This window comes from Carassius gibelio, chromosome B17, assembly GCF_023724105.1.
Source record: "Carassius gibelio isolate Cgi1373 ecotype wild population from Czech Republic chromosome B17, carGib1.2-hapl.c, whole genome shotgun sequence".
Lineage (NCBI taxonomy): Eukaryota > Metazoa > Chordata > Actinopteri > Cypriniformes > Cyprinidae > Carassius > Carassius gibelio.
In genome coordinates this window covers 18,219,771-18,288,699 of record NC_068412.1, presented here as the reverse complement: position 1 = coordinate 18,288,699, position 68,929 = coordinate 18,219,771, and the positions used below count along the sequence as shown (strand labels likewise).

Below are 68,929 nucleotides of genomic sequence, written 5' to 3'. Positions count from 1 at the left end.
AGCAATCCATAGTCTGACACATTTAATGATTTATATTTTTATCATGTTTTTCACCTTGTTGTTTTGCTGATTTACTAACAGCTTGCACCAGCACAAACCCCTTTAGTCAATTAAAAAAAAAAAACTACTATCAGGATTTACTAAAGACGCCCAATGAAAACGTGTTAACCGTAATTTTAGCTCATAGCCCAAGTTGCTTGAAGTCCAGTGTTGAGTTTCCACAGTCTGTGATGATTTGGGGTGCAATGTCATCTGCTGGTGTTGGTCCATTGTGTTTTTTTGAAAACCAAAGTCACTGCACCGGTTTACCAAGACATTTTGGAGGAATTCATGTTTCCTTCTGCTGACCAGCTTTATGAAGATCCTGATTTCATTTTCCAGCAGGATTTGGCAACTGCCCAAAGCACCAAAAGTTGGTTAAATTACCATGGTGTTGGTGTCCTTGACTGGCCAGCAAACTCACCAGACCAGAACGTCATAGAGAATTGATGGTGTATTGTCAAGAGGAAGATGAGAAACAAGAGATGCAAATGAGCTGAAGGCCACTGTCAAAGAAACCTGGGCTTCCATAGCACCTCAGCAGTGCCACAAACTGATCACCTCCATGCCACGCCAAATTGTGGCAGTAATTAAAGCCAAAGGAGCCCCTACCAAGTATTGAGTTACATGTACAGTAAATGAACATACTTTCCAGAAGGCCAACAATTCACTAAAAATGTTTTTTTTTTATTGGTCTTATGAAATATTCTAATTTGTTGAGATAGTGAATTTGTGGGTTTTTGTTAAATGTAAGCCAAAATCATCACAATTAAAAAAATTTAAACTGCTTACAAACAAAATTATTACTTGTCACACAATTTCTAAAACCTGTCACTCAAACACCAGAACCAAACACTAAATCTGCAAAACCATACACAATTTTTTGGCCTTTTACTCCGTTTTCAATTTCGTTAAACACTTTTTCACAACACACAATTTTCTATGCAACACACACAAATCTGACAGGAAGTTTCTTGATTTCCTTTTATAAACACAACCGATCAAAATGGCACACTAATTCATCAGTGCCTCACACTAACTCCGCACATGTGCAAACACTTGTTGCTTTACTTAACAACAACCAATCATAACTTTAGTAGTGGCCTATAAATGGGCCAAAGGTCAAGTAATAGGTTTTGGACAATGGATGCAAACAATGCAGACAGAGTAAGAGGAGTTGGAGGGAGAGCCAGAGGACGAGTTAGAGTAAAAGGAGTTGGAAGGGGAGCAAGGGGAGGAAGAGGACGAGTCAGAAATTGAGGAGGACAAGGAACAAGAAGAGTGGTCTCTATTGAGATTAGGGCTACAGTAGTCGATCATGTGATAAACCATGGTTTAACAATGAGAGAGGCTGGACTCTGAGTAGATTTACTGTGGCGGGTATAGTTTGAACCTTTAGAAATGAGAACCGGTATGTAACAATCTAATGTAATGTACACGTTCTAATGTACACAATATATTTTTTACCATAACAAACAATAGGCCTATACTATAATAAATATATTTTACTGTAGTACCCTTGCATTCATTTACTACAGTGCATTGCATTGGTCACAGTTTGGTAAGGTATCAAGAGAGAATATGGCATGTGACGTGGATGAAGTATTGTGGCCGGACCCAGCCCGGAGGAGAGATGGAGCCTAGATACACCCAACCATCTCCACACGCAAGCACACAGATTATGTTCGGTTTTACACTACATGCTACAACACTACATATTTTTGATGTGTTTTTTTTTTTCTTTTCAAACTGTGTACACTAATACTACATTTACAACCACAAAGAGCAAAAAAAAAAAAGTTTGGTTTCAATTTTGCTTTTGTTTTTACTTTATATATTCAACAGCTCTCTCCCAATTACATTCAATCATATACGTGTGAGCTTTTAAAAGAAGAGCTTTAGGTTTTGAATAACAGTGTGTATATCACATAATCAAAAATATAACATTATGGTAAAGGTGTTTACAACATAAGACAAATGTTTGCTTTTGAAATATGTTTGTGATATTTTGACTGTGGTTTGAAAACTTTGGAAAATGTGTGTAAGCAGTTGAAAAAAAAACTGTAAAAGAACCAAAGACAAACTACTTCATGTTGCATTGAATTTATTTAATACGTGAGTTTCACAATTTGAGTTGAATTACTGAAATGAACTTTTACATGACATGCCTCCTCGTTTTCAATTCCCATGCCCCCTTGTTTAGTCCCTGTTTGTCCAATTGTGTTTACTTGGTCCTCGTGTACTCCGCTCCCTTTATATTGTGTCCATTTCCCTCTGGTTTTTTCTGGTTCATTTTGTGTGTGTCTTGTGTGCATTCTCCTTGCTTGTGTCTGTAGTAGTGAAATGGAGGGGTTCGCTGGTGAATTTTGGGTGTGTGAAACACAGTAGGCAGTCTGTCAGGACTGAGTGTGATGGTTTCTTAATTGAAGAGAAGCACACAATGGAGTTGGGTGATGTCTGATTTACTGAAGACTTTGTGGGTATACATGTGTGTGGTTTCTGAAATGTATTAAACCAGAGAAATACATTTAATGATATGAATATGCATCTCTCTCTAACCTGCGATACAACTCAATTTAATTCAAGCCGCGCTGAACACTCTGATTGATCAGAATCATCCAGGACTTTGAGTCAATGAGCCTTTTGTTCAGCCATCCCGGAATTCAAGAACTGAATTAGCTCATCTAACAAAGGTCGATTTCTTGTCTTAGTTGTCCTTGGGCAGGGATGGAAGCTGGATGAGACGGGGCCACAACTCGTGTGTAGGTCTTCCCATTGACATCTACACTGGCTGTCCGGACTCAACCATCTACACCAGGCAACACCTGAGTGACTGTGCCTGGAGGCCTCAAGGAAGTTGGGGATCAACAATCAAGACTACATCTCCGATTTCCAATGCCTTCTTTTTAGTCTTCCACTTCTGGCGGGCTTTGAGATCTGGTAAGTAGTACTTCAAAAAATGTCTCAAGAAGTGCTCCGCAAGCAGTTGGCATCATCGACTCCGAATCTCTGACACCACAATCAGGAAGAAGTACATGGTGATCGGGTCAAGGTCAGCCATGTCAGAGGAGCTATACCCAAGAATTGAAGATACCTTAAGTGAAGTTAGTGATGTGACATTCAGCCAAGTATGGTGATCCATACTCAGAATTCGTGCTCTGCATTTAATCTATCCAAAGTGCACATACACAGCAGTGAACACACACCCAAAGTGAAGTGTTGGGTTTTCTTTTGAAAAGCATTTTCAGTCACGGGACATTTTACAAATCAAAAATAAGTGTAGGAGTCTTTTCATTTCAGCAAGTTGTGGCCTCTCTTTTAAAATTTCCTGGTAAGGGAAAACAACTAATGATTCCTAACATTATACCTAATATGCGCTACACAACACGTTAACTGTCACGTCTGTTGTAGACACGGTGTAAGGAGAGATGACTGAGAATGATGGCGAATGATTTGCAGATCCTCAGTAACACTAACAAACGTACTTTCTTCCCTATATTTCCACAGCAATACATTTAAATTATTTTGACATACTTTGATCTCTATATGTTCAATTCTGTAATAAATGTAATCACGCCACCTCTTCTACCACGCTTCCTATCTTTTCTAATAACATTATCCTTTAATTTAAAAAATCATGTTTTGGTTGTAACCATGTTTCTTGTAGACATCTGATTTATTAAACTTCAATTCTCGTCCATTAGCATAAATACTCCCGATATTGTAAGATGCTTATTGGCATCATTTATCAATTCTGAGATGCTTCTTCATTTCTGGACCTCTTTATGAATGCTTTCCTCTGACACATCCGCAAAGTTTAAAAATCCTGCTGCTGACTCTACTATTGTCATTACAGTTTTTCTCAGTCGCTTTGGTACATTTCTCGAATCTTCCTTGAGATTTGCAAAACAGTAAGTGCATTTCTCAAAACAACTCGTACAAATAGCAAAACACCATGCATTACCTGCAAAAACCAGTCTCTTGCTCAGAATCCTTAGTTCATCTCTCAAAATTAAATATCAATGAACATGTCAGAACAAGTCCTTGTGTCATAGGTTATGGATAAGAAAGTCAAATACCCATTTCAAAAGTACAAATTTACATATTACTGTATGTGGGGTATTGACTGAAAGAGACTGGATAGAATTCCCAGTTACACTTTTGCTAGTGGTCTGACACAATGCCTTTGTGATATAGAAAAGGAAAAAGAAATATGGGCACAATGATGAAAATAAGTCAATTTTCTGAATTTGTAACTCTTGTGTTGTCCTCTGTCTATACAGTATAAGCTTTCCAACTGAAAATTCATGAGATGAACCTTTGAGCTATTTTAAAGAAATGGTTTATCATTGGTTTATCATCTACATTTTCTTCATTACAGTAGTAAAGAGTTACTTGCACAATTCATGCCAAACTGACAAAAATTCTAATAATAATTTGTAAAAAAAAAAAAAAAGTTTATGCTTGGCTGTTTATGACAACTTAACCATGGCAAAGATTGTTTATGACAAAGATTAACCATTTTGCATTTAATGACTTATACGATGAACTAAAGACTAGATGTTTTGAGGGGTACGACTATTGCACAGAAAACTGTATAATACATTTTGAGCGACATGACATTAGCAACTGATAATGTAGGAAACCGCAGATAAATGTGCATAATCAATTGCACGAATGTACAAAAGCAATCACAACTTGTTTAAAAGAATGTGAAACTGGTTTTATGATGTGTGTAAATGAGTAGATGATGTGGAGGTTGTACAAGTAGTTTTGAGAATTTTCCACTAACATTACCTTGTCTGACACTACACATTCGTGTGAAAATTTTGTTGGTTCTTTTGATGTTTTCTTTTACTGCATATTGCATATAGTTGGTTACTTTGTTCTTTATCTCTCCTTTTTTTCACTTTCACTTTCACATCGTCTTGTTTATGAATTTCACAGCCGCTGTATGCTGCACTGTGGTCTCCTCTGCAGTTGCAGCATTATATTGCTTATAGTCTGGCTCGTCCCTGCATTTCACAATTTGATTTTCTCTGCAGACTGCTGCTACTGTACACCTCCTATCCTTTTACATTTGTAGCTTCTCATAGGAGGAGGTTTATATTATCTTACTTGATAACTCATCATTCCCAGTACAACACGAATTGTATCATGGAAATGTATCATTAGACTAAAACTGTCCCTATTTGTTATCTATTTGTAGGATTCCACCTTTCAAGTTTGTTTTAATTTCTTCATTTGTTACTGATGTTGAAAACCACTGATTAAGTTTAGACCTTTTTACACCGTTTACACGTGATTGCTAACACACTAAAATGTTAAATAACACACAGCTAGTGAACCCTTGCACTCAAAGAGCAAAACCTCAGCCCAGATCTGCACAACTAGAAGCACATTCTCAGCCCCACACTTTTTGCAAAACATTTCACACATTTTTTGCAACCCACTTAACACATTTCTCGACATTGGAAACCGAAACATAATGTCACTTCTTTGCCATTTCAAGACTGATTTCCAAAATACTAGACATATGAACCTATTGATCAAACACGGCCATCAGGTGTGCAGACACTTAGGTGCTTACAGTTTTTTTTACGATTGCTTAGACACAATTTTAAAAACAAGGCTTGTACTCGGCTACAAATCAGTTCAGCAGTTACGAGTTTGAGAGTGTGTGGTACAGTATTTAAAGCACAAAGAATAGTGAAAGTTCTCTCATCTGAAATACTGCTACTATGTACTATAATTGTAATGTGTAAGTAGTGTAAAACCCTGTAGATGATCCTGCAGGCCACCTTTCCTTATGATCATTCCATGCACAAGAACATGGTCAACTACAATACTTTATATTTCATCAAAATAAATGACATTTGAACTCATTCCTTTCTTTTTCATTTTCTCCTTCTATTGCTCTTTGTCTCCCATTTGGATCCCTTTTCCAAAACACATAATCACTTGTGGTCATTTTCATATCATCTTGAGATTTTGACTGGTGTGTCATCGGTTTAGCTACTGAATGTTCACACATGGAGAAATATGTGCTGTATGAGTTCATTTTGTGATTCTTGAGGTATATTGTGTTTGTGTTTTCTAAATGAGAACATGGTTAAACCTGTGCAAAATGATGGCGTTTTTGTGTAAAGTTTTGCAGAGAAGACTGAGCGTGTGTGCAAACAGGTGAAATGTGTAAAAAGTTTTGAGAAATGTGTCTTTCTTTCGAGAACTGTATGAGTGGTTTGGAAAATTAGGCCAACTGAATCAGTTATAATGTGTTAGCAATCGAGAAAAACATCCTGAAGCAGAGAGACTAAAATAGCATTTTATTTTTGCAAAACATACTAGTATAATGTTTTATTTACATATTTTTTTTCTTTTTGTAATTATGACTTTTTTCCATAAACATAATAATACATTTGAATAATATCTAAACAATCTAATCTATTCAGACAGCTGGTAAAAATATCATATCTTTTATCCCAACAGTAAATGTAGATAGCTGTTATGTTCAAATGAAAGAAATGGCAGCCAGTTGGTCTAAACATAGGCTTTATTTTTTTATTTATTGCCCAACTAAATGTAATGCCACATGTCCCAATTATATATAAACTCAGACTCATGAAGATTAATCATATTTTTGCAATGAAGTTTGCAAGGATATTAAATAAACAAACATGCAAGAACATTGCATGCATTTAGAACATTAACCAGACAATGGAGCTGCCAAAGCTTCTCACAGCATGACAAAGCCAGATATGTAAAAAGAATGGTTTTCTTTATATGAGTTGTGAAGTGTCATACTGATTCTGTTTTAAGATTCAGTTTGATGTGAAGTGAAAGTGAGAGCAGAAATGTGCTGACATAGACAGTCATGATACATGTTTATAGTCTAGCTATAGCAAGCTGAATGATTTTAGTCAGACTTTAGGTAATTTCCCCTCAAGCGCATCACTTGTGAGTTGATAAGCTATAAGTGACCCATCAAGTTCATCTTTAACACCCACTGCAGTTTTTGTAGAACCCTGCTGGTCAAAACAATGAAGATGCACAAGAGTCAGATGTATTAGACAATTACGTGGAAGTATGGTCATAAATAATTCGAACATGTGAAGATACTAGGCCACACTTGACCAATCAAATCAATTATCAGCATCTCACAGCTAACAAAATCATTTTGACGTATGATGACCATTGTAATATTTTAATATGCAAGTTTAAGAAAATATATATATATATGGATATAGCTATGCCTTTAAAAAACCAACCAGCTTGTCTGTCTGTCTATCCCAGACAAACGTTTGGACACATCTTGTCCTTCAGTGGGATTTCTTTATTTTTATTATTTTTTCAACACTGTATGTTAATACTGAAGACATTTGAATTGGAATTATGAAGCCTAGTCAACACAACTTAAATAACACTGAAAATGTTTTATATTTTTGATTCTTCAAAGTAGCCACCTGTTACTTTGATGACACTCTTGGCGTTCGCTCACTCAGCCCCATGAGGTAATCACCTGAAATGGTTTTCCAACAATCTTAAAAAAGTTCCCAGAGGTGTTGAGTATAGGCTGCTTGTTGGCTGCTTTTGCTTCACCTAAGAACTTTTAACCACAAAAGATAGAATAAAACTTTGATTCAAAACATGCAAACGAACAACTGTTAAGTAATTATAGAAAAAAACAACACATCTGATTTAGCTCCCCTGGTTAGGTTGCAAAGGGATCTCATTAAAATATCACCGCCCTATAATCTACAAGTTTCCACAAACGGCACCATTATTTTTTTCATTTCGCAAACAACAATGGTGTACCAGCTCTAATGCCTTAGAGAAAGTTTGAGCAAAACATGCTAACTGTTCTGTCGTTGGCTGCACAGATGAGCACAGAACAATATTTACAGTCCCAGCCTCAGAGGAGGCGAGACAGCAGTGGATCTATTGATTTATTTACTATATTGCTGCTGCCACACAGATCTAAAATAAACATTCATTGGCTAGCCAAATTCACCCACTGGCCTCTGACCATCATGGCCTCCTAACCATCCCCATACACTGACTGGCTTCATCACTTTGTCTCCTCTCCACCAATAATCTAGTGTGTGGTGGGCGTTCTGGTGCAATATGGCTGCCGTCGCATCATCCAGGTGGATGCAGCATACTGGTGGTGGTAGAAGAGATTACCCCCTTCTATGTAAAGCACTTTGAGTGCCCAGAAAAGCCCTATACAAATAAGGAATTATTACATTTATGCATTTAGCAGACACTTTTATTCAAAGAAATGTACATTATATGCATATATATATATATATATATATATATATATATATATATATATATATATATATATATATATATATATATATATATATATATATATACGTATATATATATATATATATATATATATACGTATATATATATATATATATATATATATATATATATATACGTATATATATATATATATACGTATATATATATATATATATATATATATATATATATATATATATATATATATATATATATATATATATATATTATCAGTAGGCTATGTGTGTTCCCTGAGTATTGAACACACAACTTTTTGCGCTGCTGACGCAATGCTAATTTTCATGTTTATTTTGTATTTTATAATTTTATCTTCCAGATTTCCAGATTATCTTCTGCTCTTGGCAATAAATGTAATCCTGATTTTGATTCTGTGTGAATGAGAGCTTTAGTTTAGTACTCAGTTTAGTACTGTGACAGCCGCATTCGTGTGCATCGGATGTGTGCTCTCACAAAACTTTATATCAGATGTCTAAACTACTATGGTTAAAAACGGCAGGATTTCAGCGCGATAAACATGATATCATGAACTTGACACCTGCACGAGATACACTGCTTGTTGTCTCTTCGTATAACTGTATGTTAATCAGTTAGTATTTGTTGAAACGCTACAAGTGTTTAATGAGGTATTTTGTGGGGGTACAGCTGTGATTCCGGTGAGGTTATCATTATTTAAGAAATAAAACATTACGTTGAACAGACAGTTTATGTGTGTGGTTTGTTTCTGCAGCAAGGTGGAGTTCATCCGGCTCTTAACCACACTGTCACGAGAAGACAGTCTCGTCTCCTCAGACATTATCTCTTCTCTTAATGACTGAAAGATGTCCGTGGAGGTTGAAGAGGGACGAAATTCAGATTCAAAGAGAACATGCCCGATACTGCTTTGGCGTTGGTTTCCTCATGTTTTCCTTATTTTATCGCTCGTTTTATACGCAGTTTTTGGCGCGTTGATCTTTCAACACGTTGAGAATAAACCATTCAATGAGCCGGAGAACATCAGTGCGGTGGCGCGAAAACTGGTGGAGACGGTGCAGAACCACACAGGTCTTATACCTGGAGCTTATGTATAATTGAGTATAACCTGTAGGCTTTGTGTTGTTTCGCTGCGTTTAAGTTATTCTATAAGTATTTTTTATGTGGTACTGTATAGTAGGCTAGCTATTTAATGTTTAATATGTTTAATATGTAGCCTATTTATGTATTTTTATATAAGATATTTGTGTTAGACGTACGTTTTGATTAGCATTGTTCCCTGTTTCATTTTATTAATTAGATGCTTCAACACGGGAGGCGTTATTCAGGAAAACAGAACATATTTTGTCCAAATTCCTTAATGAAAGGCAGTATCAGAACTGGAGCTTCTACAGTTCACTTTTCTTCTGCTGTACATTGTTCACTACTGTAGGTGAGTGGCCTTATTTTTCTGGCATTTTAAAGTTTGTTAAGATTTCTATTATCCTGCGTTTTAACCTGAACCAAGATATTTTAAGTCTGTCTGTCTCGAAGTGTTGTTGCATTCAGTGCATCATTGAATGTGTTATTTGCTTGAGAAGTTTTGTCCTTTGGCTGTAGTCTTTAGCAGTGCACACACACAACTGCACTGTTGCCCACAGTAACCAGCCAAACTATGATAAGACAGCATCCATCAGCATGTTAAGGATTACTTTTGACTTTTTTCAATGAATCATGTGTTTCCATAGGCTATCTAATTAATATTAGTGAGTATAAACGGAATGGCCCTCTGAAGGTGTAAGAAACTGAAAAGACTTTTGATTTTGTTTGTGTTGCATTATTCATACAATGGGAAAAAATTTGGTTTTAGCTGAGAATTTCTGCTGTAAAGAAATCTGTCCCTTTTGCATTTCATATTCACCAATTTATTTATTTTCTCATAGGCCTAACCCAGAGCAAACATTTGAAAATATAATAATTTATGTAGAAAACTTCAAAAACTAAACATGTAAAAAATTTGATAAAACTTGCGAGACTTATCAAAACGTATTCAGTTTGAGATGTTTAAATGGAAAAGTGTAGATTAGACGGGAAACAACAGGGAGGCAGAATTATGCACCAGACCCCAGAATTATGCACCAGCTGATTTACACACTAGCCCACACCAGCAAAACGTAAACTTTTAATGGGCCTCTTTTCAGAGAGGCATTGTAATGACATTATGATTTACCATACAGAATCACATGGAAGCAGCACATCTTTTGTCTGTATGCTGTGATATAACTTTTACCTTTTACGTTACGCTCTCTGCACTCTGTAAGTCGCAGCTAACCACAGCTCAGATATTAACTAAACTTTCATCTTTCAGGACTTCTTGCAGAAAAGAATTATACAAAAGAGCCAAACGCAGCAGTCTGTTGCTGTGGATGTCCATGTTATCCAGGAAGGGCGTATCTTTGATTATCTCAGCAGCTAACTTTAATGAGTATTGGTTTTTGAGGCAACTGAGCCTGATGAGTTCAGATGAGTTCATCTCTTACTTTCCTTCTGTAGCATATTGTTTTTTTACATCAACCTCTCTGACACTTGCTCTGATTTAAAAAAAAAAAAAAAGAAGATATTATCACCTACCCAAACAGTGGATACACTGAGACCTATTTGTCGTCTGACAATTACAGATGTTAAACAACCTAATGTTTTTGAATTGCTATGAAGTGTTTCAATATTTGGCTTTAATGCTTTGACAAAATGGGACAGCAAAACAGGTGAACTTTGGGTAAAGACTTACTTGATAAAGTAGGCCTACTTGATAAAATAAAATCTAGCAACCATATGACCATGAAAATAACCTATTAAAATTTCAATTAAATTTATGGCTTCATTTTATGAGGACAGTTTCTATAGCATTATATAAAGTAATAAATTATCATGCATTATTATTATACATTGTATTACTGGTGAACGACATCCAGCAGGTGGCACTGCTGAGACCCATTGGTCTAATACAGAGGTGCCCAATCCTGCTCCTGGCGACGGACTGTCCTGCAAAGTTCAGTTCCAACCCTAGTCAAACACACATAAAGCAACTAATTAAGGTCTTCAGGACCACTGGAAAATTAAAGGAAGGTGTGTTTAATTAGAGTTAAGCTTAACTTTGCAGGACAGTCGATTGCCAGGAGCAGGATTGGGCACTCCTTGCCTAATAGGTGAAGAAAAGTGGACATTCTGTAAGAAATATAATTTCTAACTGTCAGTTCTGCTCTGTTTTTCTTGTATAACAGGTTATGGACAAATGTATCCAGTGACTTATGAAGGCAAGGTGGCTTGTATCCTGTATGCGATGGTGGGCATTCCTCTCATGCTGCTAGTCATTTCAGATGTGGGAGATATCTTAGCTGTTCTTCTTTCCAAAGCGTACACTTACCTCAGCCGGTTCTTCAGAGGACGGAAGTTACATCGCTCATGCATTCACAGACATGAAAAGGCATCATCTACAAAACCAGTTCAAGGTGCTAATACCGAAGGCACCTATATGTTCCAGTCGGCCCTCAGATGCACATGCTTGCAGATACGTAACAACAGAGAGATCTTTGACCGCATGATTATTAAGGAGAACGTCAAGCTCAAAACCGCTCTAACAAAATCTTACTCGTGCCCAGATCTTAACCATTTGAAGTGCATTAGACAGGAGACGGAGAGCATTAAAGTCCCTCCGCTGGTCATCTTGCTGGTAGTATTTGCTTATATGTTCCTCTGCAGTCAAATTCTGAGATGCTGGGAGAAGCAGATGGACTTTTTTGATGCTTTTTATTTTACCTTCATCACCTTGACCACTATTGGCTTTGGGGACATTGTGCCTGAACACCCAAAATACTTCATGGTTACCTTTTTGTTTATTATCACAGGCATGGCCATTATAAGCATGGCCTTCAAACTCAGCCAATCACAAATTTTTAGCTTTTACAGTCGTTGCATGAAGTTTGTTAGCATGGGCAAGGTGGAAATACACAAAGACCCAGAACGTTACTGAAGGCAGAAAGAAGCAGATGGTTTTTGTGGCTTTGCTAATGGCTCATGAAATTACTACAGGAAAGAACGAGCATTCTCAGCGCAAGATGAAAGTGAGTTTTAATATTTATAAGGTATCATTGACATTTTGATATACAGTGGGTTGAAGGGAAATTAACCATAGTCATGCTGCAGTGAACAAGTATAGGAGAGAGGCTCAAAATGAAACTCACACTCCTGTTAACTATTTCAGCCAAAAGCAAGGAACTGCATGTTATTTTTTTATTACATGCTAAGAGTGTAGTATGATTTAACTTTCTGATCAATTCATTACTTTTCTCTTAGTGACATTAATGCTATGAAAGTAAGTGTTTATATAAAATTAAAGTGCCCCTATTTTTGGATTTTTGAAAATTACATTTCATGCAGTGTGTAACACAGCTTTAAGTGAATGAAAACATCCTGCAAAGTTTTAAATCTGAAAGTGCACAGTATACAGTCGACTCATTGAAACCAGTCGTTTTTTTATTTTATTCCCAAGTCCTCTCATGTTGACGTCAACATTAAATATTACCATATTGCCCGCCCACTTGTTGGGTCTTTTCGTGTTGATTTGAGACTTAGTTGATTTGAATGAAAATGCAAATTCATTCTTTGCCACTAGGTGCCGCTTTTGGAGCGGTAAAATAGCTGTTTACCCAGTAACGGCTGTGCACAAAGCATCACAAACCTGCTTGTTTGGGACTCCCAAAACCAAAATATGAATCTTTAATTAACCATAATAGGGGCACTTTCATTTATTCAGTAGCCCTAATTCATAAGCTGGTATGTATAATATATGATTAAGCACCTGTAATATCTTGGCTGTGAAATTTAATTGGCTGTGTAATATTATTTACTTTGAAACCAAAGTGAATAAATGGATCATTTTGTGCCATTTGATGAGTTTTTATGTTTACAGAAATATCTCTATCCACGTCTCTTCTTTTCTTTCTCAACTGGTGCAAGAAAAAGTCAAAGGTTTAATTCCCAAGGGACACATTTAACTAACAGGTAAAGTTCTCATAATTCTGGCAGGGTTTTCTCAAAGTTATGAACAAACGTTTCTCCAGTAATGTTAATGAAATGTTCGCTCAAAGGTGTGCGTTAGGCTTGTTTAATTATGTTCTCAAAACATTAGCACAAACTCGTGATTTATACAACTTTCATGGAACGTTTTTTTCTGAAATCTTTGACATTCTTCTAAAATTTTATATGCACTACTTGTTTGAAATATCATTCAAAAGCAATATTTTCATGTTTTCAAAATTGTGCAATGTAATTCCCCCTTAACGTTCGTATAACCCTTAAAAACTGGACGTGTTGAGCGTTCAGAACACATTCAGAAATATCCTAACGTTGCCACTTAATATAAACATAGCAAAACGTTCTTATAAAACATTTTTGTTAGCATGGTAATACAAAATATAGTTTGAATTTTCATTAAGACGCGTAAAAAAAAGAATCTACCTAATTAAATTTTAACACTTACCAAATCCATATAGTAACACCACAAGATAGCGCTGTTGTAAAACTAAACTGAAGAAGAGAAGGCTGCTGATTTCACTCATCTGGTAAAACGCACTGAAACACTTGGATATCAGTATGATGTCAAGCTGCTGGTGATTGCAACTTCCCCTAACTTCCTAACACCAGTCAAGTCGGCTAAAAGAACAGCATCACAATCTTAAAGCACACATAGCCTACGACTTGCATCGTAGTAATATGAAAATAATAGCATATAAAGAACTTACATGTAACTTAATATTAAATAAAGGCTCAAAAGATTTATACATAAAATAAAAGCAGTAAATAAGATGTTCCTACCTTTCTCATTTTTTGTGACGGTTCATTCGTCGATGTCACAGCACAGCAGCACACACACACACACACACACACACACTGCGAAACAGCGTGACGTCAAACAGTACTCGAGCAACTAAAACGCTCCGCATCCAGTGCCTTTCACCCGGGATCTGACAGCAAAGCTCAATGCAAATGTGCTTATAAGGTAAGGATCAAAACCATACTGTGGGTTTATTATTCATTTAAAATATTTAGGCTTGGCATAAGAAAGAGAAAAAACACAATTGTTGATAGTTTATTATTTTCAGAGAACTTCAGTGCATATAGCCTATTTATAATTGTTTAAAGTGTAAATTGACTTTAATATTTGATATATTTCTCACATATTAGTAATCATCCCCTCAAGTTTCTTTTAAACATATTTTACTGCATTTCGTTGCCTTGTAGCTACCTTACATGTGCAATCACAATAAAGTTTAATCTAATTTTATAATGTTTTGATGGCACAGATGTTCTTTGACAGTCTCTTTTTATATTTTTTTCTGTTGCAGGATCTTTTTCACTCGCTCTTTGGCAATTGGATTTTTTATTAAAATGGGACTATTTGATGCCCTTAGAGATTTTAGTTTATTAACATGGCTGAGAGAAGAAAGACAGTCTCGGAGGCTGATTCTGTTGATCGTTTTCATTGCTTTGCTGTTGGACAACATGCTGTTGACGGTGGTCGGTAAGTGCTACTGTTGATCACACCTCAAATATTTTATTTTGCATTATGTATGCTTTAATGTGAATTCAAATGAAGCTCAAACGTTCGCTAAGAGTATATAAATGTTATAATTAAAATATGGCGGGTCTCTAATTAATAGGGCGGGTCTTCTTAAATTAACGAAATTAGGATTTTTTTTTTTTTGAGAAATGTTTTAATTATTTATTTATTCTATAATCGATTTTTAAAAGCATTACTGATTATTTGTTTGATATAAATTATTTCAAAAACTTTATTTGTGTAAAAAACGTACATTGAAAGTAAATTGATAAATCTGATTAATATGCCTAGGATAGTTACCTTAAACTATCCTAAAAGACTGTTTTCCTGTGTTAACTCCAGTGGCTCCAGAGCTCCGTCCGCGTGCGCGCGCTCTCATAATAACGTGACAGGGACTCGCGCGTTAAATTGTAAATTGTTTGTTCTCACGTCCGCGAGCCAAGAAACGGGCACGGCAGTTAAGCTGGAAATAATGGGAATATGGGCCTGTGTGTACATGTTGTGGAGTAAAGGCGTTGCACAATGTATTTTTTATATATATGCATGATCACGTTTAATTGCTGTGTTTTTCTTTGGAGTGAATTGTTTTTCTTTCGTGTGGATTTGCTGTGTGGATTTGCTGTGTTTGTATTTGGAAAACAGTTCCCTATAGCCACACCTCTATTCCTGATAGATTAATGAACTAATAAGTGATGGATACTGGGCGGAGCGGGTGATTTGTTCCCTTATAAAAGGACGTAACAGTGACTGACGGGGTGGTGGCAGCATTGTGTATTCGTAACTGAAGTCAACACAGTGAGTGAGAAATCACGTTGTGCCTGCATCAGAGGTGAGTGTTTGTGTTTCACTCATGTTGAGACGGCCTATGGCTATGAGAGACTGCAGCACATGGTAGACGAGTGACCACAACGTTGACGATTCACGGAGCACTGTTGGAGTAGCAGCGTGTGAGACGGGCTGAGGGCCGGCTGCGAGGGCTTACCGGGAGTTTTGGGAGACGATAAGAAAACGACGTGGTTCTTCTGCCGTGAACACATTGGACTGGATAGCAGGGTTGCTGTCCAGTCATGCAGTGAGTACGCTCTGACTTCTACCTTGCGGTGCGCCTATCCAATTTAATTTATTGCCTCATAACGGACGAAAACCATCCTGTTGTGTATAATTGTACCTGAGTGACATCTTGAATCGGCCGATATTGTTAAGGAAGTTTTAGTTGTATTTAATACGTTTTTTTAAACTGTTGATGTGAATTGGACATTGTATGCTGGCAGTTTTTTCCTCTTGTCTTCCAGCATCGGGCTGATACTGATCTCTATGTGTGACTGAGTGTTAACGGACAGCTGCTGTAATACTGAGGTCTAGTAGAGACTGAGTTAAACCCTGCCCTCGAGCTGAAGATCTGGACTTTGGACTTGCTGGTTGTTTGATAAATTTGATGTTTTTCTTGCAACTAATTTTATGGTAATAAATTGTTCTACTGTGCATTTCTGGGTGTTGGTTTCCACTGTTCCCTCCTCCGATAAAGAACCTGTGTTTTAATATTGGGTTCCTGGGGTCTTAGTTTCGACTCTAGGTGGCGTAGTCGGCTACAAAAGTTAAATGTTATAGACCCATTCGGCCGCTGACATAATTTGGCGTAGTCGGCAGGATTCGGATACGGGAACGGTGGAACAGCACTTGATAGAATATCTAAACAAAAAAAATAATAATGATGATGCCAGTGTTTCCTGGTGCCCCTTGGGTGCCCAAGTTTACGGGTGCTGATTGTGATTTGAAGTATGGAGATTGGAAAGAACAAATGCAAGGGCTTTTAGAAGCACAAGAAGTACCTGAAGCAAAGAAAGTTAAAATTGTAATGGGTGCCCTGGGTGGTGATGCAAAACGGGAAATAAGCGTTTTGGCTGATGGAGATAGGGATAAGGCCAGTAAGATTTTTGAGCATTTAGACACCTTGTATGCTGGAGAAATACCTCTTCCTGTCCTTAGGTCACATTTTTTTAGTTGCAGACAGAGACAAGATGAATCTTTTAAGATGTTCGTGTTGCGATTACGAGAACTCTATTGTAGGTTGCAGCGACGTAGTCCAGAAGGGGCCCTTGTTGAAGATCAACTGAAGGAGCAGTTGTTGCTGGGGTTGGAGGATGGACCTTTTCTGAGAGCTTTGCGAACATATGCACGCCGAAACCCAGAAGGAACATTCACAGATTTGCATCAAGAGGCTTTACTGTTGGAAGCAGAATACCGTCAACCAAGGTATGAACTGGCTTGTGCTGCTATTAGTGGGCCTGGTAGGGTTGATTCTCGCTTACAGGAGACTGACTGGAAAGCTGAATTAAAGCGAGAAATTCTGGAGGAGGTTAAGGGACAGATGCGAGAACTGACACAGGAAATGATGAAGGAGTTGAAGTCATCTAGTCCAGTGGCACAACTAAATCATGCACAGCCTAATTCTGTACCTTTCCAGCCACAAACTGTTTCTTCTAGGCGACAAAGGGGGCAGTCTTCTTTGAATATGTGGGATGCAGAGGGGAGGCCGATCTGTCGGCACTGTCAACAGTCAGGACATATAGCAAGGTATTGTAAGGAAAGTGTGCTGCCTAATGGAAATTTAAACTAATTTGCCCTGCTGCAGAGGTCCAGGCGGTGGGGCCAGTAAGAGTATCAGAAAATTCAAGGACCATTTCTTCTTTCATTGGTGGTTGTCCGATGGTGAGTGTTACGATTCAGAACATTAAGTGTACAGGACTGTTGGACACCGGCTCTCAAGTTACGCTGATGCAACAGAGTATGTTTGAGGAGAAGTTCCCTCAGTATAAGTTGGGTCAAGCCCCTGTTTTGATTTTACGAGCTGCAAATGGCCTAGAAATCCCCTATATTGGATATGCTTCGTTTGATTTTAATGTTGCTGGAGTCCAAGTTTTAGAGCGGGGTGTTGTCATTGTAAAAGATGAATTTTCTACAAACCCTTTAATAATTGGTATGAACGTAATTTCACAATGTTGGAGTGCTCTTTTCCAGAATGAGGGGCATTCTTCATCTTTGTTCCAGAGTACCAGAGAACGACAAGCATGGCAGCAGGTTATGGCAGTTTGTCAGCGTGTTGCAGCATGCACTCACGAAGATTGGTTACTGGGCAATGTGTGGTTGGCTAACAGACGAGGTGTACGTGTTCCACCAAGGAGTGAAGTTGTGGTTTGGGGACGTGCTCGAATGGGTCTGCGACAGCGTGATTACTGTGGACTTATGGAGCCTGTGTCTGAACAACCTGTGGCTGCTGCACGAACAATTGCCATGGTAAGGGGTGGTAGAATCCCTGTGAGACTCTGTAATATACATCCATACAGTGTTTTTGTAGGAAAATATCAGAAGCTTGGACGGCTATATGAAATCAATAGCTCTGATATTCATGGCTGCAAGGATCTTGGATTAACCTTGAATACTGAAGGCATTGTGGAGGTGAGGCTTACTGAAGCTAGCCTCCCCGTAGAAGATGTAGTTTCCCCTGATATAGGTCAATTTTCTCAAAGATCTGATTTGACCACACGGCAGTGCCAAGACCTCGATGCACTTTTGAGAAAATGGTCTAAAGTTTTCTCTGAGAGTGAGGAGGATGTGGGGTACACAGAAGTGGTACAGCATAGGATCCACACTGGAAATGTGCCTCCCATTCGGGAGAGGTTTCGACCATTGCCTCCTATGATGTATCAGGAAATGAAAGCCTTGTTGGCTGACATGTTGAATAAGGGAGTCATCTCTGAGAGTGCTAGTCCATGGGCAGCCCCAGTGGTGATGGTGAAGAAAAAGGATGGGAGTTGGAGATTCTGTGTGGACTATAGGAAATTGAACGCCGTCACCCACAAAGATGCGTTTCCTCTTCCCAGAATTGAGGAGACTCTGACCACTTTGAAGAAGGCTGAGTGGTTCAGTACTCTGGACCTAGCAAGTGGGTATTGGCAGGTGGGTGTAGACCCAGAAGATCGTCCTAAGACTGCCTTCGCCACCCCTTTGGGGCTATACGAATTTCGGCGCATGCCTTTTGGTCTGTGTAATGGACCTGCCACATTTCAGCGGTTAATGCAACGTTGCCTAAGTGGCTATTTAATAGATTTTTCTCTGGTGTACTTGGATGACATTATTGTGTACTCATCTGACTTTTCTACTCATCTTAGCCATCTTGAACAGATATTCCAGCGGCTGTCTCATTATGGGTTAAAATTAAGATCTGACAAGTGCCAGCTCTTCCGACAGCAGGTGAAGTTCCTCGGCCATGTGGTGGACAAGGCTGGCGTACATCCTGACCCTGGAAAGACAGCAGCAGTCCAAGGTTGGCCTACCCCTACCACAGTTCGGGAGGTAAGGGCCTTCTTGGGCCTTGCAGGCTACTACAGGCGTTTTATTGCTAATTTTTCCAAAATCGCTCAACCTCTAAATGCTCTCTTGGTTGGCGTTCCTGTAGATAAAAAGTCTGGTACACGTCAGATTGAGTGGACCACTACATGTCAGTCTGCATTTGAGACCTTGAAGTCTTGTTTGACAAAAGCCCCTGTATTAGCCTATGCGGACTTTGCTTTACCGTTTGTTGTGTACACCGATGCCAGCCACCAAGGCTTAGGTGCTGTTCTGTCACAAGTGCAGGATGGAAGGGAACATGTGATTGCTTATGCTAGCCGAAGCCTTCACCCTGCAGAGAGAAATGATTCAAATTATAGTTCCTTTAAACTAGAGTTACTAGCATTGAAGTGGGCTGTAACAGAAAAATTTAAAGACTACTTGACTGGATCAAAGTTTACAGTAGTTACAGATAACAACCCTGTGGCCCACTTACAAACAGCTAAGCTCGGGGCTGTGGAACAACGCTGGGTGGCCCAACTAGCCAGTTATGATTTTGTAGTGAAATATCGGGCGGGGCGGGAAAATGACAATGCAGACAGTTTGTCCCGATTACCTGTGTCCATAACAGCGCAGAATCAGCTTGCAGAGGTCCAACAGATTGATGCCAATGGAGGTGCTGTCACTCTTGGTATTTTGGGGATCGATGAGTGGCGAGAGGCACAACAAGGGGATGATGAACTCCAGGTGGTTATGCGGCATGTAAGGTCTGCCAGTGTACCAACCACCCTTGAGAGAAGAGCATTACCTCTGAGGGTACAACAGTTGCTTCGCCACGTAGCACGACTTGTAATCCATGATGGAGTGTTGTACAAAAAGATGATTGATCCAAATACCCAGGAGTGTCGATTGCAGATTATTTGTCCAGCTGTCCAGCAAGAGGAGGTGTGGAGGCGATATCATGAAGCATTGGCCCATGCAGGTGTTGAACGTACGCTGACCAGAGTGCGGCTCCACTTTTACTGGCCTAAGATGGAGGAGATGATGCGAGGGTTCCATTCTGGGTGCGTCGCCTGTAGCCTGCAGAAGGGTAGGGACAGTCATAAAGCACCCCTTAATCCCATCACAGTGTCTTGTCCATTAGAAGTGGTGGCTTTAGACTTTTTGTCCTTAGGACGACCTACTGATAGCTACCAAAATATATTAGTTATGGTAGATATGTTTACACGCTACGCATGGGCAATTCCAACAAAAGATCAGACTGCCCAAACCACTGTGAGGGCCCTTTGGACTCATGTGGTGCAGACCTTTGGCTGCCCTTTGCGTTTCCATTCAGATAGAGGACCAAATTTTGAGTCTGAGTTGGTTCAGGAGTTTTGTCTGTTATATGGAACCGTGAAGAGTCGAACTACTTCCTATCATCCTGCAGGAAATGGTAGGGTAGAACGTGTTAACCAGACATTGTTAAATATGCTCCGTACATTGGGACAAGAGAAACAGGATAGGTGGCCTGATTTCCTCCCTGAGCTGATGCAAGCCTACAACAACACTATTCATAGCGCCACAGGGTTTGCTCCAGCATATCTGATGTTTGGGCGTACAGTGAGGATCCCGGTAGATTTGGGGTTGGGTGTAGTGTTTGATCAGCAGAAGTGGGATCATGGAGGGTGGGTCCAGGATCATTATAAAAAGTTAAAGTGGGCTTACACCGTAGCTAAGAACAACATGGATCAGGCTGCTGAGAAAATGAAACAGATTTATGATCGTGGGGCTAAGGATGTACCTTTGTTAGATGGTCAGCGAGTCTGGGTTAGGGACCGAAATAGGCAAGGTCGGGGAAAGTTGTGTGGTTGGTGGAGTCCAGTGCCCCATATTGTAATAGGAACATTGGGAGAGACTGGGTTGGTGTATCGGGTAAGACCTGAACAGGGAGGGAAGGAAAAGGTTCTACACCGTAATGCACTTAAATTGTGTGCTGCCTCTGAAGGGGAAGTTCTAGCACCCCCTAGTACCGTGAATACCACGCCTATAGTCACGGCTCAAGACCCTGTACCATATAGTGTTTGGGTTGCTTCAGAACCTGTAAATCTGGGGAATGAGACGGTTAGACGATCTACACGTACAAATGTCGGACGGCGACCTATGAGATATAGAGAGTGATTTGAATAACTTTTGGGCAGGGACTGCTTTTATTTTACTGTGGGGGGGTGTTGTGGAGTAAAGGCGTTGCACAATGTATTTTTTATATATATGCATGATCACGTTTAATTGCTGTGTTTTTCTTTGGAGTGAATTGTTTTTCTTTCGTGTGGATTTGCTGTGTGGATTTGCTGTGTTTGTATTTGGAAAACAGTTCCCTATAGCCACACCTCTATTCCTGATAGATTAATGAACTAATAAGTGATGGATACTGGGCGGAGCGGGTGATTTGTTCCCTTATAAAAGGACGTAACAGTGACTGACGGGGTGGTGGCAGCATTGTGTATTCGTAACTGAAGTCAACACAGTGAGTGAGAAATCACGTTGTGCCTGCATCAGAGGTGAGTGTTTGTGTTTCACTCATGTTGAGACGGCCTATGGCTATGAGAGACTGCAGCACATGGTAGACGAGTGACCACAACGTTGACGATTCACGGAGCACTGTTGGAGTAGCAGCGTGTGAGACGGGCTGAGGGCCGGCTGCGAGGGCTTACCGGGAGTTTTGGGAGACGATAAGAAAACGACGTGGTTCTTCTGCCGTGAACACATTGGACTGGATAGCAGGGTTGCTGTCCAGTCATGCAGTGAGTACGCTCTGACTTCTACCTTGCGGTGCGCCTATCCAATTTAATTTATTGCCTCATAACGGACGAAAACCATCCTGTTGTGTATAATTGTACCTGAGTGACATCTTGAATCGGCCGATATTGTTAAGGAAGTTTTAGTTGTATTTAATACGTTTTTTTAAACTGTTGATGTGAATTGGACATTGTATGCTGGCAGTTTTTTCCTCTTGTCTTCCAGCATCGGGCTGATACTGATCTCTATGTGTGACTGAGTGTTAACGGACAGCTGCTGTAATACTGAGGTCTAGTAGAGACTGAGTTAAACCCTGCCCTCGAGCTGAAGATCTGGACTTTGGACTTGCTGGTTGTTTGATAAATTTGATGTTTTTCTTGCAACTAATTTTATGGTAATAAATTGTTCTACTGTGCATTTCTGGGTGTTGGTTTCCACTGTTCCCTCCTCCGATAAAGAACCTGTGTTTTAATATTGGGTTCCTGGGGTCTTAGTTTCGACTCTAGGTGGCGTAGTCGGCTACAAAAGTTAAATGTTATAGACCCATTCGGCCGCTGACATACATACAGACGGAACCAGGCGGAAAATTAACCTGTCGTTCTTTGGCTGAAGTGTTGAATGAAGAGGCTTTTGAGCGTTATCGCACACGGTGTCCCTGTGGGTTATTTACGCATGATAATGTCAAACGCATCAAACCCAATTGTTCACTTGAAAGGTCGAATGTGGTGTTACACAGCGAGATAAATCTTTGAACTTTAGTTTTTCTGGAAAATGATGCAAACATTGATTCTAAATCTGTTTTGTGATTTTCTGAATAGCCTATTATCTGTTTTAAGAGTAGAGCAAAGCGTGCTCACTGAGAAACCTCAAGTAATGTAGGATATAATGTAAGACCATGTATAAACAAATGAATGATTTCAATCTCTGTCTCATGCTATTATTATCTATCTCTACTCTTTTCTCTCTGTAGTGCCTATTATTCCAAGCTACCTGTACTCAGTGGACGACGAGGCTGCTCAGTCGGTCCGAAATCACTCCATGTCTCCTCTGTCCCCATCTGGTACCTTTCAGAGCATTGTATCTCTGTACGATAACACAACACGCCTGACTGACTTCAGCCCACAGATGAGCACGGCTAGCCCAATGACCCCAAAGCATACTTCTGTGACGCCCCCTCAAGATAAGTCAGACTGCCCCAAAGCAGATGACCAGCTTCTGAATGAGAATGTGAAAGTGGGTCTGTTGTTTGCCTCTAAAGCAACAGTACAGTTAATTACTAACCCCTTCATAGGGCCCCTGACCAACAGGTGGGTTAAAGCAAATCACACGTTTATCTTTGAAAGAATAGCAACTAGCATTTCTCTCAAAAGGAGCACGAGATTGCATGATATGTTTATGCCTGCAGTGAGTGCAAATGGAGTGTAAGTAAGGTGAATATTGCAGTGCAATTCTCTTTCTGTCTCTGTCTGTTGATTGATGTATGACCACTCGTGCATGTGCCTTCATCCCTCTACATGCTGAGTATTGGCCAGTCTAGTTTAATACAGCACCGCTGCATTGAATGGATTCCACTATTCATCGCATTTTGGGATCAGTCAGTTTTTTAGCAAAGTGCATCATCGTTAGTAATGCACTAATCATAACTCACAAAATCTGAAGCAAAAGTAAAAACTAAACAAAAACACGATTTATATGATCTTATGATTATTATAGTATAATAACATGTTGATTTTATTTCTGAGTGATGCCAGCACTGAACCAAGTTCAATGTTTGTGGTCAAATGGAATATGTTGGTGCAAGAGGTTTAAGAAGTTCCATATTTATAATTGCAGAATAGGATACCAGATCCCGATGTTTGCTGGTTTCTGCATCATGTTTGTGTCAACCATAAGTGAGTACACTTTTTAAACATTAATCTAATTTCTAAGTGTCTTTATGAAAAGGGGTGGAGAAGATGCACTGTACATTGGAAGATTTAGCTACAAACTATCTGTTGTGTGTTTCTATGATAAATATGTCTACTTTTTCTTTTTCTCCTGTCTGCGTTTTACTCTATGTGAAGTGTTTGCATTTTCATCGAGTTATACGTTGCTGTTTTTGGCCAGATCTCTACAAGGTGTCGGCTCTTCCTGTTCTTCTGTGGCGGGTAACAGATCTTGTGCAACCTTACATTAGATTTCAAAAGCAAAACCTGCAATGTAATTCTTATTTAGTGCACAATTTGTAAATCTGAGTGTGCTAAAACACTTTTGACTTTGATGTTCTCAGATCTCTGTATGCATAAAGCCACTATTTATGTTAATGGTTTTCAGGTGCTTGTGTAAAATGCACCCAGTTCCCATTCAAAGATGTATGCAGCATTGGATCTAGATTACAAAACTAGCTCTTGAAACTCCCTATTAATTAATAATAATAAAAAACAAATATTTTTACTTTACTTTTACTTTTTGGTTTATTGCTAGAACTTAAAAGTTTAATATTGTAATGAATCATTTTTGCCTCAATCTTTTAAAAAGTGCAGAATGAAATGTATAACCACAAAAAGCTATGTGATGTTACACTGGGGGGATGCTAAAAAAAGCTATAAAAAATTATATTGCACAAAATGCTAATATAAGCAGACATACTAATATACTAATATAACAGACAAGTAAAAAACCTTTAACCTCTGTAATTTCTGTGTGTCATATGCAGGTATGGGGATGCTGGCGAGTGTTTACTCAGATGATGAGGAAAGAGGAAATGCTATAGGAATTGCGCTGGGAGGACTGGCCATGGGAGTTTTGGGTGTGTACTTGTATGTTTAGGATTTCTTTTAACATTTTGATCTGCAAAACTTGGTTTGTACTGTTAAATTGGAGATCTGGAATCTTAACTTTAATCTTACCCTTTGAAACGCATACCAAGCAAAGAGAGAAATGTTAAGTTGGGTGGTTATGAATGAAGTGCCTTGGAGTTTAAGATTGGGAGGTAACTTTAAGTGGCATGTTTAAAGCCCAGGAGCAGTGGTCAGAACAAATGCCTTGAGTGGGGCCTGAACCTAGTGTTTCCCGTTAATGAGCTAATGTTTTAACCACTGTTGCAGGATGTTTAATCCTTGATAGTCCATTATTTCATTCATAATGGCAAGTAAAGTATTTAAAAAAATTTGATCCACCAGATTAAAGCTATCTTGTGTGTCCTAAGTGATTGCATTTTGCTGCCATCATTCAAGTGCACAAAAACTGTACTTGTTAATCAAGTGGAGAGCAGCAGAAAAATGTGGAGCACAATAATTTAATTCAAAACCTATAAAACTATATTCATCTGGACAGCTTAAGACTTGAAAGAGAGATTGATGTTGCAGCACAATTTATTGTTTTACTTTGGTTTGGTAACTTTATGGTTATGTGAATGTTCTACAGGGCGATTAGTATTGGATTTGTGGCATGTGTTAATTCACAGCATATGGTCAATGTCAGGGGTTTTCAAAGTGAGGATGCTTTGATGTGCATTGCTTGCATTAAGTCTGTGAGTAGTATGCAGTTTACTGTATATGTGTGTGTTTTTTACAGTTGGCCCTCCGTTTGGCAGTATCATGTATGAGTTTGTCGGTAAGACGGCTCCTTTCCTTATCCTGGCAGTGCTGGCGGTGCTTGATGGAGGTGAGTTCATCAGTCTCTCTTCTATAAGCTTGCCAATATTTTTTCAATCTAAACAATGGGAATGACAGATTCAGTAGCAAAGCTTCATGATATTGTGAAACAAAGTGGAATTGAATCCTAGTGACAGAAACTCATTAAAACTGAATTTCTGATGCTGAAAAAGATTGGATTCATATCTGATGTTTTTTCTCATTTTCACGAGCAGCTTTGCAGCTTTTTGTGCTTCAGCCTTCGAAGGTTGAACCAGAGGTGAGTAGAGTACCTTTTTTCCTGATCTGGGGTTCGTTTCCCAAAATGCTTTTTGATGTATTTTTGATGAATTGCATTAGGTAAAAACTTGCTTAAAGGTCAAGCTCTGCATTCGGAAGGATTTGTGTGAGCACAAGAATGTGTGTTTTGGTGTAATTTTTTTTTGTTTTATAGCTCCACTCATATTTGAGATTGAAAATGTCAATTATTTGGTCTAATATCCTGAGTAAGAGGCTTACTATGACCTAGCAAATGATTTGAACAGTCTATTAAACATGATTTGGGCTCATATTTGTAATTGCTTTAGTCATTTTTGTCATTTAGTAATTGTACCTTTTGTAACTTGTAGAAGCTCCACATTACATTGAATCTTTACTTGGTATTCCTCTCGTGGGCAAAAGCGGGGAGAAGCAGCTTTAGAGATGAAGTGTGTTTGGTACTTTGATTGATCTAGTCTTATCAGTAGCAGGACTAGAATGAATTGCAAGGGGAGTTTGGGTCTTACACTGGTTACTTTTAAACCTCAATATGTATTTGGGATTGAAAATAGGTTTATATGGATTACAATGTGTGCATGCGTAGATTGTAGCGCATTTCGAAAGCAATGTGTGTGAGGGACAGTGTTTGTAATAGTGCTTTGGTTTGCGTCACAGTAATAGGAAATGTTCAGTGGCTGATCCAATCAAAGCATGTCTGACTTTGATCAATGGGGGTTGATGGTATCAGTTACCACAGAGACCCCAAGTGCCCCTACAGACAGTGCAGCTACTCGTGTTAGGGTTATCTGTGAGATTTTGTCATCTTTTATGAGGAATGAAGCATATAACCCACTGCTTTCCAGCAATAAATAAGCTTTAAAAAAGAAATCTAATTAGAAATGTTTCTGCGCTTTTAAAAATAAGTTTGTTATTGGAATTTATGGTTCAGTGAAGAAACTGTAACATCCATGGAACCTTTTTATTGTACGAAATAAAAAGAGGTTCTTTAGATTACTGTATGTTCTTCACACTAAGAAAAAATGGTCCTTTTGAGAACTGTTCACAAGAAGGTTCTTCGGTGAATCAAAAATGGTTATTTTGTGGCACAACTGCAAGAAAATTATTTTGGAACCTTTAATCTTGTAAAAAGTCAGTAATGTGAAAGAGTAATAATATTTTAAGGCAGCAAAAAAGAAAAGTAATAATAATAATAATTTGAGGACAAATGTCATTCTGCACTTTCTGCCAGCTGTCAGATTATATTTTCAACAGATCTGAGTGACATTGGTTAAAGGTTCATTTTTTTTGTCATCACCACAGATGGGCCTGTTATCTCAAATCAGTAATGCTTGGACATTAGGTCATAGTTAATTAAGACAGATCCTTTATTCAGAAGCCCCCTTGAGTGTCTAACAGGATTATGGGTAAGAATAGAAGCAAGTAACAACTAATTGTTTGGAGGTTAAGATCTTTACCTGGTTAGAGCAGTACCACTGAATGTCCCAGGGTGTGAGTGGGATGGCATGTCCACAGACGAGCAGTATGTGCAGTGAAGGGGAGTAAAGAAGTGCTGATTTAATGAGGGGGTAATGGTCGTTGCCTGGTGACTGCTCCAAAAAAAAAGAAAAGTGTAATTGTAGGCATGTCTCGCAAAACGCTGTTAATAGATCGAAGAACTACTGTAGATTGAAGAAATGTTAGATGTTAAAGAATGATTGTTTTCAAATAGGTTACCTAAACAGTGTCCCTGTCTGCCATTGGTTGAACAAAAAATATATATATATATCTCCACAAATTCCAAATTTCCAATCAACCAACAAATGGCTCACTCTTTGTTTCTAGGTATCATACTGTTATAGAAGAAACTGTTTTAACATTGTAAAAGTATAGGCATCAACGTTTAATTACTTACTTAAATTAATGCTTTAACTAGTATGCTTTACTTCTCTTATGGCAAAAAAGTCATACCTAATGTAAAAAAAAAAAAGTCCCTTCAAGAAATGATGCCTGGGCATTTGCACTAGAGATGCCACAATTCCCACATCAATATGGAGAGTTAAGACTGCTGTATTTTGTCACCCATACAGTTGTTTGTGATCTTCTTTTCACTGATCGCTTAGAGGTGTCAAAGGGAACAGACTGAGTACGGGGCATTATATATATTGTCTTGTGTGACTCTCAAGGAGCCCATCTCCGTAGGAACCGCTGTGGTGACTAGAGAAAGATTTCTCAAATAGAATTATATACCCTGACGTGTACGTCAGAAAAACTTGCCTGACCTAAGTGAGGCCAGGATTGTTAATGGAATGAGATAAAATCCCATATCAGTACATAAATAAATGTCTTATTATATCCTGATAAATAAAGTAAACACGTAAAACTTGGATTTAATTAAGAAAAACTTACCAGAAAGTTGTGATATTTACTTCAGATGCAGCAAAAATCTATTGAACATTTTTTTATTATTATTATTATTATTATTTCCCCATAGGAATAAATGGATAACTATGGTATTTAGGATTTGTTGTCCCTTGTGTATTTTACGCTTTGAATTGGCAAGGGCCTCATTGCTGTTGTCTTCCCACTGTAACAATGATGTTCAGGGTAAATTGTTTGCAATCAAAAAAAAAAAAAAAAAAAACCTTAATATTAATGGACTTATCTTTTCCCAGACCCAAAAGGGAACTTCACTAATTACCCTCATGAAGGATCCATACATCCTCATCGCAGCAGGTCAGACATGTTGACACAAACTTCATTCAAAGTGCAAACCTTATTTTCTTTTTAAAGGTGAATGTTTTTTATAAGAATGGATTCAGAATACAGAACAAAGAAAGAAACCAATGGTTTAGTCAATTATGTGTGCCATTAGTTGTGCTTTAGGGGGTGCCACACATTTAAGAGGGTCATCTTTCTGTAAGAAAAGGATAAGACAGTGTCAAGTGTGTGTATATGTGAGAAAGAGAGAGAGAGTGAAGTGGTCAAAGAAACGCATCTGTGTTTGTCTCTGCCTCCCCTTCTCTCCAATTACAGTGGCCTGAGTGCAGGGGCAAGATGATGCTGTTTATTATATCTGAGAAAGGAAAGGAATGGGTGCTGATGGAGGGGGAGAGATGGACAGAAAGACAGAATTCTTCAGAGGATGAATCCACTTACCCTCCTAATTTTCTTTTTCAGGTTCCATTTGTTTTGCTAACATGGCCATTGCTATGCTGGAGCCAGCTCTCCCCATCTGGATGATGGAGACTATGTGTCCCAGGAAATGGCAGCTAGGTTGGAGAATGTGCTTCTTGTTAATGTGTACACTTACACATTTCTTCAGTTCCCTTCTTTCCAGAGAAATGGTTACTGTGGGCAAGATAGAAAAAGGGCATGAATTACTATGAATTTATTATGGACAATTACAATGAATGATTATGGACAAAGTGAAAGAAACGGCAAATAAAGCCTAAAGAATGTTTTATTTATTAGTATATTAATATTACATTAGGGACACAAGCTAAAGACAGTGAAAAAGCTAAAGTAAATACAGAAATATTTATAAAAATGGCTAGGTTGTATTTTACAGCAAAGTTACAAGAAATAAAAAAAATTGCACGAAGAAATAATTATATTTTAAAATATATTTTAAATAAAAAATACTTGTTATTTTAAAAGTATTATTTGTTTATTTTAATGTTTACCTTTTTTGTTATTTAATTAATTTATTATAAGCTTTTCATCAACTCACAACCCGCTGAAGTTTTCTTATGAAGCTCAGTTCTAAATCTGCTCTAATGTAAAAATTCTAAATAATTTAAATTGTAAAATATATTTGTAAAGTATTATTTTTTTTTTATGAACTTTATTTTTATTTTAAATACTATAAAATTACCTGGATGATTTTATTTATTGTAATGAGAATGAGACTTAGCATTGTAGTAATTTATTTTATTATGATGAGAATTACATTTTAAGAGCATTTTTTTGAGTAAATTTAGTAGTAAAATAGTTTACAATTATTTTCCACATACTTACAGAATTGTGTCAAACAATCAAAGCCTGTAAAATACAATTTAAACAGTTGCTTTTTGGTTTCTCCACAGTTTTCCTGTTATTTACAAAGCTTTGCCATAATAAAGAGAGAAAGGAAAGCAGAGAAACAGGGAGTGTCTTTGGTCTGCCAGGATATTGAGGTGTCATTGGCAGGCAAAGGAAAGCAAGAGAGCTAATGAAAGAGAAGGAGAGGGAGAATGAGAGAAGCAGCTTCATAACAGCGTCTTTGAGACGAACAGCAGCTTTGAGATCAAACTGATATTGTGTCATCTTATATCTCTCTCTCTCTCTCTCTCTCTCTCTCTCTCTCTTTCTCCTTTTTCCTCTTAGGGGTTGCGTTTGTGCCGGCCAGCATTTCATATCTAATAGGGACCAACATCTTTGCTGTTTTGGCTCACAAAATGGGGAGGTAGGAGAGGGAAATTAATGTGTTTTTTCCCCCTACTTCTCTTTCCTTATCTTCCTCCGCTTTGCTATCAGCTTCCTCTGTTTTGAAACCGCTTTAAATGAGCTTCTCTCGCCAGGTTTTGTAATTGTGTTTTTAAAAATCAGTCTTAGCAGCATGCTGTTTATTTGTTTGTTTAAACTATACACACTCCTTTGTTAGCTCTTATGAGAGGCATATACATGTTTCCCATTATCATGTTATGTCTGCAGGGTCCAAAATGAACAGTCAATGAACACCTGCCAATGTCGGCTGGATTGAGAATATCATTGGCTAAACATTTTTCTTACAGTATTGTTTATTTATTTATTAGAATTAAAAATTATTTATTATTCTAATATGCTGATTTGCTACTCAAGTAACATTTTTATTAAAGCTGGGAAACTGTTTTTCTGCTTAATATTTTGATGGATATCTGATATTTTTTCCAGGATTCTTTGAATAGAAAGTTCAGAAGAACAACATTTATGTAAAATAGAGATCTTCTGTCGCATTATAAAATGTCTTCCCTTTTGATAATATCGATTTAATGAATCCTTGCTGAATGAAAGATCAAATATATATATAATGCCAGGAGATGTTTCTAAGAAAAGACACGCATGTCTGGCAAAGCATTTGAATTTTCAGGGGAATAACTCAGCAGGGCCTGTAGATTTGCACTGTGACATTTTATGAACTCTCTGTTAGGATTGGTGCTGTTGTTCGAGCTCTGTGACCTAGGTTTATTACTGAATGTCTTAGTTCCTAGCAACCTCTGCTTCAGAACAGCAGACATTTGTTGGCCACATCTTCAATTGTTTCTCTCTCTCTCTCTCTCTCTCTCTCTCTCTCTCTCCCTCTCTTTCTCTCTCTCTCTCTCTCTCTCTCTCTCTCTCTCTCTCTCTCCCTGTAGATGGCTGTGCTCACTTATAGGGATGGTTCTGGTTGGAGTCAGCATTCTCTGTGTAAGTTATTTTAGACTAAATCCCTGTTGGAGATTAACTTCTCTCCGAGAGAACACCATACCTATAAATATTTAAACACCTTATTTTTCTGTCATTTCAAAACCTAAGATGTTTCGTTGGCCACTGATGCAGTTGATGGCTGGAAAGAAAGTTTCTTTTGAAAATATAGCTCTGACTGTCTTTGCATGGATATATCCTGCTTAGCAGGAAGACAGTCTGTTCTCTTATTGATGCTTATCAGATTAGACTGGAAAACAAGTTCAGATGAGAGTCAAGTGCACATTTGGGACAAAAGGAACATAAACAGTGTCCTGTTCTACAGAATGTTTGACTGTATTTGATGTTTTTACATAATCAATATTAATATATATATATGCACCAGCCTCCTGTATTTTGAGCTCTTCTAATTGTCCCTCAGGTGCCTCTTGCAAAGGACATATACGGACTCATTGTGCCAAACTTTGGAGTTGGATTTGCAATAGGTGAGCTTTGCTTCTTTATCTGTATTAGAAGTTCCTGAAATATTATTGCCCTAATGTCAAGTCAAGCTGATTCAGTTCATTTCAATAAAAGTGTAAAGTTCATCAATTATAAAACAGGTTCAATTTAGCGTAATATACTTACTATAATACAGGTGCTTCTCCTTTTAAATAAATAAATTAAACCTGAAATGGAAAAAAAAATGTTAATACTATATAATTTGTAATGAAAATGATGTATTATGTTCAGAAAATAGAAGTATTTTTACTAGTGGCAGACCCATTTTATGACACAGTCCATATTTTGTGGTCTGCAGGTATGGTGGACTCCTCCATGATGCCTATCATGGGTTACCTAGTAGATCTGAGGCATGTGTCTGTGTACGGCAGTGTGTACGCCATTGCTGATGTTGCCTTCTGCATGGGCTTCGCATTTGGTAAGTTTTCCAATTCTGTTATTAATTTTCATGAATTAATTAGAATTTCTACTTAGAAGATTGTTAGGGGAATGTGTTAATAGCATTTAACAGCTGTGTGTGTTGTATAGGTCCATCGGCAGGTGGGGCGATCGCGCGGAGCATTGGCTTCCCCTGGCTCATGACCATCATTGGTGTGGTAGACATCCTGTTCGCTCCTCTCTGTTTCTTCCTGCGAAATCCTCCTGCTAATGAGGAAAAGATGGTCAGACCCCACAACATCTCATCCATCAATTCGACATACATTACATTCATTCCAGTCTACTTGCTCTCAAACACAAATATTAATGCAGTGGTGCAGCTCACATGCATTTATTCACAATTCCAAGTAATATTCTTTGGAAATCTGTTTTACTCCTAAAGAGTGACAATTTCCATGTGAAACAGTATATTAAATGAGAAGAATTGTAGGGACTTGATTGTAGACGGATGTATCTTGACTTGTATCCATATTCTCTTCCTTATTATCATTATTATTATTTCAGTAATAATCATATGTTCACTCTCCACCTGTCATTCACTCATGCTTTCATTTTGATTTCATCTCTAACTTCAAGTCACTGACATGATAGAATATGACTGCAGTAGGACATTATGTTACATAATAACTACATATAAAAACTGAGCAGGATGCCCTTAAGCTAAGATCAAAGAGTGATGTTGATCTGAACAGACTCGTGCGTTTGTCCTCAAATGCTGCGTGATCAAAGCAAAGCATCAGTCTTTCTTTCTCAAGAGGAGTGCTACTCTGTTCCTGAAGAGCACTAGCGTGCACACGCACACAAGCCAGATCTGCACGTCTTTATCAAAGCCTCATTCAATCACTGTGCAATAAACCCACCATTTCTCAGTTGGTCAGCGATCAGCTCCACCCACAGCTGATGATGTCACAAATGCTTCCATTGGGTGTGAAATCGAATCACTAATGGAGAAAGTGAGGTTAACCAAATTTAGACCTAGATTAAATAATTTACTCTTTAAATTATTTGTCCTTTTCTGAAAAGCCAACCATATTTACACAGAGTACCAGCTTCAAATTAAATGAAGAATTTGTTTAAAGTATTTAATCAAATTAAATACATTAAAAATAAAATCACAAAAAACAATTTCAAATTGACAAATAGTTTCTAAAATAATTACTATAATCAATAGCTAACATTCTAAACATGAATTTAAATGATGCATTATTTATTTCTTTTATTCATTATTTATTCGTAAATTTGAAAAGTGATTTATTAATTTATTTAAATTTTATAAATAAATTAATTTAAAATAACTTTATTTTATTATTTTATTTCTTGATAAGTGTTTATTTGTCAATTTAACAGTTTATTAATTTGGAATGCATTTCACCTTTATTTGTTTATAAAGTGCTTTTAACGGTACAGATTGTTTACATTCGTATTTTGTGTTTTGTTTAATAAATTGATCATTGATTCCTTAATGTTGTTTTTATTTGTCACTGCTGGTCTTTTTAAAACTGCAGGTCTAAAGAGGATTATTAGCATTGGAGATAAAAAATAAATAAATGAAAATAAAAAATAAAAAAATTCACATTATATAAATAAGACAGAAGTGATTTTGTGATTCCAGAATGATGCTCCAAACATTTTCTTCCTTTCCGTCTGTACACTGCTGCTCTTTCTTGTCAATCTTTTGCACAATCTTTTGGGCAAACAAATCGATAATCGAGATCGGAGCTTGTGCTACACTGTTTCCTGCATACAGTACATAATTGTTGTGTAAATGCTAAGTCTATGTATATTTGCTTTGATGTGGTTTGTATGTAAATGTAACAACTGTAAGGTGTCCTGCATGGTTTCTTATCTCTGTGTCTTTTTTCAGGCCATTCTGATGGACTCGAACTGTTCAATGAAGACCCGTTCTTACTCCACCCAGGGCTCCAGCTACCAAATGGATGACGATTTTGATCCAGAGAGCCCTGAATAAGCCTCATCAAAGCCCTAGGCCATGTACGTCACCCAGAGTATCTATTTTGTCGTATGAAATAGGAAAACAATAGACTTTAAAGAAAACCACCATGCTGATTGGTGAGAATGTCCCATATCTGTCCCAAACTGTCCTGTGGTTGTGATGGTCATGTTCTTCTGAAGCAAACCAAAGTTGTTCTCGTTGCTGTTTGTTCTCAATGTGGAAGGGGTGAAATGTCTAACCAACAGCCTTATCGATTTGGATAACATTTGTGTGTGAGGATAAACGGAAAACATAACTACAATTTTATTCCGAATAATAATTTTCATTTTTTTCTCATTAGAAAGTCCGACAGGGTAGTTGATGAGATTCATTCAGTATAACATAATGGGCAGATATGTACTGGATATTTATTGTTTGTCTGTGGTGGTAGGAAAGTGAGGTCTTCATATATGTATCTATCGGTCCTGTTAAAGTCTTTTCATAGATGTAAATGTCATTGTATTCAGTCAGAACTCACCTTGAAATGGGCCTTAAAATGTTATAGAGAACTGCTGAAGAACATGTTAGGTCAATTAAAACTTGAACTTTCACGTTTGGGATCGATTTCTTCAAATCTGGTACATTATATGATTCCATTGCTGTGGTTTTCATTTAGGCTTTTGAGAGGAGATTTTTGAAGAAGCAAAAGGTCTAACAGCATCAGATAATCAAGCAGAATGTCAGCTATTCCTCCTGTCATGCTCTGTTTGTGTGTCTTGTGTGATGTGACGGTAAAAATGATGTACTGTACTATCAAAGATGAGCCACAGCTAAATTTTGATTACATATGGTGACAAACTGTTTCAGTTTAGTTAAACAAAGTCAATTATTGCTGGAAAGCATCCAGATACTTTAGATTATATTTGGCTTTTAAAGTGTATATGGTATATATAGATATTTATATATTTTAGTAAGTCTTTTGAATGTGCTGGAATGCTAATACGTTCATTTCTAAAGAATGCCTCAATACTGCTCTTTCCCATTTTTGACTTTAGTTTTTTCTGCTTCTAGTAAATATGTTATTGATCTTCTTTTTAAAAACTGAACTGGCTGTGAAATGAAACATGGCCTTAAATTGAGATCCTTAAAATGTAAAGCCATATATGAAATTACTGGGGTTTTATCAAGATTATAAATATTTATTTAGGCATTGAGCTTAATTATCAAGTCAGAGTCTGTGAAGGTCTTATTTATTTTATATTATTATTAAATAAAGATGCATTCTATGCCTTAAAATCAGACAACCTGTTGCAAACACCATTTAATGGCGAGTGTAGCGGTAAATGTGTTTCTGAGATACAAAATTCAGTCTTATTGTACCATCGACTGCATACTTCATAACCTAAAAGACAGCTTAAATATTAAAAACAATTCCCATCTTTTGTTTATCAAGTAGATTATATCAGGCATTTTCATATGAGCTGAAATAATTGGTTTTGGAGTTCAATTATCTGACTAGTACAGGTAAAGCAGTTCAGAAATAAGCCTTCAAATCTCCTTTATTTTCTTGGCATAGTTTTACTGAGGAAAACATCAGTTATATTGCAGGAAATAAGTCAGAGATGTTTTCCACTGGAGCTACAATCAGTTTAATGCAACAGTTGTGTCCAAAACTAACCTTTGAGAAAAATCTTGTTAGTTCAGCTTTAAGTATCTGCACAACGGGAGGATGTTTGTGTTCGATGTGAGGAAAGGTGTCCTGCTCCCAATCTCCTATCATAACAACTGGAGTTGTTCGCCAGTGAAACATGATTTTTTAACACAAAACTATAATCAGATTGTAAATGTGCTGCCAGTGTTTGAGTTGCAGCAGTGTCCTTTAACCTCAATGTTGTTTTTTTAACCCTTTAACCCAGTAAGGGTTCAGAGTGTCAGGTCATTTATTTTCAAATTGTTTTATCAAAAAATTAGTGTATGTGCCAATGTCAGTGTGTGCCTTCAGACTGGTATGTCTTGTTTGTGTTTAAACTACATCAACTAGGAGGCTGAGTTGATGGTTTTATATCCAGTGTTTGGTCTGGTGGTTAGGTTTTACATCAGCTTTAGAGCTCTGAAGGTAATGTGTGTGACCGCAATAGAAAATAAATGTTTAAAAAGGCATAATGCTTGTTTCCCCCCAATGATATTCATCATCTTGCAAACACAACAGACTTTACATGATTGATAATTCATTTTAGTACTGGTGACAATTCAGGACTGCATTGTCCAATGAAAATCCAATCAAATCGAACTTTAATATGGTCTATTGATTTAAAAAACGTGCTTTGCTTTACTCAGTTGCACTAAGGTTTAAGAGTGTTATTTCCTGTTATTGACTGAAATCTTTTGAACGGGTTCAAAATGCCATCTGCTCCCAATGTCTTATTAATGGCTAATGTTATGAACATATGGTTTTTGATAATCCTGATATCAGCCCGCAAGGTTTCAGAAGTGTAGGATCGAGGATTGAGAACACAGCTGGCTTCACAGTTGTTAAATGCAGAGAAAATGACCATTGACAACTTCAAAATCTTCTTGTTTCTATGTTCATTGTAATAAATGAAATACCTAGCCTACTGCAGAGCAGTGTGAACGGGAAGGTACAAAAACTACAGAGGAACTTTTTCATTTCTAATAATTTATTTATCTCAAGTGCATAAGCAAATATGATATGTCAGTGCGTAAAGGTCTTGCAGCAAGTTTAAAAGCTGTGCACTTTGTTGGAAGATGCCCTCCACCATAAACAAAACCCACAAAAGAACAAACTCATATTTACATGAAGCAAAAACAACAACAAAAGAAAGGATGAACCCACATGTTGAACACTATATAAGTTCAGGGAGAAAGAACAAGGTTGAAAGTCACCTACATTACTAGGCCATTTACAATAGCGCTTTAAACATGACACAGCTTCCAATAAGAACAACAGCTTTCTCAGAAAAGCTTAACCACAGTTTGCAGAAGATGATGTGATGTTTTGTACTCGTTACTTTACTGTTTTTTTGTTTTTTTTCTTATTGTGATAGAGATAGTTGGAGAAATATTTTGAGATCGTATGATGGTGGCATTGTATTTGAGAAGCACAGGCTTACAGCAGCAACAACTAGACACGAAACCAGAGGGAAGAGGAAAAAAAACTTAGAAAGCTTACCATTTAAACGTTATTCCTTCAAGTGAATCAAAAGGAAACAATTCCTTTCTTTTTAGCCATTATGAAAATATTGCACAAGCAAAAACAGACTTAATTCTACACCAGCTGAATAGGATATGTTGTCCCTGCAATGAGGGGAGTCCACTAACATCCTCTATGGTGAGGGGTGAGGGGACCCGACCTTAAAAATTATGTCCCAGGCCTACTGAATAGATGACGTAGCAGCAGAAACGTTAACAAGGACAGCACGACTGTCAACACAGGACAGGACTAGGACTAGCCACCAGCTCCAACTTTAATCAAACACACCTGAACAAGCTAATCAAGGTCTAAAGTTTACTAGAAAGCTACAGGCAGGTCAGGTTTTATCAAGGTTGGAGGAAATCTACACTGTGGCTTCTTTGGGCTTGGAGTTTTGTCCTCACCACCTACAGGCTTTGTCGTTTGTTTTTACTAAAAATCTTTAATTCAGAAATGCATATAAGCTAATTACAGTAGTTATTGTGTAAACCACATGAAGTAACAGCAAAAAAAGAATTATACTCCATTCAAAATAAATGAAATAAATGGAAACTATTTCATGGAATTTCATGGAAATGGAAGCAATACACAGACAGAGGTCACAACGCACTCTCAGCTTTTACAGACAGTTCATGAACTTGCACAGTAGCTTCGGAAATTAAGGAATACTGTATGCAGTGACAAAAGACAGTTTTAATGATGTTTTACACTTTGAGAGATGATGTGTTGAGAGGTGAATGGAATAATGAATGTTAAGGGAGTCATTTGGGAGATACATTCAGTAGTACAAATGTAAAATTAACTTTCAACAAATCATGCCCAAGCACACCAAAGTGAGACATACTGAAAATTATCTTGCATTATAATAAAATGACACATTCACACAAACATAACCATTCACCAGGACCATCTGATGATGGATTAAAAAGTCTCCAAATTGGTTTGAGAGATATCGCCACCATTTTCATTTCATTTTCAGATATCGCCAACTCATAAAGGCTCAAAGCAAATTAATTGTGAGATTATGTAATGAGATTATTGGAATTATTGGAAACGTATATAAAGAAACATACATATGCAATATAAATATCCCTCCCTCAAAAAAAGAAATAAAGTCACAATGGCTTTGTGACAAATATAAATTAGACAAAGAATGGTCCCCAGTATTATAATTACATCAAGAATATCTGTCCTATGAGGATTCCCTCTCAATTCAACATTAAATATTCTAAAAATAACAAAATTAACATTAAAGAAATTATGCTTTAAAATTAATAATAACAATAAAGTAACACAAGAATATGTTGGTTAGGAATGGCATCATTTTCTATGGACTGCTGTTCAGTTGTAGTGGATATAGTGTAAGGCAAAAGGAGCTTGACGCTCAAAACACAATGAATGGGGTGTATTTCCAACCATAAACATCACTAACGGCACACGTACATAATTCAGTCTCTACTAATACAAGCTAAAATAAAAATACATATTCAAGCTCATCCTGCTTCAGCCTCACACTAGCTCTCCCTTTTGAAGCTTGTTATGCTTAAAAAAAAACATTGACTACACCTTTAAGGTAATTCAGGTAAAACTTGGTTTGATCGTGGGAACTCATTCTGTGTATTTTTTCTAATACTGCTGAAAGTCTACAGATGATGCTGTCCTCTAAAACAATAACTAAGGACTAAAGATGGGGGAAAATATTTATTTAAAAAATTAAAACGTACAAAAAAAAAAAAAATGGTAAACTACTGACAGTCTCACAAAGATCCTCAATTGACAGTTACATAACAGTGATCTTTAGGAATACTTTTGCACACCTCAAAATCACCTGTGGAACACCCACGTCAACCAAGTCAAACATGAGAAAACGTCTTTGTTCTTGAATCCAAAGCCCCTGATGCCTTTTATCATCTTTACGGTAATGCCTCCACACAGATCTGTTCCTCTGTAATCTCATCCAGCAGCTGAACATCAACAGGACTGCAGATTTCACTGTCGTACACTTCTGTGCCCATCAGCGCCTCCTCCAGACCTTCAGCTTTGGCCTTCGGAAAGCCATGCTGTTCAGATGGTGAAGTGCTTTCTACAGACTCTAGGTCTTCGATGCCAGCACGGTAGTGAATCATGAGCAAAGTCAAAGCTTGCAGGCGTTCACCGGACTTGGCCAGAGCTGCCAAGATGAGGGCCTTGTGTCTGGAGTCAATCGTCTCTCGCTCTTCCAGACTCAAAGAGTTGTTATGCTCGAGCTCCTGGTCAATCTCCTGCTGCAACTTGTCCAACATAAACTCCAGTTTCTGTGAACGTTCATCTGTCGGGAGGCCACGGTAAAGATCTCGACCAATCTCTTTGACGGCAATGAAGACGCTGTCGTCCAGCCCACCTTCCTTGCGCACCAGTTTGGAACCACCGCTTCCAGGTGGCTGCTTGGAAGGACTGGCCCCAGCATAGGTCTCTGTGTCACTGCTCTCGTTGTCAGATGTGTTAGGTGTGTGTTTTGGAGAAGGTTCAACTACCCCTGGTCCCATTTCTGTGCCCTGTTCTGCAAGTCTGGCTTTGGGCACCTGCCTCAAATTGAGGAGTCGAGAGCTAGTGTTGATAATATGACGTGTTAGGCCAGTAGTTGCCCGATTGATGGTAGACTTGGCCTCAGGATCCGCCCCACGCCGTTCTGAGGCGGCTACGCAGTTAGGATGCTCTGTTAAACATTTCTCCTGACATTTCTTGTGACAGACATAAGAACAGGTCATGCACTGTGAGGCAGCCTTGGTCCACACCTTCTTTTTGCAGTATTCACACCAAGTGGGATTCTGGAACTGAGTGTCTTGAAAATTGTGCCGCATCTCTCCGATCTGCATGCCACTGTTACTTTGTTCATCCCGGGTTACTATGAGTACCTGCTCCCGGTCCTTTTCCCGGTCTTTTAAGTTTTCTTCCAGTAGACTCCCTTCGCGTTCACGTTCTACCAGTCCACTGGAGAGGTCTGACTCCCCATCTGCAAGGTAAGTGAAGTCTAGTGTAACATCACCATAACAGAGTTTTTCATTGAAACCTTTGTGAGTGCTCAAGTTGCGCAAAGCAGTACGGCTGACGCTGGCCCTTGGTTCAGGAGCACATAAACGGAAGGTGCTTTGATATTCAGCAGATGAAGTAGCTAAGCATTCCAATGCTATGTGTTCCAAGCGCAAGCTGACGTGTCCCAAGCACAAGAGACTACCAAGTTTGAAGGGGTCCTTGCACCAAAGTGCTACATTAAGGAATTTGTGGTGGCTTTCCACCTCAAGGATCACAGAGGCTTTGTTCCAGCGGGCTACTCTGCTGCGGTACATGGTTTCAGATGATTCCCAGAGACCCTGCTCATCGACACTGTCCCTAGTGTTGGAGGAGCTCTCAGATATCTTGTCTTTGGCTGAATCTTGCTTGTTTGTGGCTGTGATACTTGGAATTTCCTCCACAGGATCTGGGTTCTTGCTCACCGGCTTTGGCTCTTGTGACTTAACAGCAATTTTCTCTACCGGTTTATCACCATTGGCAGGAGTAGATTGCACTTTTTCAGGACTTTTTTCCACTGCATGTTCGCTGCCTTCGACCAGGCTTTGGGTTAATGAGGAGGCAGATGTTACTTTTATATGAGGCCTGGGAGGGACAGGAGGGCGTGCAGGTGGTGGAGGAGGGGGCACCGTTGGTCTCTGTGGTGGTTCAGAAGGTTCAGCAGTCTTGAGAGTTGGTGCCTTTGGCGATTCTTTGGGCTGGGGTTTGAGTGGTGACTGAAGGTTCAGTCTGCGGTTGAGATTTGGTGAGATGGAACCGAGGGGTTTGGCCAAGTTCGCCACAGTTTTTTTGGGACTTTGGTTTACAGAGAGCAGGAATTCCTCCTTCGTGTCAACGGCGACTGGAACTGCAGTTGATTTGGACTCGATTATTAGCTCCTCAAACTCAGAGTCATTATCTCTGTTTTCAGATATGTCAATGGTGGTTATTGGGGCTGGGTCCTCCTCGTAGCCCCCAGGCTGTTGAAGATAGCTGGGCTCCTCCATTGGGCCTAGGGTTTCTTGGAGTGTCCCCAAGCCCACAGTGGGCACCTGGTGCCGGACCGGCCTCTCATATAAGACTATCACTTTCTCTCCAGCTTGTTTTAGCAGCTTCGGCACTTGGACAGAGGATGTCACTTTGATTCCTGTGCAAACAAACAAAGAAGAATGCTTGAAGCTTTGCAGATTTATTATAAAATCTTCAAATTTTAGGCATCAAATGAACTATCAACCATGTCAAACATTCCGTTTGAATAGTGAAAGTAATTGTATGTAATCTCTAACCTCCAATAGCAATGAGGCGATCTCCTCTCTGTAAGTCTGCCAGGGCAGCTGGGGAGTTTGGGGTGACACTTTCTATGCTCACATGCACCGTGTCACCATCACTGGCCGGGACATGCCTAAACGTCATTCCCACGCTCCCAGATGGTCCTTTAATCACCTCAGTCTGCAACAGACAGAGAAACAAGATTTGTGAATAATATTAATGAAAAGGTTGTGTAATTAAAGAAACTTTATAATTCACAATTATAATTAGAGTATAAAATGTGTAACTTTGTAAATTGTACCATCTTTTTTTATTGGAGGTGTTGTTCTGGCATACATTACTTTAAGTCATAAAATCAACAAGTGGGACTGGATAGGAAAGGAGAAGTTAGGAGAAACTTTTGTCACTAGTTGAGAAGAATGCTAGCAGTTAAGCCAAAAGACAGTGTTTTTTAAAGCTTATCTTTTGACAGCAAAAGCAGTTTATAATTAGGGCGGACAACCTACATTATGATGTGAACAAGACAGCCTTCACTTTCTATAGAAAGCTCTCTCTTCCCATCACATCTAACAATTTTCATGGTGATAAAACAATGCTCTCTAAAGCAAAGGAAGGGAGGTCTGCAATTACTGCTAATTTCACTGCAAACGTGCCACGAAGTAGCAGCTGCAGTTTCAGGCTGGTTGCATCACAAAGCCTGAATCAAAAAAAAATCCACCTGCACGGTCCACCTGCACCTCGGGGTGACACCATACAACAGTAAGTACATAAGGAACAAGTTAGTGTGCCAAAGTGTGGGAAGATTTCACTAGAACCTCCAAGAAGCAAGAATGATGATCTGGACTGTGTAATAGTTGCACAAACACCAGTATGATTGTTTTTCATTGATCTTTCCATGATATGCCCTCTGTGTCTCCCGTGTTCTCTCTCTCCGTTGTTTGTGCTGGGGGTGGGCAAGAAAAGACAGGATGCAGATCTACGCTGCCGAGATGGATGACTGTAATTTTGCTGCTGTCATTTGTTATAACCCTTGAGAAGGGCACAGATTGAGTTAAACATGGGATGAAAAAACAGACAATCTACTCAAGCTGGCAAGCAGAAGCCTGACTTGCCCAGTTTTGACCAATGACTAACTGTCTATTGAAACATTCAAGAAACCACTCAAAAGTTCTTAGAAGGCAACTTACAAAAAGACACCCAATTCAACAGTATAAAATGGATAGTTTCATCTTCATATATGTTATATTAAGATCTCTATCTTGTCTGTATGTCTATCCATCTATATTAATAATAAATCTAACTATTTAACATTGATATATTATGTTGCTGTTTCTATTGTGCCACTGATTAAAAATAAAATGGTCATGCAAACATTACAAAACTGATACATCAAATTATTTCCAAGCATATTTTTGACAATCAATTGCACTGCAACTGAAGGAGGGCGTTTATGGTAGCCGCAGGAGTGAGTATGAAATGAGACCAAGAGAGAACACTTGTTCCAATACTATTTGCATACATGTCAGCTTAGCTTATAAGTTTGTTTATAACGGACAAAATAAATACACAGGAACATAAATCTTAATGTCTGAAGGGCTGCTGTTGTTAAACTCTCCTGAGAGATGATTAATTCTGAACATTTCCTCCCTCAGGACACAACCTGATCCCAACCTTTACACATGTCAGAGAGGGTTCATTGGAGAAAAATAAAAGCACCAGGCTTTTTTTTTTTTTGAGGATACTGATGGTCTCTTACCAGCATGTTTGAGATAATTTATTGACCTGTTCAAGATAAAGAAATGAAAGCAAAGCACATGTGAGGAATCCAGAATAAAACTGTTGTTCTGGATTTAATGAGTAAGGATTACTGAAACAAATAGAAAACAAGACACCATTGTTCGCGAGGGCTGTGATCTACAGAAGGCTTTCATCTGATATTAACCTTAACAGACTCTTAAAATTACTTCCAAACATTCAGATCAAAGTCTTCTGGTACAGGAACATGTCCTACCTCAACATCAAACCTACATTACATGATGAAGCAATATTTGGTCAAGTTATCTACATAAAAGAACACTAATATCAGACTTAATTGCAATAAAGTCGACAACCAAACTGGAATTACAGTAAAAAAAAAAACCTGGATTTGCCTTAAACCAAAACTAAAAACAACTAGCAGAGGGTGAAAGAGACACCTGCGATTAACGTGCACCCACTTTAAGAACGACAAAATGACAAGGTTCAAAGACAGAGAGAGATGAAATGAGAGAGAAAAACAAAGATTTGTCTGACACAGGAACCAAACGGCGACATTGAGCAGCAATTACAGGCGATTTCTGAAGCTGAGCGGTGGCTAAGGGGTAATTACACAACCATGGAAAGGCACAGCAGGAAGAACACTCACACACTCATTGTGTGTGTTACTGTGTGTCTGCGTGTGTTGAGTGCAGGTAAACGGACTGCTGCCGCTCCGACTGGTGCGTGAGGACGCTCTTCATGTGTCAATTTGTCATCCGTCTCACCTCATCAACACAAGGTTCACAGATACACCCTCACATCAAGTATCAGGGAAATATAAAACAGCTTTTCAACAACAAAACAAACACAGGGGCCCTGTGGGACATTTCCAGGTCAGATCCATTGATTACAGCATAAATGTCAGAATTAAAACACAGCACTAACATACCAGTACACACATTCAGTAGAACCACAATGAAAATGAAACCTCTTGTCATTATTTACCCACCCACGTCATGCCAATCACATATGACTTACTTCTGTGAAATATTTATTTTGAATAATGTGCTGGTTGCTGCTTCTCTGTTATTACAATGTGGAATTAAGCTTACAAGCTCTGAAAAAAGCACAAGAAAGTATAAAAGCAGCATGTAAGTGCTCCAAACTAATCTTGCACACGGTTGTGTCTTCAGAAGCCATACATGCAGTTAAGATTTGTAGCAAATTAGCAAACAAAAAAAAATTCAAAGAAATGAATACTTTAATTAAGCAAGGGAGCATTAAAATTAGTCAAAAGTGACCGTAAAGACTTGTACATTGTTTAAAAAAATTCGAATTAATGTTGTCCATTAAGGAATAAGGGAGGGTCCATCACCATTCCCACAAAAAAATAAAAATAAAATTAAGCAAGCACTGGTTTTAATATTGATTAAGCAACAAACCAACCCAAGAATGTAAATCAAATCAAGACTGGATGGCTGCTGAAAATTCAGCTTTGCAATCATAGGAATAAATAACATTAGATTACATTAGTGCTGTCACACGATTAATTGCATCCAAAATACGTTGTTTCATTTTATTATTTTCTACATAATATATGCATGTGTACCGTGTATATTTATGATGCATATATAAATACACATATATGCATGTATATATTTAAAAAAAAAAAAGTTAGGTTTATCTATTCAAATATTTATATATAACATAAAATTTAAGAATATAAATATATATATGTAAATATTTTCAAAATATGTATTGTATGTGTGTGTACTTGTATGTACATAATAAATGTACACAGTACACACACATACAGTACATTATGTAAACAAAAACTTTTATTTTGGATGCAATTAATCGTTTGACAACACTAGAATATATTAAAATATTGAAAATTTCAGTATTTTACAATATTACTGTTTGTACTGTATATTTGATTTGAAAAGAGCCACGTTTCAATACAAAAGCATCTTTGAAGTAAATCTTTCGTTTACTTTTAATTTTTTTCTGTGATGAGTCTCTCTCACAGCGATATGCTTGGCCACCCTAACACTGCCTCTAAATGCACAAAGACATCAAATCGTACTGTGCACTCAAAGAGACAGACCGACAGATGAATAACTCCTCAGAGATAGAAAACATGTCACACAAAATCAGCCTTACACACTCCACACACCCCAGATATAGTACACTCTGTAAAACAAAATGGAAGTCATCTTCATCATCTGGTGTGAGCGAGTGCATGCGTGTTTGTAGGTGGTAGATGTGTTACGTGCACCGGTGTGATTGTTGACAGATGCCCATTGAAGCTATTGTGCAGAACGGACAGTTTCCTTGTGTGTACACCTGTTGCTGGAGGAGCGACTGTGTGTGTGTGTGTGTGTTCAGCCAAACCTCCCACTTTCCATTTCTCTCTCTCTTTCTCTCTCTCTCTACCTCCATTTTTCCTGCTATCCATTTCATTCATCCTCCCACTCCCTTCATCCCCCCACCTTTCTCTTCAACTGGCTTATATAAATCTACCCTTTTAGAACAGACTCTCATCCTTTACTTAAGCAACTCGGGCGATAATGATGATGCCAAACAGACAACAGAATTGATATATACTTTACCATTTAGGCACATTCAGAAAAATTTGTAGTTGCTTACTAACTATATTTTTGCTTTTCAGAAGACTTATGAAAACCAAGTCTGCATTTATTTGATCAAAATTGTGAACCAGATTGTGATTATTTAGATCTCACCTATAGCTTCCAGATCAAATGCACTAAAGTTGTGAGGGATGACAGAGACTGTGCCATGGGGGATCACGTGTAAATCAACAGAATAAACAATGAAGCAGCAGGTTTATTTAGTCCTTTGTTGAGTGAATGAGGTGTCTGGTAAAAAGATCCATCGTCAAACAATTATGGAATAACTTACTGGAAATGTAATGCAGTTTGACATGCTTCATTGAGTGACACGAAGATCGAGGATTGAGGCAGAAACCTTCAGCAACTTCAGATGCACGAAGAATCGCAGAGAGAATGTAGCACACAGCTTTTATTTTTACATTTTTTTTTTATCTGTTAGTTTTATCCACATGCTGAACTACAGAGGTCAACTAATGAAATTAAGATCGACAAGCAGATTCAGACTCACTCTCACCAGCTGGTAAAAAGTGAAAACGCAAACCAAAGAGTCATGCTACAACAAAGAAATCTAGTTCTGTAAATAATATTTCAAATACAATTTTTCTTAAGATGAACTGAGATGATTTTAAATAGGAATGCTAAATTATCACATTTAATATGGTTTATTTAGAGAAGAAGAGTGTGAAAACAACATTTTAACTAGTTTGTTTGTACTTTACTTTTTACATTGCAAATTTTTGTGATTTGCCACAATGGCTGTTAAATTTAAATTATGATTCCTCTAATTTAAAAAAATGCTTTTGCCATTTCTGAGATAATCTACAAAACAAAGTTAAGAAAAGGCTGAAAAATATTAAGATATCTTTTTTATAGCTACAGTATAGTGGCTAGTTCTACTCCTGAGACATTGTGTATCTTCAGTGGTCAGTGGTCAGATAAAGTAGTGAGAGCCGTCAGAGAAATGGTCAGTAATCGAATCATCTGGCACATGTCAGAGGGATTAGTGTTCGGGTATAGGGTAGCAGTCCCCGCAAGGCATGCGTGCGCGCACATACACACGCACACACAAACACACACACACACGCACATGCACACAAGCCCAGCATAAGAGAGCTCTAGCGATTAAGTTGGTTTCAAAGGAAGAAGAAAAAGGTAACACAGAGGTGAAAGAAAGGAGGCTCAGATCGATCAGCTGAAGTGGACAGATTTTAGACAGGATTTTAGAAGGATCTGGTGAAAACAGAAGTGAACGTCAAATGTCAGATTGTAAAATAACACGATTTCTCAAATAACAAATCTGATTGTTTTGAAGTGGTATTGTAGGCTACATAAAGTCTTTGTTGCTTTAAAGTAAAAAAAAAACTGCACCAGACAGAAAATACAATGAATTTTATTTTTCTTATTCCAGAATAAATTTTTAAGTACACAGACCTATCACACTGACTAGGGATGTTCATAATTTTTCTAACTGATGCTCATTATCCGATTATTAACTGTTAACAAGGCTATTTTTCTTTAGGCTTATTTTACACACAAAGATTTGTTTTTATTGTGAATTTATACAAACTGTTGCTTATGTTGCTTTAACTTCTTATAGGCAATTTTTTTATTCTTGTTCTTTTTTAAATAGGCTAAGCCTACTGTTAACTGAAAGGATTTGTTTGAGTGAGGGGAACTAAAATAGAATAGCTATGTTTACAGTGTTTATTATAATGTTTGTAAACATTTCACGTTGACATTAGGCCTATTTCTAAATTAAATAATAAAATGTGACTTATTAATAGGCTATGCATTGTTTTTTTCTCTCTAAAATAAATGAAAATAAATAAGTAAATAAATGACTTCTTAAACCATTTAACTCATTGTATAAATGGGTCAAAATTCTTAACGTCGGTTAATGGTTATTTGGTTAAAAACATCCATAAGACAGACACACACATATATACATATTGATTATGTGAAAAGTAGTGTTAATATCTTTTACTTTTTTTTCTTAAAATAACTATTGTATACTGTAAAATTGTTTTTTAGACTTTTTTTTTTTTTTATACAATCAAAAAAATTTATTAAAAATACATTTTTGCAATGACCTGGCTAGTGGTTGATCAACACGATCACCTGAAATCAATGATTTTTTTAAACAAATGGCTAAGAAATACAAAGCTAATACATATATTTATCTATAAATTAATGACCCCCCCCTCAGTGTTACAACAAAACTGCAAGTTCCCGTTAGTGACAAGATTCAAAATGGCGGTGGTGGAATATCATCAACACTGCCCTTTTATGACACTCGCCTAATTCAGTCACTCGCTCTTCTTCATTTCACCCATACTCCAATGCATGCAAATTACAGGACACAGTTACATGACGATGCCATGTTCTGACTCAAAGTTTTAAATTAGAGGAAGACAATTTGCACTAAATATTATGTATTAATTGTATATATATCATAAAAACCTTAACAAAATCTACCACAAATTTGCTGATTCCAAATCAAACTTATGTGCAAAACATAAAAAAAAAAAAAGAAAAAAAAAAGCTGCCTTTATTTCTTGGAAGAAACCTTCAATCACAGGTTCAGCAAGTTGCACTAATTGCTTCTCATTTTCTGTTCGTGGACAACCCTATTTCAGGAAACACTCTATTTGCACGCATTTGTTCAAAGCTGGGATGAATGCAGTGGCGTCTCATCACGGACGGGCTGAATTTTCATGTTGCCGCTATGTTTTTGTGATAGGAGGAGGCTTTTCAGAGAGCGCCACACAAAAGGGAGGGTTGTTATGGAGACGGGGGACATACAAAAAACAAGACCCTTCTCATCCCTCTCATTTGCAATTGTTCACAGCGGCCAAAGCGTCCTTTAACGTCCATTGAGTCCGTGTTTAGCACCTTCATTGTTATTCAGCTGCTCAGGATCTGTCCCCTCATCTACATGGACCAGCCCCCTAGTTTATCCCCCACACGCACGGGACGAAAGGTAGAATGGGAATGACCAAATGAAAGATGGAAGGGAAAATGAAGAGTCTCTCCTATCAACGCTCAAAGGCCAACCAACATGCGGGGGGAACAACAGTGCGTCCTTATCACTTTTGGCATTTTGGTTGTCATTTTCATTCTCTCAGTTTAAACTGAGGTACTTACTTAAAAGTGGAGTTTGAAATGTCCCTTCCCATGCAATCGGCAGCTGTCTGATACTGTCAGAAGATGCATGGCTTTATAACACTCTCACCAGCAGCTCCATATTCAACAGGTGACATTTTGCTTCAAAGAGCGATGGACTCTGAAAGGTAGACCAGTGCCTGGCTCCAATCTGACTGCAAGCCATTTATGCTCCAGTGAGAACTGTGCAGTTGATGAGGCCAGTAAGAACACTTCAAATATGTGTGCCAAACATCCGTCAAAATGGGTTTCAAATGAAGGTCCACAACTTCTACGTCAAACTACTATTTATCAACCCAACAATCAGCACAGATAATACTGTTCCATTAATAGAAACAGTTCTGAAACAATGCCATTTAAAATCAGAAAAGAAAAGAAAGAAAGAAAGAAAGAAAGAAAGAAAGAAAGAAAGAAAGAAAGAAAGAAAGAAAGAGGGACAAAATAGGGGGGAATAGGTAATGAAGTTGAAATCGGACAAAATATAGTAAGGAAATAAACTAAAGAAGAAAGGAAGGACACAAATGGGAAATAAGAAACCTGAACTTTTAGGAGTTAAGGAAAGTTTAAGAAAGGAAAATTAAAGGGGGGGGGGGGGGGGTGAAAAGCTCATTTTCACTCAATATCCTGTTAATCTTGAGTACCTATAGAGTAGTACTGCATCCTTCATAACTCCAAAAAGACTTCAGTTTTATTATATTTATAAGAGAAAGATAGTCTGTACTGTTCATCCACTGGTCCCTTAATGCTTTTTTTTTGGGGGGGGGGGGGGGGCTGTCTGCTGTGCTTTGGTGACATTTCGCTCTATCGCTCTGGTCAGTGAATGTCTCTGCTCTGCTCTACAGGAGCGTGCGCTCTTCTGGGAGAAGTGTCCTTAGCACCCATATAAGGAAATTCCGCTCCATCTTTTGGAACAAAAATACTCCTTCAAACGTACAACTTAATTTTTGCAACTTTGTCCATGTTTAGCATGGGAATCCAACTCTTTAACAGTATAAAAAACTCAGTATGCATGAAATAGCATTTCACCCCCACTTTAAGAATTAATGGAAAGTTGAGTTGAGGGAAGACAAATAAGGTAAAGGAATAAGTAAAGGAGTTGAAGAAAGGATGGAAAGAAAGAAAGCAAATACAGGAGGAAAAGTAAAAAAACGAAGGAAGAGGAAATGATATGGAAGATGAAACTAAGGAAAGAAGAGAAAGATAATGAAAAAAGAAAAATGGAAAAAGCAAGGAAGGAAATGAGCAAAGCCAATCAATGCAAAGAAAAAAGGTAGCTGTAAGTCTACATAAAATAACACTAGAGTCTCACAGTAGTCTCTGCAGCTCTCTCTTTCTCCAATCCTTTTATTTCCAGGAGAGGTGCCCGGCCAAGCAGAGAGCAGCAATAAACTGCATAAAAATGAGATTTAGCTGCAATATACTTCAGACTGCATCAAATTGTAACAGCACAGACAAAGAGCAGCTGCCTGTCAGACACCCCAGTACAAACAACAATTAACAAAAAAACACAGCAGCAGCTGACTGCAGGCAATACATACTTCACAACAGTTAAAGAGGTTTCTCCATACATCACCTCACAAAATGGATCTAATGGATTATGACAATTTATACCACTTTGCAAAATAATCCTGTCGTTAAGAAACAAATCTTTGCACCTGTCTTTGTCTCAAGAAATCCATTAAATTGACCTGTATAATACTGATTTATTAGAAATGATCTGGTGTGTTGTAACATTTCCGTTATCTGTTGCAACTTGCGTCATCTTTTGAATACATAACAGCTACACTGTTCGTGTTCACGTGCATCAAGTTTCCGCGACCAATCGGTGTTCAGCTTTTTCTGTTGTGGAGGGCGGAGCTGGGATTCATTTAGTGAAGGGGCTGGAATAACCAGCAACGAGTGTTAGCTTTGTGGCGCTGGTAATACACCCATCAGACGCTCCATCATGCACAAGGACGGCTGTCAAATTAGTTGGATGTTCGTCATTGGCACAGAGCAAAATCAATCAGAAATATAAATTAGAAAAAACAGCCTGGAAAAACCTAACGACATACCCTAAATAATATGACTTTCTTAGGCACAGATGAAAGAAGTGTCTAGCTTTGACTGTCCAGAAAAGAGCTATTTAAATGTAATGTATTAGATATATAAAATTGACACTAACACAGCATCATAGTGGCCTGAAAGCCAGTCCTCGCGGGGAACAGACTATGATAAGACAAGGTGCTGCGGATGAAACAGAGCCATTATGAGATATGTCTGTTTCTGAATAAACTAAGATGAATAGGACCTGAACTGGCATCCTGACAAAGCAGGTATACAAAGGGTTATTTGTCTTTGGTTTAAATAAGATTTAAATCTAGGTGGGCAAATGGAAACACACAAACATGGCAGCTGGATAACCCACACGTCACAAACTGAAGGCAAATTGAGTCTGTGCGTGTGTGTGTGTGTGCGTGCATGTCTAAGGGACATTCAACAGCAAACATCTGAAATGAGAACATCACAAAGACGTCATGGACATAACGGACGTAGCAGGACTTTAAATATAAAACACACTCAAATGAGCAAAATGCATGTCAATCAACCAAAAAAGATGAAGGAAAGGAAATGAAAGCCACTGATCAGGCAACGTGTTTTAAACAACGTCACGACTCTCTAAACAACGATGACGGAAACATCCCAATGACAGGACTAGCTTCCCATAACACACACTCACATATACATGCACACACAAATAGGCACAGCACACACACCCCCTTGCAGTGCTCCATGGTGTTATTTGGATTGTAAAGAACACACACAAACCATATTTGAAAAAACCATGACATAGCGTTATTCTCACAAAAATGTCTTACACTTTTATAATGCTTCTTGCAGCTGGAATAACTACAACAGAAAATATTGACTGATGAAAGAGCCACACAGAAATAAAGCTTTTTCCCTCTGTCCATGGGTCACTATGCTCGGGCGGACCGGATGAAGTCAGGTTGTTTAAAGAAATGATCCGTCAGGCATCAGAGCAGATGTGCAAATCTACGTCAACTCACTTCCTGCTGCTCTAGTGGAAAAGAGCTATGTCTGTTGGCCAATAAACTTTTGTGACTTTTCCAGAATTTCTCACTAATCATTTATGAATTATAGAGTTTTCACTCTCAATTTCTAGAAAATATTTTTACATGAAATATATATATATAAAAAAAATATATAATTATTATTATCATTTTGGAAATTTCTGAGCACAAACTCTATAAAATAATACTATCTATATCAATTTCTAATCTATATATCTGTATTTCTATCTGTCAATCTAGCATCTATCTAAATTAGCAATTGTGAATAATCTTAATTTTTTATATAAATGTAATTTTAATTATATATATATATATATATATATATATATATATATATATATATATATATATATATATATATATATGATACAAAATTTTTTACTAACCATATATTCATTTATTAAGAATCATTTTATAGCGTTCATATATATTTATATATTATATAGTTCATAGTTAATATAGTTCATATATAAAATATTTCACAGCTGATCTCACTTTACAAATGCAAAATATTAAACAATGTGCAAACTATGAAATAATATTTTATGTGCACGTAATATATAGTGTACTGTGTATATTTATTATGTATATAAATACACACATGCATGTATATATTTTAAAAAATATGTTAGTTTATATATTAAATACATTTATAATATAGATTATATAATTATATAAATATATAATGTATGCGTGTGTCTTTATATATAAATATACACAGTCCATACATATATAAACAAAAACTTATATTGGATGCGATTAATCACAATTATTCATTGCACAGCATTTGCCTCAAGGCATTTCAATACCACAGGAACCTTACATAGCATATGCATGTAAAAAAAAAAAAAAAGGGGTTTCTTTGCATGGGCATTTCTTAAAGTCTCTAACTTATCTATATGACCACGTACACTGAGGTTTGCTGGAAATGGGCATCGGCGGGCGAGCGACTGCAGGGCGGTGCAGGTCGATGGTGAGAGCGGCTGGAACGGCAGGAGATAAGAACAAATGAAAAGACCCCAGAGGCTCAGTATCACTTACTTATTACAGATAGCGGTGTTAGCCTCTCTGCACCAGAGGCATAAGCTAGGAAAACATGCTTTAACACTTCAGCGTTTAGATTGTGTTAAAAAACAATCCCCCAGCATGCACACAGACTAAATGGGTGTCACAAGTGCTACCATGCACATATTCTTTTGCGTACATACCATGGTTATACCCACGTTAACATCGTGTATATGAACCATTAATGCAATGGGCAGAGATCACATTAACAGCCCTGTTTTACAATGTAAAATTATTTTAGGATATGAGGAACGTAATATAGAGAGATGAAAAACACAAAGAAAGGAAAGAGATATCCAGTGGAGTGAGAGAGAAAGAGAAGGGTGGGAGAACATAAGAGAGAGGGAGAAAGAAAAACAATGACCTTTTCCAGATGATATCTGTACTAATCCTGCGTTTGAGTCCCTGCTGAGGTCTCTGAATCTGGGGGTCTGGGGGAAGCTGATAAACACGAGGTGAAACGCACAGAGGCCAGTGTGCATCTGCATCTCCGTGCACAGTTCTGTATTTCAAATAAACATGCCTGCATGTGTGCACATTCATAGGAGCATCTACGCAAACACACACTTAAAACATGCAAGCAGTCGGTTAAACACTGCATGTTCCTGCTGATGGGATTGTTTAATGTTACATAGGTGAACCCTTAAGTCAAGTCATCATGCATATAAACATGCTGTGTCAGTGCTGGTGCATGCCTGTTATAGTGATCCGATCTCTCGCTTTCTTTCTCTCTCTCTCTCTCTCTCACACACACACACACACACACAGGCTGGCTTTTTGTGTTTCTTAATTAAGTATAGAATCTACAGCCACACACAAAGAAAAATATTGTTGTTTCCGTACAGCTGTTCATTTCAGATGTATTATTGTACTTCTAAAAATCAGATGAAACAAAACAAAGAAGTGAGTAAATAAGTAAACAGCAAATAAATTAAATAATAATAAAAAATATGTTATTATACATACTGTACACTACCCTTCAAAGGGTTTTTATATTGAAATTAATACTTTTATTCAGCAAATACACATTATATGGATTAAATTACAAAACACACAGTATTTATGTTAAAAAGGAGTTCTAAAATGTATTCTAAATGAGTTCAAAGCTGTTTTTTATATTCATCAAAGAGTCCTGAAAGAAATATATCAGCGTTTCCAAAAATATTAAGCACCAAATCAGCATATTAGAATGATTTCTGAAGGATCATGAGACACTGAAAAATACAAATCAATTAATATAAATTCTAATAATATTTCACAATATTACAGGTCTGGTCAGTATTACCAAAATCTGATACCAAAATCATAGTTAAAGTAATTTTCTTATTTCAAAATAAGTAACTGTTATAGTCAATATAACAGTATTTATTACAATACAGTTATTTTTGTATAAATGTATTCAAACATTTATATTGCCATGTATTACCAGTTTTTTTGGTATATTATTTTCCAGTAAATTAAATACTTTACAAATGAACAGCGGTTCATCTATTTTTGATAATCTTCTTAATTAGCAGCTTGTTCAGACACAAACCTAAAGCTAATAATATTCATAACAAATGAATGAGACTGGCACCAGCGCACAAAAAGATCCACATTATGCAACGCCCACATTAAAAACAAAAGACTCAAAGATTAATAGTTAACAGATTACAAATCATATTGGATCAAATAGGCGATGTACAAACACCTGTTAGCGTACTGTACATCAGCTGAACTCTACATTAATTAAAGATGTGGCATCGCTTGGAAATGTAAACATCCTACTCTTTCTACTCCGGATGAGACGATGCTGCTGGATTTAACAGGAGATGAGAAACTAAATAAAATCACTATAATGAAGCAATTTAAGTTGACATTTTCTGACCGCTGTTATTGACTGCTTGGCAAAGTCGTAGTTAGGAGGTAGAAAAGGAAAAGGTTTTTGGCAAATATGAATTGGTTTCAATCAATAACAATTAGATGGTGTTTGTCCGTCCCCCAAAAGGAAGACAAACAGACATTTATAAGAGAGTGAAATAGACTACAGATTAATTATAGACACAAGCTATGGATAAGTAACAATAAATCAAACTGAACTAAAAACTAAAGCACAACCAATAATACTTTTTTTGTACAGAGTGTAAATATCTCCTCACAGAGAAGTACAAATAAGCAACACCAACTTCTACCAAAATGAACCTCACATGATTAACATTTACTTCCTGAATGTTGCCCCAGAATTGAAAACATATTTTCCAAAGTCATTTCAACCAGTACGGCTGTGCTTGCACATCATCTTCCATGTTTTACATGGACAAACACTAAAATGAGTAGCTCAGAATTATAGTTTAATTAAAGCTGGATATTTACTGGTTCATCTATCCATCTTTGACACTTGACCTGTGCCATAGACAACAGCGTGCATGCATGTCTGGTTGTGCATGTGTATTTATTAATGCATATCAAACATGCGTGTTTATGCATGTGTGCAGAGCCCTCAGGCAGAGACAAACGCATGCAGGAGGACATGTGATGTGTACCTCTTTAATGGAGCTGCGAGTTTTTTCCCGCCATTCGTCAGAACTTAGCTCTAAGGTGCAGTGAACATATGTCTCCCGTTCATACGAACCCAGGATAAACAACCTTCAGAGAAAACACAGAAGAAGAAAAAACAACAGTCATTTTTATTACTTTTTAAGTACCAGTATATTTGAGTACATTGAGTACACAATTACTGAATATGCGTTTGCACAAACGAATAATGCTGTGATCAAAAGAAATGAATAGAGCAAATTTAACTGAAACGTGATTAACAGGAGCGTTTATAAAGCTACTACTGCCATCTTCTGGCTAACGTATTTTAAAGCTAACAAACAGACACTTTTTCCAATAATAAATAAATCTAAATCTCGACAAATTTGTTACTAAGGCAGTGATGCCAATCTCCTGGAAGGCCTGTTTCCTGTTGAGCTCCAACCATAACTAAACAATCCTCAACAAGCAAAACCCAAACTGGCCCTCCAGAAGCATGAATGGTCACCCCGTTGTAAACGCTGATCAAGGTATAGTCCACTGTTGCCCCCTGGTGGTGGAAAAGCACAGCACAGTTGAGACATTAACTGACCACTGCAAACACACACTGGAAGGTTATTTACAAAACTCAAGATCCAGTGTGCCGACTACAAATTATGTGGCATGTGTGTGTTTATACACATCAGGGTTGAGTCGGGTATGTAATAGTCAAAGGCTCTGCATTATTAATAGAAAGCCCATAATAAACACTATTGAAGTCTGTTAATAATCTGACAAAGACACAATGGTGAGAAGAATACAGCTTTTGTTGCACTGTGTGTGTAAGTGTGTGTGTGTGTGTGTTCTCAAACACAACAGCTTGCAACCAGGCTATTTCAAATTTCATTGGATTGGAATGTTATGGCCGTCTGTGAGTTTTGTGTCCCAAAAGAATAAGAAAACTGAAACAGCAGTGAGTACTATCCTGAATAGACACCTATAATGATTTCAGACTCTTTATATAAATCTTTTTGTACTATATGTTTATATGTGCTACTAATTTGAAGAACTACATACGAGTAAAGAGAATTAAAGAAAACAAAAGGCAGGTGTAAATTCACTTCCCTACAAAATAGAGGCTAGCAATAATTTTTTTTTTTTTTAAGTGACTTTAATATGCCTGATCTGGGATGACACTGAAAACTGCACAAGAGACACAAGACAAGCTGTGCTTAAATATTCAACGGTGCAAGACCATTTCTCTCATTTTCTGGTTGTATTCCAATTGCCTTCATTTAATACTCACTTAAAGTGAGCACTTCAGTTTTTAAATACAGCAATAATTAGATAAAATGTATATTTAAATTTGTCTTAAAAACACAATATTTTGATGTTTTATTTTTTATATTATTTAGACAAAACAGCACAGAAAATTTATATATCGGCCATAACATAATCATCTGCTCACACTGGCCAGCATTTTAATGACAGTCCATTATTATTATTATGCCTATTGTTACCTAATCAAGAGCATTCACTAACCTCCAATGTTTAATTTGCCCAAAAATAAAAAAAAAAGACTGAAAGGCAAATGTAGATTGTGTGACACACAGCAACAGAAATCTGCCCTACCTGCTACATTCAACAAGTGTGACACGTAGACGCCCCTCCACCAATAGTGTGTCTCGGATGGAGATGTCCAGGTCACATGATGAGGCCAGCGGTGGCTGAACTTGGAAAGGAAAAAAGGGCTTGTACCTGTAGATCAAAAACAGACAAAATCATCAGACAACCAATAATCTGGCAGTAATAATCCGATTTCCTAAACAGAGTAATTTTGCATAAGACGCATCCATCTCATTTCCACAATGACTGAATGCAATCTATCACAGACACGTCAACTGGAAAACAGCTTTTTTGGTCTGAAAGGGAAACTACGACAAATGCATATGCTATAAGGTCAACCGCAAAAACAGTCCACACCTTTTCATCGAGGGTTTGTGCGGGTGCAAGCTGTTAGCAGTTCTGGCCCTGACGTCATTATTGGAAAACAGTAAGTGATGACTTGAATGTGAGGTCAACAGGAAACGTTTGCAAAGTCAACGGTCATTTTGGGTGTGTGTAAGCCATTCACTCTACCCTTACCGGAAAAACAAGCATTTCCGCCATTATGTGTGTGTGTTTTGTCCTTCCACACAAAGAGGAACTTGAGGGGCGACTTCAGTTAAATACTGCTGCAAGGATTTTTAGGCCCTTTCGAAATTATGCAAATCATCAGACAGGTAGACTTTCAGGCAAAACTAAAGGGAAAACTATGATCTTAAGATGTCAGTCTCCATCAAGGTGAAATGAAAGCGTATCCAAAAGTCAACAGGGAAAAACTCATCTGGAGCTTCCTCTTCTTCATTCACCTGCTCACTTGAGAGGCTTTTAAAGAGTTTCCCATATATTTATTTAGTCCAAATATATGAAGTTGTTTAGTATTGGGAGATTCTTCTTTCTCAAAGAGTTCTCTTAATTCAGCATTCTGGAGCGTGACTGATCACACTCTGTTTGTGCATAACTGTGTGGTGAGTATTTAAAACTAACAACATTTAGTAAGCATTGGTTTCAAAATGAAATAACCGTCCATGTGATAAAATGTGTCTATGTCGTGTCGGGTCATAAATGGCAGTGAACCAGACTGAATATGAGGAACTTTAATAACAGGGTGATTCCTCATGCAGAATGCAGCACTGATAGAGTTTAGCAACAATTCTCTGAGGAGAGAGCGGTTCTGTGCTATTTCTGGACTCTTTATTGCTAATAATAACCTGAGAGATTCATGTTCCTTAAACAGGAAGTGTCTTTCTCTCGCTCCATACACAAAGCTGTCCGATTTGCCCTTGTGAGGGACAAAATATTATAAACCCTCAGAAAAGTCTCAGAAATTGCTTCACTGGCCTTTTTCTGAAACTCCAGGAAGATTGTTTTTCTGCCTTGTCATCATAGAAATTGCCATGGACACAGGCTAAGGAAGGCCAAATTTTCAAAAACAATTTATGCATGACGCATAAAACCTTCACAAGTTGCTATTTCCCTGAAAAAAAAAAAAAGAAAGAAACGGAACAGAATCACATGCTTTCACAAAGGAAGTCAAAGTGAAATGAAACACTCCTCTAAAACCACGCAAACAGACAAAGGGCAATTTCATTTACTCCTCTAATGTAAACACTAATGAGTCTTTCAAAGCAAAAACCTGAGATTAAGACACGATTAAGTGGAGTCACATGGACATAATGCTTGGAGAATTACAATCAAAAACAATGTGCACTGTGCAAACAAAGTCTGCGTACAATACATGCATGTCTCAGCATTCAAAAGATCTTATCAATAATACCAGTGATATCTTTTATGCAAAAAATAAAAAATAACACTGAGACAGCGTTTGTGTGTCTGTGTTGCTTAGTTTTGTTAAATTTTGTCTCTTCATCACTTCTACTCATCTGTCCTCTCTATTCCAGCCATTTACACAACAGGAAATAGAGGAAACATTAAATAAACTGAGTTCTGAGTATAGCTCGACCCATTCCAGCAGGAGGCCATTTGAAAGACTACATTTTGAAAATGTTTCCTTAGTTTTGCTCTAAATTAGCCTGAAATGTATTTGTGACTATTGAGTTCTCTTATGAACTACATGAACCACTTAAAACTATGTCAAATGGGATTCTGTGACAAACTTGATCTTTCACCCTAGCCCTGTTAGCCCAGTTTACATCCATCTTAGATGATCCATTTACATGTGGACAGCTTTTGGTTGTTGGTTTTAGTAATTAAAAATAAAACTATTAAAACTTGTATTTGTTAAATGGAGCTGATAAAAAAAAGAAAGAAATGAAAATAAGAAAATTTGAAAGGTTGTCTTGCAACTAACTAAAATAAAAGCTTATGTTGAAGCACGAAAAAATAATAATAAAACAAATAAATAACTAAACTTAAAACTGAAACTGAAAATATAACAATTCAAGCTCATTCAAAATATTAATAAATGTGACTCTAGACCACAAAACGTTGGGGAATATTTTTTGCAATAGCCAAAAAAACATTGTATGGGTCAAAATGATAGATTTTATATGATAGATAGATAGAAGACAAAAATCATTGGGATTTTAAGTATAGATCATGTTGCATGAAGATATTTTGTAAATTTCCTACCGTAAATATATCAAAACTTAATTTTTGATTAGTAATATGCTTTGCTAATAATTCATTTGGACAACTTTAAAGGTGCTTTTCTCAGCATTTAGATTTTTTTTTGTTCCCTCAGATTCCAGATTTTCAAATAGTTGTATCTCGACCAAATATTGTCAGATCATAATAATCCATACATCAATGTAAATCTTATTTATTCAGCTTTCAGATGATGTATATATCTAAATGTTTGTGGTCCAGGGTCCTAAATACCATAATGTCATACAATCAAAATTAAAATAACAATGGTGTAAAAGGGGGCTAAAATGTTGTGTGACTCAAGTGGGCAGTTCAGTGATTCTGCTTCCTTCCTGTAGAGACACCTCATGATGCAAAGCTCTAGGAACAAGATCTGGTATGGGAACACTCTCACTGTGGCCCTTCCTCCCTCTCCATTTCCCAGCTGCTTAATTGCAGGACATGACTTCAGTTTGTTCCAGAGCACACACAGGGCATGGAGTGCAGCCCTATCACTTACCACCAACACCGTTACAGGAACATAGCCAGCCTGCAGCATTAAAAATACAACACTCGCTCACCTCACAGAAAAAGCTTGCAGTGCCTAGAGTCTGGACCTTGCAGTCTGAGCCAAAGTGAAAGCGGTTACAAGCACACACATACACAGCAGTAATTATCTCTCTGGCAATATACAGTTACTGCATGGATCCATTCGATATGGCCAAAAGAGTGCAATCATAAAGCATGACAAGTTTAAGCATAACTTTAATTACCCTAACATACTGTTAGACTGTCTTTGTATTTGTCAACAGACTGTTCTAAACAGTGAATAAAGCAGTCTCTGTGTGGTTCCTGGTGTTGTTATCTGAAGGAAATGAAAATAAAACCTGATAAAATAAAATAAAAAAATAAACCAACTACTTTTATTTTATTTTTTTTGTACAATAACGCACCCTTAAATAAAAATTATGTTATTATTTATTCTCATCTCATTCTGCATCTTCAAATTTGAGCTGTAACTGTCAGTTATTACATATTTAACAACCAGTGATGTTTTGTTGATGTCAAACTTGGTGTGTCATGTCTTGACACAGGATATGCATTGTTATTATTGTATTTTAAGCTATTATAGTATTTATTGATATTATGAATTAGCATTTATGTTTTAGACATTTAGCTTTATTTAGGTTTTTAAGTAATTTTAGTACTTCAGCTGAAACATTTCAACTTAAGGCAGTTGCCAAGGCAACACATTACAGAATTCTCATGAAATATTAATATTTTATTTGAGCTTCATTCCATTTTTTTATTTTTATTTTAAATCAACAGAAAATATCTGGTCTGTTGACTTTGAAAATAGTTGTACCACATGCCACATTTATGATACTTTTACTTGGTATAAAAGTTTGGTATTTATCTCACTATATAATTTCATTGTATAGAAGAGAGCCGCCTGATTTTTTTAAATATTTGTATATATTATGTGTTTCACAGAAGGACAAAAATATGTAGGTCTGAAATGAAACGAGGGCGAGTTTTTTGGTGAACTGTTCCTTTAAAACACTAAGTCATTCTGAGGAAACTTTTTGGCTCTCTTGCTATAGGAAATGTTAGGAGCACCGTTCTCTGTTTCTACAATAGCATCCCCTTTACTTTTCAATATATTATACAGAAGATATTCTTCAAGGGGATGAACTTCTCAGAGCTGAAATGAAGAACACTTAACCTGTATGGCAAAACACTTTGCTGTTTCAAGTACTTTCAAGGGCTTCCAGCAGAAGTGTGAGAATACTTGCGGTAAGCAGCTATCAACTGTGAAGGCCTTATCCCGCCTATCATCATCTATCTTGCTCTGCACTCTGCAAGTGTTAAGTGTAAGCAGTTAAAAAACATTTCCCATTTTAAGTCATTAATCAAATGGTGCAATAATTGCATTAGATTACAGATTTCAGATTTTAGCCATATCTTCAAAAACTTTCAGAAACCACAGGAAATTTCTTGGTTCACTACAAACACACATGCGCATTTGAAACAGGAACCGGCAAATACTCACACGCACACCGCAGTTAGATTATATAAGAATATGACTGTCATTTAACAATTTTTACAAGATGCATAATTAATTATAATGCATAATTAATGCAACTATTATATTTTTTGATAGACCGTGAAAGTAAATATCAGTAAATTAGAATTTAAAGTCAACATGCATGCTTTAATATGTAATAAAAACAGTATATAGGAGTTATACAGTAAGAGGTGAGTGTTGTAAAAGTTTATATAAGTCACACAAACACACCTGCTGTGTCTCTTACTGGGGATGTGCTGCTGACCGGATATCACCAGTACCTCTCTAAATAATCTCTCTTATTCACCACACCAGCCAGGTCACTGAGGACGAACCAAATCAGCTTTGCTTTTACATGCAGCAGGAAGAAACGTAGCCTATGACTTGGCCAATCGGGTGAAAGCGCTAGAAGCTTATCATGTGTGTAATTTGAACATTTTCACGAATGTGAAAAAATGTTTTACATTGTACTTGTTAGCACTCCAATGTAACCGCACAATGAGAATTTCACTTGATACCAGCCAAAAATTACAGATATAATTATTATCAGGAGAGGGCACTGAAGAACCAATTACACATTTGGTCATAAAATGCAATTTACATGAGGCCTGCACAATAAGAGTAGCATACTGACTTTTGGCAGTATAACTTATTTTTATTATTATTTATTTATTTTAACCTTTAGATTACCTTTCAAATACCCCCTTAATCTTGAAAAAAAAAACACTAACACACACACATATACATATATACATATATATATATATATATATATATATATATATATATATATATATAAATAAAACTTTAGTAAATCTCAAAACAAATGTTTATTTTTATATTGCACATTTGTGATACCTACATTTACTTGCAGTACTCAAAACGATTTTATTTAAAATAGCACAGGGTATTTATGACATGAATTTGTTTTTTGATTTTATTATCTGCATCAGTCAAAATTGTACATCTACAAATAAAAGAGCCTTAGTAAAGAGTACAAATCAGCAGCTAAATGCATTAATATCTCTTGATATGGTGCTTAGGAATGTTTGTATTTTCCCAGGAGTTTGTGTGATGTAATCAAATGAAAGTACTTAGAATACTGATCATTTTCTCGAGCCTCTGATGTTATATTCATAAAGAGAGCATGAGAAGGTGAAAATAAAGGGATTTCATCCCAGCTGAACTTTGGCCTGACTGTATTTGCTAATGTACACAGAAGCTCTTTCCCTGCAAGTTTACACTTTGAGATACAAGATTTAATCCCCTCAGTGGTCAGATGAAACATGGCTCAAATGATCAAAGAGGTGCATTTTGATGTCACAGTGCCATCTGGCTCGGGATATGTTACTATTTTTTCTTAATGTCTAGAGAGAGAAAGAGACAGAATATGCATATCGTGAGAGGGGGATGTAAAATAAGTATTTGTAAGTGCGTACAAATCGGAAGAGCACTTACATAAGTGGACTTTAGAGACATGGAGAGAAGGAAAGAAGAGAGAAAGAGGTATACATTTTCATCATGGTCAAGTTAATCACTGCTGATGATCTGAGACGGCCGCAATGCGCACTGCACAGTCACAGATGACGAATGTAGAACTGAGTCACTGATAGATCACTCAAGGATGTCCTTTTCAATGTGAGAAGGCACAGTTAACTAAGCAAAACCTTTATCTGCTGTTTGTCTTTTTCCTGATATTCCTGAAAATCAATAAATATATTTCAACTCTATACTATTTTATCTAAATAAATGAACACAATAAAGTCAGTCACTTTAAATGCCAGTAAATTTAGTCATTACAGCATTATATTACCATTAAATATCCAAACAAAAATGGCATATCACTTTAAGTCTAGGTTACTGGTTAATCATGACACATCAGTTCCTGTTTGCTCTGAATGTGCTCCACAGGAAGAAGCTGTAAGCTGACAGTTTCTCCAGCAAGGGGCATTTCAAAAGCCAAACTCCATCACCGTCACATGGATGGACGGACTGAAAGCAGTGTCTTTTTCTACTGAGAATGTGTTTCTCTAATGCCTCTGAGGAACTGGACCATTAAATCAGCAAAGTCAGGAAAATTTGTCCCGATCCTCGCTCAAGGGCATGCAGCTGATACGGGCCTCTCAGTAACTGTTTTGTACAGATCAACACTCCTGGGACTGTACTGACCAATCATACAGAGTCACTCCGTCTTTGAGAACAGAATGTGTCATTAAACACCTATCAATAACAGCTAGACACACAAACACACCAGACATGACATCACCTGGTGCAATCGTAGAACTTACGGGTTAATCATTAGAAAATCACAAAAACGTATTCTTACGCACACACAACATGCACCTGCAGTGCACCATACATCAAACATCTACAACAACTGAGACCATCATTCATAATTTATTTGTGATAACAGAACCAAAGGAGAAACCTTCTCAATTAGTTCCCTAATTAAAACATCCTGAGAAACAGTGATGCCTGAAGAACAAGCATGCATAAAACAAATGCACATTTCTGACTTTCAAGTTTTGCCCATCTGTGTCACGGAGCCCATCCCGGATGCACCAGATGACGTCATACTGTCTTGGGTTTTATAAACTACCCCCCCTCCTCCTCAGGTACAGAGAACAGGACTCCTGTCCTTACTGTTACACGTATTACTCAGCATTCAACAGTAAGCCATCGTGGGTTAATTCTGTTCTTTACACACACTGTATCTGACATATCTCCCAATATTGCAGACCGTTCATGACACAGCTACAGATAAAGATGACAATTTCACTTTTAACAGAGTAAAGACCTCCAGTCATCCTGCTTTTGAGGACGGTTAAGATCTACATTTGGACAAAAAAAGCTGGATACGCATAATAGGCTTACCTCTACACAATAACAGGTGTTTAATGAGGAAAGAACATTTCCCTGCATTAAAATGCCCTTTACATTGACTCACTGAATCAGTGCAAACTCAGCGTTTATGTAAAATGTGCAATGGTCTAAAAAAAAAGTCAAAAGCATTTTGCATTTTAGCAATTTGATAGAAAACATTTAACATTTTTACTTTAATTTTTACTAAAAAAGTCATTAATATGTTGAGTGTTACTAAAAAAAGATTTCTGAATGATCATGTGACACTGAAAACTGGAGTAATGGCTACTAAAAAGCTATGGCATCACAGGAAAAAATTACAATTTAGTATACATTCAAACAGAAAACAGCAGTATGACATTCCAAAAATTAAAACCCTTCCAAACGCACAAATTAGCAATCTAAAATACAGCAAATCTACTGATTTGTCATCCCATATTTATTTTCACAGTATATTAAAAAAACACTGTGCAATTCAAGTTTCTGGCAGTTTGGTCCACATACACACACACACACTTGTCCTGTTCTGAACACCTCCTCCGTCTGTGACACTTTCATCCCACACAGAGATGACCGAAACAAATTGTTGCCTGCCGCTTGTTTTGTCCCTGGGCCATGCTGTCTGCTTTTTAAACAAAGTTCCCACTCACACACTTGTTTAAAAGAGAATATTGTCAGCTCCTTAATGTCACCTCCCACGTGACAAATTAAACAGTAAGTACTTTTCATCTCAGCCCTAAAACAAACGCCGAGGCGGTAAAACATGACTAGTGCATGAGTGCTGTATCCATCCACACACACATAAAAAAAAAACACCAATGAAGTGATTTGGACATTTGGGAAGATGCCAATACTGAGAAAATGAGAGAGTGTCATTTAATGTCTCACATCATTAAGAAGTTCTTTCCCTTTGGGTAATGTAAAGGGTTTAGCTTCAGTAAGTTTGCTGCCGGCTGTGCTTTATACTGACACTAGAAGGCTTTAGTTCTGCAGCACAAGTCCTTATGGTGTATACCAGAGGGCACGGCATCAATGCCAGGATGCTGAATCCAAAGGACAGAGAGAAACGTTATGAAAAGAAGTCTCTGATGAAGCCTAAACTCACCGTACTAGTATATTGAGACACTCAAATCAATAGTTAAGTGCATGTGACGTTTAACAGAGAGAGCAGTGATCTAATTCACCACTCACAATCCCAGCTGTGAGGGGTCAAAGTTCAAATGCACCATTTGAACTGACGTGGATTCAATTCATCTCACTGTTTGTGCCTTCTACAGACACTACAATTAACTTAATGGATACAAATCACAGTGTGGTGCTCAATGCTGTGTTTGACTTTGTGATTTGCACATTATGTTCATTCTGATTGTACACAGACACAGTATGTCAACAAAAACCAAGCAAAAAAAGACCATCCTGTGCACCTGCTGACTTACAAAGACAATGCTAAACCTAAAGAATCTACAACACCTGAGAAATCCAGTCAAAGCACACACACTCGCTGAGATGTCTTAATGTTTATTCGCAGACAAACATTTTAAGTGTGCCAAGAATTGCTGAGTAATAGACAGCCGTGAGGTGTAGGAATCCTGCAAGCAATCAATCCACAGCTTGGTTGAATGACAGCTTAGTCACAGACCTTAGATTTTTCTGCTAAAAACAGGAAGTAACAAAACTCTCCGAGTTGTTTTCAATTTTAACGGTCAGGAATATGAGCACAGTACAGGAAATCATGATTGAATGGGGAAGATGGCCTCCATATGCAGTTTCACCCTGGGAAATGAAGCACACTTGCTGTTCTTTCGACACATGACTCTACCTATCAGCTCAGTTATTGCAGTACCACAATACTTCTGTTTGTTAACTTTTCACAACACCATTCAGACATGAACACACACTACTGGTTTCACAACCTCTTGAGACTCTTCATGTGCAGTCAAAGCAATGCTCAGATAATAACATGAGAGATATCTTATACAGACAATTACACTTTTCAACTCAACGGGTCTGATGATAATTGTCTCTTAATAAAATTATCCAACAACAGTAATTTACTTAATATGTTGTTTTAAAGGTCTTTCATTCTGCAGTGAGACTTTTTACTTTTTAACAAAACATTATTGGTATCAGCATAAAAACCAGGTCTAGATTAACACTGTTCATCATCACAGCTAAAGAATAACAATGCAGGGACTTAATTTTGGGATCATCTGTAATAATTTATCTACTAAAGACCTCTAGCTTTGACTGTTCTGCCAAAGCTGAGGACATTCACTTCAGACCTGAGAGCCCAGGTGAACTTCAGGCAAGGGACAGACATAAGACACTGAGATATTACCTTATTTTGTAGTTGGGTAAAGTGTGCTTCTTCTTGATAACTCTCTTGAGCTGATTGACTATGATGGAGGTGAGCTGGGGCAGAGGACGGCCCTCAAACTGAGACTTCACCTCGAAGTCTATGAGCGGGTCCTCCAGGAATGAGTAGGACCAGTGCGTGAAAGGCATGCGGGTGAACTGCAGCTTCAGGCGGCCTGCCACTCGGGTCATCTTCACAAACAGATAAGCCGATTTCCCGAATACCAAATCGACATCGATGGCCAGATGAAAGCCGCCGTTATATTCTAAGTCAACCTCGAAATTGAGCTCCTCTGGCATGTTGTCTTCAGTTAGAGCCACCGGCTTCATCAGTCTGGCAGTTTTGAAGACGGGCACCGAGTTGCCAAGAGAGAAGTCCCGCAGACTGAGCCCCTCCAGCAGACGCCCGGCGGTCTTGGTCTGGAGGAGCTCCTCAAACTCCACCTTGATCTTTTTGGTGATCCAGTGCCTGACGACTGGGGTGTCTCGGAGCTCGCGGAATAAGAACAGAAATATGGCATTGAGGAAATCGCATGTCTCTGCTTTGGAGGTGTGCTGAGGGTCGCTCAATGAAGGCGGTGGCGAGGACGGCTGTTGTTTGGGGCTGCTGCCGGGGACGGTGGTCTCTTGCTGCTTAGGAGAAGCGGCCTCTGGTTGTTTGGAGGCAGACGCTGTGGTGTCTGATTGTTGCTGCGTTGATTCGGGTTGTTGGTTGCTAAAGTAATCCTTCAGTGCTGGATCAGGAACTGTTTTGACATATTGAACTGTCCTAGCGATAGGCTCGGGGCTCCTCCGGTACAACAGTAAAAGCTGCAGAAAGAGCGTGACGATGGCCCCGGAGAAGAAAGAAATTAATATCAGGTATATCATTTTCGGATCCCCCGCTGCGGCGTGCGGGTTAAAGTGTACTCATGTTCCGCTGTCAACGCGATTAAACAAAAGCCAGTTCCACCTGGCCGCTCACAAAGCTGCCATATCATCTGCTCCTTTCCTGGGCTTCAGAAACTGACGCTGATTGGTGGAACGTAACATAGCGTCAACGCGCTAGAAGTCCTGCGTAATGACGACATCGCGACAAATAATGCATAAAAATGGTCACAAGAAACGTACTAGAACGTTGATTATTGATTATTATGCCGAATATTGATTATTCGTATGTATTTTATTATTATGACAATGAAACCATTGTTTTATTTATTTTTCCATAAAATAGCCTGTATGCAAAAATTATGTTTTGAACTGACAAATATCATAAAGATGGAACTAAATGTAGTCTTTTTTAACTTAATGGAAATTATGATATAATGCAAAGCCGTGAGAAAAAAAACATGCATTTATTAAATATGAAGTTCTGTACATTAAATCAAACAATGTGGTTCCAGATCATTTTTATTTAATAAATTATTTTCATTTTAGGCTATATTGATCATTTAAGTAGCACCATTTTCTACTACAATTTTAGGAGGTTATTATTTTCTCTCTGGAACCTTTATTAGGCCTATTATTATTATTATTATCATTACCATTATTAAAATGTACTGCTTAAATAATTTACCTAGTTAAAAAGTT

The 68,929-nt window shown here is 37.5% G+C and overlaps 3 protein-coding genes across 6 annotated transcripts; 2 read left to right on the top strand and 1 right to left on the bottom strand.

Moving 5' to 3' along the window:
- Nucleotides 1–9,084: 9,084 nt before the first annotated feature.
- Nucleotides 9,085–13,244, top strand: kcnk18 (potassium channel, subfamily K, member 18). Its single transcript, XM_052580006.1, has 3 exons — nt 9,085–9,417; nt 9,647–9,778; nt 11,607–13,244. Exons 1-3 carry the CDS (start codon nt 9,195–9,197, stop codon nt 12,353–12,355), a joined length of 1,104 nt encoding a protein of 367 aa, XP_052435966.1. The 5' UTR covers nt 9,085–9,194; the 3' UTR covers nt 12,356–13,244.
- A 994-nt stretch (nt 13,245–14,238) lies between these two features.
- slc18a2 (solute carrier family 18 member 2) lies at nt 14,239–34,827 on the top strand. 4 transcript variants are annotated; one of them, XM_052580002.1, is made up of 16 exons: nt 14,239–14,383; nt 14,730–14,905; nt 23,022–23,358; nt 23,885–23,943; nt 24,115–24,198; nt 24,747–24,839; nt 25,607–25,696; nt 25,902–25,945; nt 28,596–28,656; nt 29,101–29,196; nt 30,289–30,367; nt 31,296–31,347; nt 31,766–31,829; nt 32,144–32,263; nt 32,374–32,507; nt 34,148–34,827. In XM_052580002.1, exons 2-16 carry the CDS (start codon nt 14,773–14,775, stop codon nt 34,250–34,252), a joined length of 1,551 nt encoding a protein of 516 aa, XP_052435962.1. In that variant the 5' UTR covers nt 14,239–14,383; nt 14,730–14,772; the 3' UTR covers nt 34,253–34,827. The 4 variants fall into 4 exon arrangements, with proteins under 4 accessions (XP_052435962.1, XP_052435963.1, XP_052435965.1 ...); XM_052580003.1 differs by lacking the exon at nt 23,885–23,943 and having other exon boundaries at nt 24,158–24,198; XM_052580005.1 differs by lacking the exons at nt 14,239–14,383; nt 14,730–14,905 and adding an exon at nt 15,468–16,405.
- Nucleotides 34,828–37,849: 3,022 nt separating this feature from the next.
- Nucleotides 37,850–68,388, bottom strand: LOC127975942 (PDZ domain-containing protein 8). Its single transcript, XM_052580001.1, has 5 exons — nt 67,344–68,388; nt 57,520–57,645; nt 55,917–56,019; nt 41,741–41,903; nt 37,850–41,601 (listed from the first exon to the last, which is right to left on the bottom strand). The coding sequence occupies exons 1-5, from the start codon at nt 68,228–68,230 to the stop codon at nt 39,341–39,343; spliced, it is 3,540 nt and encodes a 1,179-aa protein (XP_052435961.1). The 5' UTR covers nt 68,231–68,388; the 3' UTR covers nt 37,850–39,340.
- Between the last annotated feature and the right edge of the window lie 541 nt (nt 68,389–68,929).

Bases quoted from the DNA above. Each gene is read 5' to 3' on its own strand.
- kcnk18 (XM_052580006.1), top strand. From the start codon at position 9,195: ATGTCCGTGGAGGTTGAAGAGGGACGAAATTCAGATTCAAAGAGAACA. The intron at 9,418-9,646 runs GTCTTATACCTG...TTTATTAATTAG, and splicing joins GACGGTGCAGAACCACACAG to ATGCTTCAACACGGGAGGCG. The intron at 9,779-11,606 runs GTGAGTGGCCTT...CTTGTATAACAG, and splicing joins TACATTGTTCACTACTGTAG to GTTATGGACAAATGTATCCA.
- slc18a2 (XM_052580002.1), top strand. From the start codon at position 14,773: ATGGGACTATTTGATGCCCTTAGAGATTTTAGTTTATTAACATGGCTG. The intron at 24,840-25,606 runs GTGTGTACTTGT...TGTTTTTTACAG, and splicing joins ACTGGCCATGGGAGTTTTGG to TTGGCCCTCCGTTTGGCAGT. The intron at 32,508-34,147 runs GTCAGACCCCAC...GTCTTTTTTCAG, and splicing joins CTGCTAATGAGGAAAAGATG to GCCATTCTGATGGACTCGAA.
- LOC127975942 (XM_052580001.1), bottom strand. From the start codon at position 68,230: ATGATATACCTGATATTAATTTCTTTCTTCTCCGGGGCCATCGTCACG. The intron at 57,646-67,343 runs GTAATATCTCAG...TTTGATCTACAG, and splicing joins TTACCCAACTACAAAATAAG to GTACAAGCCCTTTTTTCCTT. The intron at 41,904-55,916 runs GTACACATCACA...TGTCTGTTGCAG, and splicing joins CTCGCAGCTCCATTAAAGAG to ACTGAGGTGATTAAAGGACC.